The sequence below is a fragment of the Bubalus kerabau genome, chromosome 3, assembly GCF_029407905.1.
Source record: "Bubalus kerabau isolate K-KA32 ecotype Philippines breed swamp buffalo chromosome 3, PCC_UOA_SB_1v2, whole genome shotgun sequence".
NCBI lineage: Eukaryota > Metazoa > Chordata > Mammalia > Artiodactyla > Bovidae > Bubalus > Bubalus kerabau.
Genome location: NC_073626.1, coordinates 63,069,293 through 63,141,381, shown reverse-complemented (window position 1 = coordinate 63,141,381; position 72,089 = coordinate 63,069,293). Strand labels below are relative to the sequence as shown.

General features: G+C 37.6%; 1 protein-coding gene and 1 pseudogene across 1 annotated transcript; one reads left to right on the top strand and one right to left on the bottom strand.

Moving 5' to 3' along the window:
* The first annotated feature begins 5,799 nt into the window (after positions 1-5,799).
* Positions 5,800-6,270, top strand: LOC129647675 (cytochrome c oxidase subunit 7A2, mitochondrial-like). The gene has a single exon (XM_055574720.1). The coding sequence runs from the start codon at positions 5,856-5,858 to the stop codon at positions 6,105-6,107; it is 252 nt and encodes an 83-aa protein (XP_055430695.1). The 5' UTR covers positions 5,800-5,855; the 3' UTR covers positions 6,108-6,270.
* Positions 6,271-21,181: 14,911 nt separating this feature from the next.
* On the bottom strand, positions 21,182-65,397 carry LOC129647269 (60S ribosomal protein L13-like; annotated as a pseudogene).
* Between the last annotated feature and the right edge of the window lie 6,692 nt (positions 65,398-72,089).

Below are 72,089 nucleotides of genomic sequence, written 5' to 3'. Positions count from 1 at the left end.
CACATTTTAAAGCTAATTCAGCAGAGTACTTTTGATTCCTAAGTGACCCCTCAAGTTAACCACATTAAGATAATTAGTGTAAGATAGTAGCAAATCACCATTCACGTTTTAGAGCAGATAGGAGAGGCCGTCCATTGTTTCAAACGACACAAATATTCATTCAAATGCCTATCAACTCTTTCTCAAAATTTACTCAAAATAAAAATTTTACTTAGTTCATTTTGCTTACACAATTTTTCATTCTTAATTTTCCTCTAAATCATCAAAACATTTGGATAAAGTGAAGAATATTCAAATATTTGATTGGCCTAAGTGATTTTTAAATAGCTGGATTTTTTTAAATCATAGAAATAATTGAATTTCTCATATTTTATTCAAACTTGGTATTGTGTATACTTAGTATGTTAGTCGGAGAAGGCAGTGGCACCCCACTCCAGTACTCTTGCCTGGAAAATCCCATGGACAGAGGAGCCTGGTGGGCCGCAGTCCATGGGGTCGCTAAGAGTCGGACCTGACTGAGCGACTTCACTTTCAATTTTCACTTTCATGCATTGGAGAGGGAAATGGCAACCCACTCCAGTGTTCTTGCCTGGAGAATCCCAGGGATGGGGGAGCCTGGTGGGCTGCCATCTCTGAGGTCGCAAAAAGTCAGACACGACTGAGGCGACTTAGCAGCAGCAGTATGTTAGTAACTTCATAAAAAATACTGCCATATGAACCAAATCAAGAGGAATCATGCTGCAGAGAAAGTCATTTATAAGTGTTTTAGGCCTGTTGCCTAGTTTTAGTGACTGTTCTGCTCAATTATGATTGTTCCTACACTGTTTTTATTTAAACATTAGGCCAAAGGTTAGTTCTCAATAGAAATACATCTAGAATTTTATCCAGTATAACTTGGTTGTTAATTTAGAGGCATCATATGAACCAAATGTGAGAAGCTAAACTGTCTCTTTTAACAAGATTAAGTACTGGGGCTTAACTATTGTAAGAAAATATTTAACTGTTTTATATTTTACTTCCTTTACCTTGATATTAACAGTATAATTGAAGAAGAAGAAAGAGGCTGAAAAAAAGATTTTCTATGTCAGAAATCTCTTTGCAAAGAAATTTTGTAAGATCATTTTCTAAAATTTTTTAACACTGAACTATGCTATTATGTATATCTGATTGCATGTTTATATTAATTACCTATCCTCTAAAGGCACACAAGTTTTTGTGTACAAAGAGAGCAGTCAGAGGAGTATATTCTGACTAAGTTTGGCTCCACATGTTGTTGCTGACCTTGGGAAAGAGATTTTGGCCAAAACAACTGCTAAAGATTATTGCAGGAGGTTTGTGACATACCTGAATTTTTTTTTCCTTTAGTCTCTATTGAAATGATTTTTCAGGTGTACACTAGTTTTGGGGTAGGGTCTTTAAAATATTGATTTAATTATAGATCTCCACATGAGATTTCAAAATATGCTAAGGGTCTCAGGGAGCAATAGTAATAGCAGGAGCTGTAATATACTCTGTTAATTACCTTTGTAGGAAAAACCTCTAACTTTTGTTTATTCGAGTATAATTTACACAGAGTAAAAGTAACTGTGTTTAGGCATATAGTTTTATGAAAATTGACAAATTTAAATAGTAATTTATCATGGCAATCAAGATAGAAAAGATTTCCATTGTCTGAAAAACCTCTGTGCTTCTTTGTAATAAATTCCCTTTCCCACTTCTGGAAGCCACTGATCTGATTTCTATCAAACACAGTTTTGCTTTTTTTGGAATGTCATAAATTGAATCACACAGTATGTAGTCTTTGATTCTGGCTTCTTTCACTTAGCATAATGCTTTTGAGATTCATCCATGTTATTGCATGGGTCAGTAGTTTATTCCTTTTATTTCCCCCTGAGACTCACCTTCTTTAAATACTAATGGAATCTCAAATTTACCTGTGCAGACACAAAAGTGGTTTGAGCCAATCATGGCAATCATATTTACCTTACCCAAGTAGTTCCCTTCCCACAATTCTTTACACCCAGGAATGGGCATATGAAATTGTTTAGACAAATGAGAAGAAAGGAAACATCTGTTAGAGAACATTTAGGAAAGATTTTTCCCTCTCTTAAAAAGGAGGGAGGAATACAAATTTATCATACTCCAGTCCCACTGGTTGCTCCCTTCCAGAATCCTGCTTTAGAAAAATGATGTCTGGAACTATGGCAACTATCTTGCAAGCAGGAAGGAAAGGCCAAAAGAACTGCAGAGACAAAACTCCAGACTTCATCATCATTAGTTTGTCAAAAAACCTTAAAATTGCCCATCTTCAAACTTCTTATTATGTGAGATAATAATATGTTTGTTATTTAAGCCATTAGGACTGGAAAAGGTCAGTTTGCATTCCAATCTCAAAGAAGGGTAATGCCAAAGAATGTTCAAAGTACTATACAGTTCCCCTCATTTCACATGCTAGTAAGGTAATGCTCAAAATCCTTCAAACTAGGCTTCAATAGTATGTGAACCAAGAATTTCCAGATGTACAAGCTGGATTTAGAAAACAGAGGAACCAGAAATTAAATTACCAACATCTGTTGGATCATAGGAGAGCAACAGAATTACAGAAAAAATATCTACTTCTGCTTCATTAGCTATGCTAAAGCCTTTGCCCAACTGGATTACAACAAACTTTGGAAAATTCTTAAAGGAATGAGAATACCTGACCACATTACCCACTTCCTGAGAAACCTGTATGTAGATCAAGAAGCAACAATTAGAACTGGATATGGAACAACAAACTAGTTCAAAATTGGGAAAGGAGTACATCAAGGGTGTATATTGTCACCCTACTTATTTAACTTACATACAGAGTATATCATGCAAAATGCTGGGCTGGATGAATGAATCACAAGCTGGAATCAAGACTGCTGGGAAAAATACCAACAACCTCAGATATGCAGATGATACCACTCTAATGGCAGAAAGTTAAGAAAACTAAAGAGCTCTTGAAGGTAAAAGAGGACAGTGAAAAAGCTGGTTTAAAACTCAACATTAAAAAAACTAAGATCATGGCATCTGGTCCCATCACTTCATGGCAAATAGATGGGAAGAAAATGGAAACAGTGGTAGATTTTATTTTCTTGGGGTCCAAAATTACTATAGACAGTGAGTGAAGCTATGAAATTAAAGGACACTTGCTTCTTGGAAAAACTATGACAAACTTAGATAGCATATAAAAAGCAGAGACGTTGCGTTGCTGACAAAGGTGCCTATAGTCAAAGCTATGTTTTTTCCAGCAGTCATATATGGATGTGAGAGTTGGACCAAAAAGAAGGCTGAGCACCAAAGACTTGATATTTTAGGACTGTGGTGTTGGAGAAGACTCTTGAATGTCCCTTGGACTGCAAGGAGATCCAACCAGTCCATCCTCAAGGAAATCAGTCCTGAATATTCATTGGAAGGACTGATGCTGAAGCTGAAGCTCCAATATTTCAGCCACTTAATGGGAACATCCAACTCATTGGAAAAGACCCTGATGCTGAGAAAGACTGAAGACAGGAGGAGAAGGGGACGACAGAGGATGAGATGGTTGGATGAAACTCACTGACTCAATGGCCATGAGTTTGTGCAAACTCTGGGAGATGGTGAAAGACAGAGAAGCCTGGTGTGCTGCAGTCCTTGGGGTTGCAGAGTCAGATATGACTTAGCAACTCAACAATAACAACAACAATTATGTTATTTGCAGTCAATGCTGAGAAAGTATCATCTAGTTTAGAAACTAGCTTAGGGTGAATTTGAGGCTGACAGTTTCAGAATTCTGATTACTATAGTTTGAAAATGTCCACTACTATTTTCTACAGTAACTTCATGCTATACATAAAATGGTCTGGCACCCAAAGATTTTCCTGGAGAATTCCAACCTCTCAGTTCACTTAAACAATTACAATTCTACACCATTATGATTTGCCATGAGATCTTACTAGGCTCACTCCAGTATTTTCTGGAATGGTTGCAGAACTGTGAAAACTATATTGTTCACTGATTCCAATATTGCAACTCTCTTCTAAAGTCAAATTTAAGCATGATTTTTAGATTATTCTCTAGAAAGAGAAGAGAATCAGAAAATATAGTGAGTCTTGATAGGAATGCACTGGCCATGCTATCCATCATTATAGTCTCATAATTGTTAATATAAAGTTGCTTAACTGGTACATTTTGTTATCTTAAATTAGGCTGCTGCTGCTGCTGCTAAGTTGCTTCAGTCGTGTCCGACTCTGTGCGACCCCATAGACGGCAGCCCACCAGGCTCCCCCGTCCCTGGGATTCTCCAGGCAAGAACACTGGAGTGGGTTGCCACTTCCTTCTCCAATGCATGGAAGTGAAAAGTGAAAGTGAAGTTGCTCAGTCGTCTTCGACTCTTAGCGACCCCATGGACTGCAGCCCACCAAGCTCCTCTGTCCATGGGATTTTCCAGGCAAGAGTACTGGAGTGGGGTGCCATCGCCTTCTCCATAAATTAGGCATATATAATCTTAAAAAATGTGTGTGTGCTCAGTCACTGGGTCATGTCTGACTCTTTGCGACCGCATGGCCTGTAGCCAGTCCATGGGATTTCCCAGGCAAGAATACTGTAGTGGGTTGCCATTTCCTTCTCCAGGGAGTCTTTCTGACCCAGGGATATGCATTGGCAGGTGTATTCTTTACCACTGAGTCACCAGGGAAGCCCAACATAAAGAATAGAACATATCATTTGCTTCAGAAAATTGAAGGAATATAAGTTAATGTCTTTAAGGCAAAATAGAAAATGAATAAAAAGTATTTTTGTAGGTAGACCCACATTTTTGTCTGGGGACTGTCATATATATACTATTATTACTTACTATTAAATATTTGGCTCAAAGTTATTCCAAACATAGATCCTTGCAATTTTGCAGACACTGAACTGGAAATCCTGTGCTTAAAGAATTGTTCTCTCTGCTAATGTAGGGTGCTTTCACTGGGAATAGCTTCAGAGAGCTTAGCACTGTAGAAATATTGGACTAAGATAATATAAAACTAAGAAATGTTTTTTGTTAATAAAGCATCCTAATAATTTAGAAGGAACATAATTTTAGATTTGTCTATTTTCTGTCAAACTGTTTTACAAAGAGGGTTAATGTGTTTGACTGAAGGAATTGCACATATTTAATGATGAACCAAAAATATACTTGAAAGATACTAGAAATGAATTATCCTTTTGTATATGAGACATTCCATGAATTATTTCTTGAAATAGTGCTAAGAATAATAAAGTAAGCTGTGTTTGGGATTGAATAGTAAACTCCATATATCTTTCTCAATATTTCATAACATAATTCTGCAAGTGTTAATAGACAAGAATAATTCTTTGAATTTATTAGCCATTCAACAGTCTAAGGGATGACCTCTTTCCTTTTTTCCAGTACATATAAAACACTCATTCTTGAGAACGCTTACCCAAATCTTTGTTAATTTAATATAAAAATGTTACTAGATGACTGGAGAATTGTAGTAAATTTATGCTACCTAGATTGCCTAAAACAACTTTGAATTTGTCTTTAACTATCTTAGAATTAGAACTCAGAATGGAAGAGGTTTTAGTGATTATATAGTTAGGTTAAGTGCCCTGATTTACCAACTGACTTGCATACAATTTTGAGTTGTAGGAAAAGGGCTAAAGTTACAGAGAAAGTGCCAGGAATGACCTGTCGTCCATCTCATGATTGCAAGAGTGCTGTGCCTGTGAGCTGCCATCTGCCATAGCCGCATGGAGATAGTTTGAAAAGCAGTGATGTAGCATGGGGCGTTCTCGTTGCTGGTGGTCAGTTGTCACGGTTGGTGGGTAGTAACTGAGCCAAGATGCTATGGAATCTTCTGGCTCTCCGTCAGATTGCTAAGAGGACCATAAGTACTTCTTCACGCAGGCAGTTTGAAAATAAGGTTCCAGAGAAACAAAAGCTGTTTCAGGAGGATAATGGAATTCCAGTGCATCTGAAGGGTGGGATGGCTGATGCCCTCCTGTATACAGCCACCATGATTCTTACAGTTAGTGGAACGGCATATGCCATGTATGAACTGGCTGTGGCTTCATTTCCCAAGAAGCAGGATTGACTTGAGTTTATCCTCCCAGCAATCAGTTGGTTCAATTCCATTCAGCTCTCTGTGGACCAGTAATCTGATACATAACTGAGTTCTTTGGGAATCAATATTTATTGACTTGTATTAGCTTCCACCAATAAAGCAGTCTTTACCAAAGAAAAAAAGAAAAGAAAAACAGTGATCTATATAAATTACTATATATGGGAATTCCCTTGTGATCCAGTGGTTAAGCCTTGGTGCTTTTACTGCCATGGTTCAGGTTCAGTCCCTGGTCTGGGAATTAGGATTCTGCAAGCAATGTGATGCAGCCAAAAAAAAAAAAAAAAAAAAAAAAAAATCACATTATATAGTTGAGAAACTAAGTGATTAGAGAGGTGAAATTACTTACTCAGTATAAAATATCTATTTTGAGGTATGGAGTAGAGAAAAAAAAACCCTCAAGTTGAAGATTAATTGAATGTATATGCATGGGTTTATTTCTGGGCTCTCGGTTCTTTTCTGTTGATCTATATGTCTGTCTTTATACCAGTACCATGCTATTTTGATTACTGTAGCTTTGTAATATGTTTTGAAGTCTTGAGGTTGGAAGCATCCAGATTTGTTCTTTCTCAAGATTATTTTGGTTATTTGGGGTCCTTTGTGGTTCCATATGAATTTAGGGATTGTTTTCTCTATTTCTGTAAAAATACCATTTGGATTTTGATAGGTATTGGATTGATTCTATAGATAATTTTGGGTAGTATGGAAATTTTAGCAAAGTATGTCATCTGATCCATGAACATGGAATCTTTTTCTATTTATTTGTGTCTAATTTCTTTCAGGAGTGTGTTGTAACTTTTAGTATACAAGTTTTTTTAATCTCCTTAGTTAAGTTTATTCCTAAATATTTTATTCTTTTTTGATACTATTAGAAAAAGCATTGCTTTCTTAATTGCCTTTAAGACTTCTTGCTGTTAGTATATAGAAACACAACTGATTTTTGTGTGTTGATTTTTCTATCCTAAAACTTTGTTGGCTTTGTTTATTAGGGCTAACAATTTTCTTGTGTATGTGAAGATAGAAATTGGGGATAGGGCAAGGAGATTTGAATGTTCAACCATCAATACTCTGCCTAGCAGAATATCCTAAGAGCCTAAATAAACATAGTTGGGAATAAAACAACTGCAACTTCAATACAAGTAAAATTATATAAATGTATTTTATAAACAAGTTTATAAAAATTTGCCTTAGTTCTTAACTTTTAAACACAATGGATTTCAGACTCAATTTCTAATAGTCATAGTGACTTAATTCTTTTGATAAAGAGGATTTGCCATAATGATTGCAAGAGAATAATTTATTGCCTGTTATGCTTTTCTTGTTACTTTTTTCAGTTTATCCTGGTATAATTTCATTGTCTGGAAGGACTGAAGTTTGTAGGAGTAATTTTGTAGTGCCCAAACAAAAAAGATTAGCAGCGACAGTTTTATAAAATATGTTTCCTAACAGAGGCAACCTTCATAGCCCATTTCCTTTAATGATATCTGGGGAGGATCTGATAAGCTTTATTCTACTTTGCACAGGTTAAAGGGCATTGTCTTCCCTTTCACTCCAGCAGCCAACAACAAAGCCAGGCATATGCTATCACCATCACACAGGAAGCGTTGTGCTTGCTTGTGTTAAATGGAGCACAAATACAGGAAAAGTGTCAGGGAGGTTAAAAGCTGGTGAAGCTGTGTAAGAGAATATTATGCCAATAATATTACAGATAGAGCTGGAGATATATGATTAGCCTTCAGCATAAAATGCTTAGAAACCTTTAAACATTAAAAACTCTATAAAAAGTAGCCATTTTATTTTCTCCACTTTGAACTAATAACACATACTTTTTAAAAATAGGAAAATAATAGTTAAATTGAGGAGTTATGTCAGGAAATAACACAATTCTCAAGCATACAATTAAGCATTTCTTAATAATTTAAAAATTGTTCCCATTTGCATTGTATGTTAAAAAATTCCAATTATATGCTCTTGCTTCAGAAGAAAAGGGGATTTCCATTTTGTGGCTAAACTTTTGTCATAAATAAAGAATTTGTGCCTTTTGGAAACTAAAGAACTCATTTCATTCAGGAATTTTATTTTGTATATTTTAATTGGGGGGTATACATCTGTTTTTAAAGTTACTTGAATCATAATGGATATATTCTAAAGATCTCTACCAATGTGGTAAAACCTATTGTATGAGCCATATTGGATTTGTTAAAAAAAAAAATTCTTAGAAGTTTTCCACAATGACTTCCACATCTTTTTTTCTTTTACCAAAAAGGTTAAAAACAATATGAATGATCAGACTTCCCTGATGGTCCAGTGGTAAAGAATCTGCCTGCCAATGCAGGGGATGGGGGTTCCATCCCTGGTCTGGGAAAATTCCACATGTCATGGAGCAACTAAGTCCAGGTACTGTAGCTACTGAGCCTATGCTCTCAAGCCTGTGCTCTGCAACAAGAGAAGCCACCTCAATAAGAAGCCAGCGCACTGCAACAAAGAGTAGCCCCTGCTCACCACAGCTAGAGATAGCCTGCACACAGCAATGAAGACCCAAAGAAGCCCAAAATAAGAATAAGTAAATATTTTAAAAAATGAATAATAAAAACTTCTAGAGAGAACAAAAATAATAGTACATAATCTTCAACCCTGACACAGAAATTGTGAACATTTTGATTCATTTTCTCTCCAGGTATATTTTTCAATAAATTTTCAAGACTGTGGTCAAATGTGTATACAAGCCTGTGGCCAAATGTGTATACACGCATATATACACAATGTATCCCCAGTGGCTCAGCTGTAAAGAATCCACCTGTAATGCAGGAGACGCAGGAGATGTGGGTTCAATCCCTGGGTGGAGAAGATCCTCTGAAGAGGGAGGGCATCCCACTCCAATATTCTTGCCTGCTGCTGCTGCTGCTGCTAAGTCGCTTCAGTCGTGTCTGACCCTGTGCGACCCATAGACGGCAGCCCACCAGGCTCCCCCGTCCCTGGGATTCTCCAGGCAAGAACACTGGAGTGGGTTGCCATTTCCTTCTCCAATGCATGAAAGGGAAAAGTGAACGTGAAGTCGCTCAGTCATGTCCGACCCTCAGCGACCTCATGGACTGCAGCCTACCAGGCTCCTCCATCCATGGGATTTTCCAGGCAAGAGCACTGGAGTGGGGTGCCATTGCCTTCTCCAATATTCTTGCCTAGAGAATCCCATGGACAGAAGAGCCTGGTGGGCTGCAGCCCATGGGGTTGCAAAGAGTTGGATGTGACTGAAGCCACTAAGCACAAGCATATAATTTTGAATATAATTTTTCTTAAAAATTAATACATAGAATATACATTTTCATGGTTTTTGTAAATTTTATAATCTTCATTTTCAGTGGCTGCATAAAGTTTCATTGATTGAACAAGTCACAATTTATTTATTAGTGAACAATTGTATAGAATGCTGAATATCTTTCTTTATTGGACGCCTTCAAATCTCCTGTTACCTTAGAGACACTGTCTTCCTATAGCTTGTATTTTCTTATAGCCATGATCAGAAAGGCCCATGTGGATCAACTAATGGACTTAGTGACTCTATTGTAATGCACATGTTCTTAGCATAAAGTAATTAAATGTTAAAACAGTAAGTTAACTGTTCCCAGGGGAAAGTTAATTGTGCTAAATAGGAAGTGTTGAGGTTCTATACAGTTTGAATTCAAGCAGACAGAGGTTGTAGACTGCTGAAGAGGCTTAAAATATCTATCATCCAGGCATCAGTTAGAAGAGAATTATGCTGGTTCCCTGCCAAAGTTACAGAGAGAACTCACATGTAACATAATAACAGGGTTAATAAGTAAAAATACTACTGGAAAGTCAGTGTCTTAAAGTGCATTTTTGTTTTATAAACCACACTGTGGCCATATGTGACATCTTTAATGTGACAGCTATGTGATGTGGCTTGTGGGATCTTAGTTCCCTGACCAAGAATTGAACTCGGGCCCTCAGCAGTGAAAGCGCTGAGGCCTAACCCCTGGACCACTAGGGAATGCCCACATGTGATATCTAGATACCTATTTGTGTTGGAAAAACTATGTTGGTTGTGAATTTTTTCTCTTAGGACTGTAGGACAATTCTGACAGTCATACACTGTCTTTTCTATTGCTTATGAAGAAATAAATACAAAAGTCCTAAAGCACACCGTACATTATCAAACTGCTTGCCATCATCCCCAGGAGCTTTACCGCAAGCCCTTTGATATATTGTTTTCTTCTGAACTTTGTATTGGGGTATAGCCAATTAACAATGTTGTGATAGTTTCTGGTGAACAGGGAAGGGACATACAAATACATGTATCCGTTCTTCCCCCAACCCTGCTCCCATCCAGGCAGCCACATAACACTGAGCAGAGTTGTAAGCCCTCTGATACTAAAGAAGGGAAATCTTTTTATTGTTTTACACCTTCTTTCTTCATTTTCTTTCTTTTTTGGGGGTTTCTTTTCTCTCCTTCACACCTACTTTCTTTGTTTAGAGGAGAGGACTTGACAACCAGATTTTAAAAAATCAAATATACTGATGCTATTAAGTATCTTCTGTGTGTGTGCTTAGTCGCTCAGTTGTGCCCAACTCTTTGCAACCCCATGGACTGTAGCCCTCCAGGCTCCTCTGACCATGGGGATTCTCCAGGCAAGAATATTGGATTGGGTTGCCATGCCCTTCTCCAGGGGATCTTCCCAACCCAGGGATCAAACCCGGGTCTCCCAAGTATCTTTTGAAATAGAGAATATAACATAGAATAAAGGGTTATTTTTATCTTCACAGGAATAATAATGCTGTTAAGAATTCTATTTCTACCTCTAACTTACTGTTGATCTTATCAGGTTTTACCATTGAAGAATTCCATTTTTTTTAATTTATGGCAATGTTTAACTAGTTTACCACTGAATAGGTATATTTAATGTTTCTTAAAAAACACATTATAATGGGAAGTCTACTACTACAACTTGATTATAAAACAAACTCTGCCCTATTTTTATTTAGGACAATCACACATGGAAATATAAAAAGGCAGACAGAATATTATTTAGTTAGTTTAGTTTTGCACTGTGCTGATGTTGGACACAAGAACAAAGAGAAGGATCTTTCTCTGCTGTAGCCCAGATGTTACAAGGCTGTTGAACTTGGGTCTAACTGACCCAAGAGAATCAGTTGGCTGCTACGGCAGCCTTGCTTCTGGCTTTGTAGAGATCAAGGAAAGCCCTTTCAGCATGTCTGAGAGCCAGATCCAGGCTGTCTCAGGCAAGCTGGGGAGCACTTTGGCAAAAATCTCCTGAATTGTGCAATCTCTGACTGTTTTTTCCCAACGTTTTCCTCTCAAAATCACATGCTTAAATTGGGCCATGCAGCTGTGTGTGGGTGGAGTGCTTATCCTCAGAGCTCTTAGGTCTGTTGGTGCCGAGTCAGTGGTACACTATTTCTTACTCCACCTTCATCCTGAGAAACTTCAAAAATAATCCCTCGAGGTAAATTGGTTCCCCTGATCTGTGCACCCTGCATGTTCCTCCTCGCCTTTTCTGGGTGGTACACGTAAGCAGTGTGTAGTCATCCGACAGTTTCACAACGTTTCCTTTGCTTTTAGAAATCTAGTGACAAATGTTATATATCAGTAGTTTTATATCAGAGAATTATCTCAAACTTAGGTATCAGTTTAAAGAAGTCTACATTGCTATAATATTAATTTTTAAATTTAAAGTTTTACAGATGCTACATTATAATACTGACTGCTTTGGCCACCTCATGCAAAGAGTTGACTCACTGGAAAAGACTCTGATGCTGGGAGGGATTGGGGGCAGGAGGAGAAGGGGATGACAGAGGATGAGATGGCTGGATGGCATCACTGACTCGATGGATATGACTTTGGGTGAACTCCAGGAGTTGGTCACGGACAGGGAGGCCTGGTGTGCTGCAGTTCATGGGCTTGCAAAGAGTCGGACACGACTGAGCGACTGAACTGAACCATCTGATTGTAATAAAAAAAACCCTCATATTTTTATTTAAAACACATTTTGAGACACTCTTAATTATACTTTCCACTGACTTTTTTTTGAATTATGGAGCAGATGTTTCTACATACATAAAGAAGGACTTGGTCCTTAGGACAAAGTTAATCTTTCAAGTTCAAATAATAATTTGTTACAGAGTAGTTATCATGGTCCCTGGGAATGTGTCCTCTTGGATGCAAAGACATTGTATTTTATTATTGCTAAGTCCACTAGCTGCTTCTGCCTCCACCACCACCTCCTCCTCTTTCTCATCCTCCTTGTCCTCTCATCCTCTGGCCCTCTTCCCAGTTAAGAAGAGACTTGATAATTAGATGAAAAATTTTATGTGCAATGATGCTATTGAATTTCCAAGGTCTTTTTCCAGGAAGAATAGAATATAGCTCTAAGAATAATGCAAGAAGTTACACTAATATCAATGATATTTATGAACATACTACAGTGGGTATGATTTAACCTAATAGAATTCTAATTTTACAAATATAAGTCAAACTTTAGGAGAGTGACTTCACCAAGATGATGACATGGGTTATTTCTGACTTTACTCCCTTCACAAGAGGAACAACTAACAATTATTCAAGAGCAAAGCACCACCAAGAGAATCCTAGAACACAGTGGTGAGACTGAAGCAACCCCCAGACCACAGAGATGAAGACAGAGTGCATTAGAAGGTAAGAGAAACACGTACAAGTTGACCACATTCTCCAGGACAGCTCAATACCGGGAGAGGTCTCCTTGAGCCTCTGTTCCTCCAGTGGTGAAAGAGAGCCCGGTGGAACAACTAGCCACCTCCTCCCAGCATCATGGGTTTTTTGTTTTTATGGGAGCATCTACTCTGATCTCACCCCTTAGGATTTGTAGTGGAATCTGCAGGGGCTCAACCAATGGTAATGTGACTGTGATGGAGAAGAGGGGAGCTATTACCAGCACAGGAATCTTGGTAGAAACTGAGTTCATACCTGCAGTGCCCAAGTAGTAATCCCAACCAGTGGCCTGATTTGAGCCTGATTTGCTCAAGCCCAGGCAAGGAGCTGAGCCTCACCTTCTCTGGAGTCTGCTGGCCCCATATAAGAATGCTGTTGAGAACCCCTGGAATCTGTATAGCCCAGCAATCAGAAGCACTCATACTGAAGTAGAACCTCCATGACTGGAAGGAGGAAGAATATTGGGAAAGAAGCAGATAAGAATCTGTATATAGGATTCTATATGCTGAGATAACCTCATGCAGATGACACCACCCTTATGGCAGAAAGTGAAGAGGAACTACCAAGCCTCTTGATGAAAGTGAAAGAGGAGAGTGAAAAAGTTGGCTTTAAGCTCAACATTCAGAAAACTAAGATCATGGAATCTGGTCCCATCACTTCATGGAAAATAGATGGGGAAACACTGGAAACCGTGTCAGACTTTATTTTTTGGGGCTCCAAAATCACTGCAGATGGTGATTGCAGCCATGAAATTAAAAGATGCTTACTCCTTGGAAGGAAAGTTATGACCAAACTAGATAGCTATATTAAAAAGCAGAGACATTACTTTGTCAGCAAAGGTCCATCTAGTCAAGGCTATGGTTTTTTCAGTGGTCATGTATGGATGTGACATGGACTGTGAAGAAAGCTGAGTGCCGAAGAATTGATGCTTTTGAACTGTTGTGTTGGAGGAGACTCTTGAGAGTCCCTTGGACTGCAAGGAGATCCAACCAGTCCATCCTAAAGGAGATCAGTCCTGGGTGTTCATTGGAAGGACTGATGCTAAAGCTGAAACTCCAATACTTTGGCCACCTCATGTGAAGAGTTGACTCATTGGAAAAGACTCTGATGCTGGGAGGGATTGGGGGCAGGAGGAGAAGGGGATGACAGAGGATGAGATGGCTGGATGGCATCATTGACTCGATGGACATGAGTTTGAGTAAGGTCCGGGAGTTGGTGATGGACAGGGAGGCCTGGCGTGCTGCGATTAATGGGGTTGCAAAGAGTCGGAAATAACTGAGTGACTGAACTGAACTGAACTGATGCTGAGAAATCTAGCATATAGGATTTCTCAGCAGAAACCCTATATGCTAGGAGAGTAGAATGGCATACTCAGAGTGTTAAAAGAAAAATTGCCAGTCAAGAATATCAATCTGGCAAAATTTTTTCTCCAAATATCAAGGAAAAATAAGAATTTTCCCAGATCAGAAGAAAAGAAAAACTGAAGGAGTTCATCCCCCCAGATCTGCCTGGCAAGAACTGTTGAAAGGAGTTCTTCAAGCTGAAATGAAAATATTCTAACCAGTGTCATGAAAACATGTGAAAGTATACAACATACTCATAAAGGTAAATATATAGTCAGACTTAGGAAACTCTAATTCTGTAATAGGATGGTGTGTTTAACCATAGTTCAAATATGTATAGTCTATGTCACTACACTGTAAAAAGCACAGATTCTGATTCAGTAGATTTGGGGTGGGGCTGAGAGTTTGCATTTTTAATGAGCTCCCAAATGATGCTGCTGCTGTTTCCATACCATATTTTGAGTGGCAAAGCTCTGAGTCTTAATTTTGTCATATTCACATCATTTGAGTACACAGTAGATTCATATGGCTGGTATCATATTGGATAGTGCAGACAGAATATTTCCATCACTGAAGAAAGTTCTATTGGATGTCAGTAGTCAAGATTCTTGAGTACATTGGTAACCATTAATCTTGCCATACCCATTAATTATCTCCCCACAATGGCCTGTCTTTGTTTCCACCCTCAGGCTGAAGGTCTTCCCTGCATAAAGCATTGCTGAAATCTCATTCTATGTATTACTTACATTTGATTTTATCATGCTTTTCATTCTGACTTGCATTAGATTTGGAATAAATTTAAAAGAATAGAAAGTTCAAACTGGAGGTAGATGTTAGCTCAGTTTAAGGAGGAGCTTCCTAACAATTTATACCTGTCTAAAAATCTCATTTTCTAATAGACTCCTTCACCATCCAGAACATTCATGTTTCAGGGCTCCTGTGGCTGTACTCAGGATTACGCACAGGTTCTAGGAAGTTCCAGTGTGGCTTCAACCACTACGAGGCATGACTTGAGGTAAATAAGAACCTCTCTAGGAATAAATTTTCTCCTCTAAAATGAGAAGGTTGAACAAGTTTGTTATTTCTTCTGATTCTTACATTTCATATTCTTCTGCTTATTTCAGAATAAAGATGGCATGAAGCCGGAAAGAGCTTTAGCATTTTAGCACTGGATAAACAGTGGGTCTGACTATGTGTCCAAAGTTACTAGGGAAGTTTTTGGCCTTTTATGAAGAGTTTGACAATTCCTGGTATAAACTGTACAAGTGAAAGTCATTCAGTCATATCCAACTCTTTGCAACCCCAAAGACTGTAGCCCAACAGGTTCCTCTGTCCATGGAATTTTCCAGGCAGCAAAGGCTGGCACTAACATAAGGCTACTTTGAACAATTACATATGAACAAATTGTAAAACTGAGAAGAAAAGGATGAATTCCCAGATGCATGCAAGATACCAAAGACTGGACAAGGAAGAAATAGAATATCTGAACAGATAAATAATGCGTAAAGTTAGATTAAGTTTAGATTAAAAGAATAATGAAACATCTCCCAACACAGAAAACCTGGGGACCAAATGGCTTCACAGGTGAATTCTACCAAACATTTAAGGAATAATCAATACCAATTCTTCTCAAACTCTTCCAAAAAAACTGAAGAGGACACAATACTTTCAAACTCATTTGACAAGGCCAGTGTCACCCTGATACCAAAGCCAGATAAAGACACAATAAGAAAACTACAGGCCAATATCCCCAAAGAATATCAATATAAAAACTTTCAACAAAATATTAGAAACTGAATTCAAAAGCATATTAAAAGAATTATATATATTAATCATTTGGGATTTATCCCTGGCATGCAAGAATGATTCATTGTGTGTAAATCAATAAATGTGATATACCACATGAATAGAATAGAAGATGAATTTTATATGATCTTCTCAATAGATGAAGAAAAAGATTTTGGCAAAATTCTTTCAAATATTCTTTGAGGAATAAAAACCCTCAACAAATTAAGCATAGAAGGAACATACCTCAACATAATAAAAGCAATATAGGACAAACCCACAGCTAATGTTATACTCAAGGGTGAAAAATTGAAAGCTTTACTTCTAAGTTCAGAAACAAGAAAAGGGTGCTCACTTTCACCACTCTTAATATAATACTGGAAGTCCTTGCTAGAGTGATTAGCTAATATGAAGAAGTATAAAGGATCCAAATCATAAAGAAAGAAATAAAATTGTTATTTGCAGATGATATAATATTAAATATAGAAAATCCTAAAGATTCACTCTAAAGCTGAATTGTTACTTTAGAAGTAAATTTAAAAGTGAATTTACTTAAATTCACTTTAAAGCTGAATCCTAAAGATTCACTTTGAAGCTGATTCACATTTAAAGCTGAAGCTGAAGCAACAATACTTTGGCCACCTGATGTGAAGAGCTGACATTTTGGAAAACACCCTGATGCTGTGAAAGATTGAAGGTAAAAAGAGAAGCACAGGATTAGATGGTCAGATAGCATCACCAACTCAGTGGGCATGAATTTGAGCAAATTCTGGGAGATAGTGGAGGACAGAGGAACCTCTGTCCATGGATCTGTAAAGAGGCAGACATAGCAGAGCGACTGAACAACAACAGCAACAACAACCAAAAATTCAACCCCAAACTATTCATTGTAGTTGCAGTTTCACTGCACTCATACAAAGGAATTCAAGTCACGTTATTGATCCCTTACAGATCCCAGAAAATGGGTGGATGCAATGAACTGGGGGAAGGGCAGTGCTCCATCACAGATCATGAGCAAGCGGAAGACAGAGCAGAGTAGCAAGTACCTGTTACTTATAAGGTGGTTGGGGTAGCCGTCACTAACTTTTCTCAGGCTTAACTTTAAGTGGTTATTTTAAAAGAAATAGAAAAGCAAAATGAGAATTTGTGGTAGGAATCCTAAAGTTGAGTCCTTTTCTAAATGTCCAGACTCTAGGTGTGAGCAGGACTGCCATACTGGAAAGTGCCTAGGCAGGAACTCAAAATAACTGCTTTCTTATTGCAGAATCCTACACCATGATCAATTAGGATTTAGGCTAAGGATGTGAGTATTGTTCAATGTCCACAAATCAATCAATGCTATATACCAATTAACAAAATAAGGGATAAATATCATATTATAATCTCAACAGTTGCAGAAAAACCACTTGAAAAAAATCAACATCCACTTATGATAAAAATTCCCAACAAAGTGGGTATGGAGAGAATATATCTCAACATGATATTGGCAGTATACAAGAAGCCCACAGCTAACATCACACGAAAGGGTGAAAAGCTGAAAGCTTTTCCTCTAAGATTGAGAACAAGACAAGGATGCCCACTCTTGCTCCTTTTATTCAACACAGTATTGGACATCCTAACCAGAGCAAGAAAGCCACAAAGGAAGCATCCAAAATGAAAAGGAAGGAGTAAACTATAAAACTATCACTATTTTCAGATGACATGATGTAATATACAGAGAACTCTAAACACTCAACCCCTAAAAAACTGTTAGAACTACCAAATGTATTCATTAAGGATACAAAAATCAATTTGCTGTAATTCTATATACTAAAAATGAACTATCAGAAAGAGAAATTAAGAAAACAATCTCATTTACAATTGCACCATAAAGAAAAAAAAATACTTAGGAATAAATTTAACCAAAGAAGTGAAAAGCATGTACATTGAAAAATGTAAGACACTTATGAAAGAAAGTGAATAAGACACAAATGGAAAGATATCCTGTGCTCATGGATTGGAAGAATTGATACTGTTAAATATCCAAACTATCCAAAGTAGTCTACAGATTCAGTACAGTCCTTATAAAAATTCCAGTGGCATTTTTCACAGAAATAGAACAAAGAATCCTAAAATTTGTATGGAACTATGAACCCCAAATAGCAAATCAAGCTTCAGACAGAAGAAAAAAGCTAGAGGCATCATGTTTCCTGATCATACGGTATTACCAAGCTATATAATTTTCAGAATACTATGGTATTGGTATAAAAACAGACACATTGATCAGTGGGACAGAATAGAGAGATTGGAATAAATACACATTTATTGTCAAACAATACACACAACAGAGAATATACAATGAGGAAAGGAAAGTCTCTTCAATAAAGACTGGTGCTGGGAAAACTGGACCATCATGTGTAAAGGAATGAAGCAGGACAACTTTTACATCATACATGCAATCAACTCAAATATATTAAATACTTATACATAAGACCTGAAACCATAAAACTCCTAATACAGAGTTTTAGGCCATGGCCTAAAATTTTAGTCTTCATGGCCAAGAGGCACATGAAAAGATGCTCAACATTATGAATAATTAGAAAAGTGAAAATTAAAACTACAATGAGGTATTACTTCACACTGGTTAGAATGGCCATCACCAAAAAATTCTACAGACAATAAATGGGAGATGGTGTGGAGAAAAGGACATCCCCTTAAACTGCTGGTGGTAATGTAAATTGGTATAGCCACTATGGAGAATAGTATGGAGAATTCTTAAAAAACTAATAATAGAGCTACATATGATCCAGCAATCCCACTCCTGGCCATACATCCGTAGGTAAAAAAGCATAATCCAGAAGGATACCTGCACGTCAGTGTTCATTGCAGCACTGTTTAAAACAGCCAAGACATGGAAGCAACCTAGATGTCCATCGACAGAGGAATGCATAAGGAAGATGTAGTACATATATACAATGGAATATTACCCAGTCATTAAAAAGAAGGAAATAATGCCATTTGCAGCAACATGAATAGACCTAGAGAGTGTCATACTGAGTAAAGTAAGTCAGACAGAGAAGGAGAAATATTGTATAATATTGCTTATATGTGGATTCTAAAAAATGGTACAAATGAACCTATATATTTACAAAAAAAAATTGAGTCACCAATGTAGAAAACAAACTTATGGTTTCCAAGGGGGAAAGGATAAACTGGGAGATTGGGACTGACATATACATAATACTGTATATAAGAAAGATAACTAACAAGAACCTACTTTATTGCACAGGGAACTCTATTCAGTACTCTGTAATGACCATTATGGGAACAGAATCTAAAAAGAGTGGATATATGTATAACTGATTCACTTTGCTGTACAGTATAAACTAACACAACATTGCAAATCAACTATACTTCAATAGATACTTAATTTAAAATAAAAATATATAGTAAGCTCCTTTATGGAAGTGCAAAAATGATTTTTTGGATTTGACACCAAAAGCAAAAGCAACAATACAAAAATCAACAAGTGGGACTACATCAAATTGAAAAGCTTTTATGCAGTGAAAGAAACAATTAAAAAAAGGCAGCTGACTGAATGAGAGAAACTAGTTGCAAATCATATAACTATTCATGGTTAATATAAAAATATATAAAGTACTCATATAACTTGATAGCAAAAAACCAAATAATCCAATTAAACAATGGGTAGAGAATGTGAATAGACCTTTTTCCAACAAAGACATACAAATGACCAACAGGTTTATGAAACCTGTTTCATAAACAGGTTTACATCACTAACCACCAGGGAAATGCAAATGAAAGCCACAATGAGAGTGCGGAGTTCTAACCGCTAGACAATCAGGGACGGTGAAAACCACAATGAGCTATCATGACGTGTGTTAAAATGGCTATTATAAAAAAAGACAAAAAATAAGTGTTTGTTAGGATGTGGAGAAAAGGGAAAACTTTTACACTGCTGGTGGACTTAGAAATTGGTGCAGCCATTATGGAAAAAGTACAATGGTTCCTCAAAAAATTAAAACTAGAGCTACTATATGATCAAACAATTCTACTTCTTTGGGTACTTATCCCAAAGAAAACCAGATAACTTATCATTTATCTTTAAATATTTGCACCCCTCATTTTCACTGAAGCATTATTTACAAGAGTCAAGACGTTGAAGATGATTGCCAGAAGTAGGTCATGAGGAATGGGTAAAATAGTTGAGCGTGGTCAAAAGTTACAAACTTCCAGTTAGAAGATTAAGTCCTGGGTATAAGGTACAACCTGGTTGCTATAGTTAACAATGCTGCTACTGCTGCTAAGTCACTTCAGTCATGTCCGACTCTGTGCGACCCCATAGACAGCAGCCCACCAGGCTCCCCCGTCCCTGGGATTCTCCAGGCAAGAACACTGGAGTAGGTTGCCATTTCCTTATCCAGTGCATGAAAGTGAAAAGTGAAAGTGAAGTCGTTCAGTCATCTCCGACCCTCAGTGACCCCATGGACTGCAGCCTTCCAGACTTCTCTGTCCGTGGGATTTTCCAGGCAAGAGTACTGGAGTGGGGTGCCATTGCCTTCTCCAAAACAAAGGTATGGCTAATAACAAAATAAAGATAGCTAACTCCTAAATAATTGAGATTTGCCTACAGTTAAATAAAGCAAATTCACATATCAATTTTTATTCCGCAGTCACTTAAGTTCTCATTTTACCCTTTCTGTTGTTATAGTAAGCCAAGCTAACAACTATAGAAATTGTTGTTTTCTCCTGCAAAGTAGATAGGTGATACTCCCATTAAAATTGTCACAATCTACTTCCCTTTTATTTACCCATACAAATATTAACAGAAGATGTCAGAACTGACAAGGACCTCATATTAATAGGTATCAATTTCCTCCCTCATTATACAAAGAGGAAACTAAAGGCTCAGAGAGATGAAGAGAGGCAGCATGTCAAAAATCACAGCTCAAATTAATAGGAGAGCTAAGACATGAGCCCAATTTCCTAAATATGGACCCACAAAGTATCATTTCCATTATATGACACAGCCCTAACAGTGTCACTCACTGAACCACGCCTAATTGATAACACATCCATTTAGTGGTTATCAGCTTGAATAAGAAGTATCCCCAAACCTTTGGTTATTCGCTGATGGTCGCCAGAGAACCATGATGACAAAGAGGATCATGGAGAATAGCAACCGCCAGATGGCATCATCCATCCACAGCTCCCGCCAATCCCACTGACAAGTCACTATCCTGAACTTCATGGTTGTCCAGATGATAAGCACAATAGATGTTGCCACTGCCAATAGTGTGTTGTATATTTGAAGGTTTCCAGGAGACTAAATCTTAAAAATTCTCATCATAAGAAAAAAATGTAATGATGTATGGTTTATACACACATAAACCCATAACCATAAAACAAATACATACATAAAACAAATATAGCAAGCTTGAAAACTTATTGAGATAATCATTCTGTAATATATCAAATCACGAATCAAGATTGCCGGGAGAAATATCAATAACCTCAGATATGCAGATGACACCACCCTTACGGCAGAAAGTGAAGAGGAACTACCAAGCCTCTTGATGAAAGTGAAAGAGGAGAGTGAAAAAGTTGGCTTAAAGCTCAACTTTCAGAAAACGAAGATCGTGGCATCCGGTCCTATCACTTCATGGGAAAGAGATGGGGTAATACTGGAAACAGTGTCAGACTTTATTTTTCAGGGTTCCAAAATCACTGCAGATGGTGATTGCAGCCATGAAATTAAAAGATGCTTACTCCTTGGAAGGAAAGTTATGACCAACCTAGATAGCATATTCAAAAGCAGAGACATTACTTTGCCAACAAAGGCCCATCTAGTCAAGGCTATGGTTTTTCCAGTGGTCATGTATGGTTGTGAGAGTTGGACTGTGAAGAAAGCTGAGCGCTGAAGATTTGATGCTTTTGAACTGTGGTGTTGGAGAAGACTCTTGAGAGTCCGTTGGACTGCAAGGAGATCCAACCAGTCCATTCTGAAGGAGATCAGCCCTGGGATTTCTTTGGAAGGAATGATGCTAAAGCTGAAACTCCAGTACTTTGGCCACCTCATGTGAAGAGTTGACTCATTGGAAAAGACTCTGATGCTGGGAGGGATTGGGGGCAGGAGGAGAAGGGGCCGACAGAGGATGAGATGGCTGGATGGCATCACTGACTCGATGGACATGAGTCTGAGTGAACTGTGGGAGTTGGTGATGGACAGGGAGGCCTGGCGTGCTGCGATTCATGGGGTCGCAAAGAGTCAGACACGACTGAGTGACTGAACTGAACTGAACTGAACTGAAGCTGTACATCTAAAACTAATAAATGCTTTGTGTCAATTACATCTAATTTCAATAAAACAAAAAAGCATTAAAATACTTAGAGATAAATTTAACCAAGGAAGTAAGAGATTTGTACAATTGAAACTAAAAGGCCTTGATGAAAGAATTAAAGACACAAATTAAAAGATATTCCATATTCCTTGATTGGAAGAATTAATATTATAAAAATATCTATAACACACAAAGCTATCTATAGACTTCATGCAATCTCTATCAAGATTCAAATGGCATTTTTTCACAGAAATAGAGAAAACAATTGTAAATTTTATATGGAACCACAAAATAGTCTGAATAGGGAAATAAATCGTTAGTAAGAATAACAAAGTCAGATGCACCATGCTTTTTGATTTCAAGTTATACTACAAAGCTACAGTAATCAAAATAGCATGATACTGGCATACAAATAGACACATAGGCAAATGGAACAGAAAAGAGAGCCCAGAAATAAACCCTCTATATATGCTCAACTAATATTTGATAAGGGATCCAAGAATACTCAATGGGCAAAGAATAGTCTCTTCAACAAATGGTCCTTGGAAAACTAGATAACTACATACAGAAATATGAAATTTGACCCCTATCTTAGCAATGGCACCCCACTCCAGTATTCTTGCCTGGAGAATCCCAGGGACAGAGGAGCCTGGTGGGCTGCCGTCTATGGGGTCGCACAGAGTTGGACATGACTGAAGCGACTTAGCAGCAGCAGTAGCAGTTACTCTGCTCACAAAAATTAACTTGAAATGGACTGAGGACTTAAATATAAGACCTACATAAAACATAATACTGTAATACTCCTATGAGTAAACATATGAAAGAAGCTCCTTGACACTGGTCTGGGCAATGATTTTTTTCTTTGATCTGACACCAAAAACTCAAGCAGCAATAAAAACAGAAATCAACAAGAGGGACTATGTCAAATAAAAAACATAGCAAAAGAAACAATCAACAAAATAAAAATGCACTGTCTGGAATGGAAGAAAATGCTTGCAAACCTTATATTAGATAAGTGGTTAATATCTAAAATAAATAAAGAACCCATACAACCCATTCAAATAGCCAACAGGTATGTGAAAAGCATTTTTCACAGTAGACAAATATGAAAACAATCTAAGTCCTTGGCAACAGATGAATGAATAAAAAGATGTGACATATATATACAAATGCAATGGAATATTATTTCATCATAAGAAAGAAGGAAACCCTGCCATTTGCAATAACATGGATAGACCTTGAGGGTATTATGCTAAGTAAAATAAATTAGACAGAGAAGGACAAATACTGTATGATATCACTTACATGTGGAATCCTCAAAAGCCAAACATAAAAACAGAGCAGAAGAGCGGTTACCAGGGGTTGTGGAGGTGGTGGTTTGGGGATATGTTATTTAGGGGTACAAACTTGAAACTCAGAGATAAATAAGTCCTGGACAGCTACTGTACGGAATAGTGATTATAGACAACAATATTATGTTATAAACTTCAAAGTTACCAGGAGATTAGAATTTAAGTACTCCCACCATGAAAAAGAGACATTAATTATCTAATGTGATTTACGCTATAGTGGTAATCATATCACAATATATAAATGGATCAAATCAACATTTTGTATACTGTAAATGTACACAATGTTATATATCAATTATATCTCAATAAAAAGAAAATGTCATTTGCAGTAACTTGGATGGATCTAGAGATTATCATATTAAGTGAAGTAAGTCAGACAGAGAAAGACAAATATCACATGATATCACTTATATGTGGAATCTAATTTAAAAAGATACAAATGAGCTTATTTACAAAACAGAGACTGATATCAAAAACAAACTTATGGTTATCAAAGGGGAAATGTAATGTGGCAGAGGGGAGGGATAAATCAGGAGCTTGGGAGGAACATACACACATTACTATATATAAGATAGATAACCAAAAAGAACCTACTATGTAGCCCAGAGAACTCTACTCAATATTCTGTGATAACTTACATGAGAAAATAATCTAAAAAGGAATGAATAAATATATATATATATATGTATAACTGAATCATTTTGCTGTACATCTGAAACTAATACAATACTGTAAATCAACTATACTCCAATAAAATTAAAATATTAAAAAATTATCTCAATGAAAATAAATTTAAAAAATAAAGAAAATGGAACTTAGATAAAATTTAACTGTGAATTAGAAGGTTTACTCAAGTTTAATTACATAGTGACCTTCTGTACTCCTGTCTTAAAAACAAGCTGCTAAAGACATACATTAGTAAGAGAGTATGAATTTCACTATTTACTGTCTACTAAGAGCTGTTGGCAGAACAGTTTTTCATTTCACAATTCTATGATGAAATAATCTGATGCTATGCAACCTTTGGCATGACTCTAAATCCCAGGGGATGGAGATGCTGAATAAAATTAGTTTTTAGAAAATATAAAATGCTAGATATATATTTCTCTGATAGGAAAGTAAATGATCTAAAGACTATTTATCTAAACTCATGTCCTATATTGAACACATATTTAGTGTGTCTAGATTGATACCAAATGAGTGTTCTTAGGAACTCTTAAGTAGTGATAGAAATGAAGGTATGTGAGAAAACAATATAGTTCTCAGATAATTAAAAATGAAGTTCTTATTAGTTTGGATGATTTTGGCAGTAAACCATAGCTATAAAATTATTAAGTGAAATATTTTAAAGCTCTTTTTGGTATAGATGAAAAAGCCAAATATGGTATAGATGAAAAAGCTAAAAAGCTAATATAAATGATTACCAACTGTAACAAACAGCAGGAATCTGGCACTTTATCCTTTCAACTCTCTTTTTTTCTCAAACTTTAAACTTTTTACTTTGTATTAGGGGTATAGCTGATTAACAATGTAGTTTCAGGTAAAGAGTGAAGGGACTCAGTCATTCATATATATATATCCATTCTTCCCTAAGACGCCCTCCCATCCAGGCTGCCACGTAACAGTAAGTAGAGTTTCATGTGCTATACAATAGGTCCTTCTTGGCTATCCATTTGGAATATAGCAGTGTGTACATTGCCTTCCCAAACTCCCTAACTATCCCTTCTCCCTGGCAACTATAAGTTCATTTACTAAGTCTGTGAGTCTCTTTCTGTTTTGTAAGTAAGTCATTTGGATCATTTCTTTTTAGAGTCCACATGTAAGGAATGTCATACGATATTTCTCTTTCACTTTCTTTTAAAGTATGTATGGCCTACGAAAAGTTTTCTCATGATATTTAATAATAACCATCAGTTATTAAGTACCTACTCTGCCAGTAACTATTTTTAGTCATTTGTTTAATCTTCATTAACTCCCTCATAGAAATTGCTATCAGCATTTCACAAATTGGCAGTTGAGGATTATGTAGAACCCATAAAGCTAATAAAGAATGAACTGGTCATGAACTCAGGATTATCTGGCACCAAAACCTATGGCTTTTCCCTTTATACTGGAGCCTCAAGGGAATTTTCAGCTCACCCACTCTGTGCCAGCCCTGCCTTTAATCCTCCATTGTCTACCCAGCAGCTTTGAGCATTCTTAACTTTCACACCCTGCTTGGTCACAATTAAGTGGGAAATCTTCCTGCACTTTTAAAGGCATTAGCCTAAAGCCAGTGCTCTGGGACAACCCAGAGCAATAGTGTGGGAAGGGAAGTGGAAGGAAGGTTCAGGAAATAGGGGACAAATGTATACCAGTGGCCGATTCATGTTGATGTAGGGCAAAAACCATCAAAATATTGTAAAGTAACTGCCCTCCAATTAAAATAAATAATTAAAAAATATAATCATATTATAGAAAAAAAAAAAGCACTGGCCTAGCCTCTGCTCTTTCTTGTTTTACATTTTATAAAGTTATATAGTAATTATACCCTGAGTCAGTTTCCACTTTTCTCAGTTTCCTTTATCCATAGAGCTAACTAGAGAGTGGAGAAGATTCCAGACTATATTCAGGTTTGTTTGTGAGTGGAGAGGATAGAGGCTGAAGATGATGGTAGAGAATACAAAGAGATTGTTGATGGACCTTCTGAGCACAGCACAGCATTGAGGATCCTGTACTTGCTATGATATTAACAAGTATCCTTTGATACATTCTCCTTTTGGTCCCTGTGTTGATTCCCCATTCCCCTGCTTCCCAACAAATGGAGGATGGATGCTGTGCAATGCAGGGTTAATTTCTTCCTGGATATACGCCATTCAACAGTTCAGGAGCTCAGCTTGCCTGATTGTTTGCGACTCCATGGACTGCAGCACACCAGGCTTCCCCATCAATCACCAACTCCTGGAGTTTACTTAAACTCATCTCCATCGAGTTGGTGATGCCATCCAACCATCTCACCCTGTGTCATCCCCTTCTCCTCCTGCCTTCAATCTTTCCCAGCATCAGGGTCTTTTCAAATGAGTCAGCTCTCTGCATCAGGTGGCCAAAGTATTGGAGTTTCAGCTTTAACATCAGTCCTTTCAATGAATATTCACGACCAATTTCTTTTAGGATGGACTGATCAGATCTCCTTGCTGTTCAAGGGACTCTCAAGAATCTACTTTAACACCACAGTTCAAAAGCATCAATTCTTCCACACTCAGCTTTCCTTATGGTCCAACTCTCACATCCATACATGACTACTGGAAAAACCACAGCTTTGACTAGAAGGACCTTTGTTGGCAAAATAATGTGTCTGCTTTTAAATATGCTGTCTAAAGATGATGCTGTGAAAGTGCTGCTCTCAATATGCCAGCAAATTTGGAAAACCCAGCAGTGGCCACAGGACTGGAAAAGGTCAGTTTTCATTCCGATCCCAAAGAAAGGCAATGCCAAAGAATGCTCAAACTACCACACAATTGCACTCATCTCACACGCTAGTAAAGTAATCCTCAATGTTCTCCAAGCCAGGCTTCAGCAGTACAAGAACCGTGAAATTCCAGATGTTCAAGCTGGTTTTAGGAAAGGCAGAGGAACCAGAGATCAAATTGCCAACATACGCTGGATCATCAAAAAAGCAAGAGAGTTCCAGAAAAACATCTATTTCTGCTTTATTGACTATGCCAAAGCCTTTGACTGTGTGGATCACAATAAACTGTGGAAAATTCTGAAAAAGATGGACATACCAGAGCACCTGACCTGCCTCTTGAAAACCTATTTGCAGGTCAGGAAGCAACAGTTAGAACTGGACATGGAACAACAGACTGGTTCCAAATAGGAAAAGGAATACGTCAAGGCTGTATATTGTCACTCTGCTTATTTAACTTATATGCAGAGTACATCATGAGAAACGCTGGGCTGGAAGAAGCACAAGTTGGAATCAAGATTTCCGGGAGAAATATCAATAACCTCAGATATGCAGATGACACCACCCTTATGGCAGAAAGTGAAGAGGAACTCAAAAGCCTCTTGATGAAAGTAAAAGAGGAGAATGAAAAAGTTTGCTTAAAGCTCAACATTCAGAAAACTAAGACTATCGCATCTGGTCCCATCACTTCATGGGAAATAGAAGGGGAAACAGTGGAAAGTGTCAGACTTTATTTTTTTGGGCTCCAAAATCACTGCAGATGGTGATTGCGGCCATGAAAGTAAAAGACACTTACTCCTTGGAAGGAAAGTTATGACCAACCTAGATACAATATTCAAAAGCAGAGATATTACCTTGCCAACAAAGGTCCGTCTAGTCAAGGCTATGGTTTTTCCAGTGGTCATGTATGGATGTGAGAGTTGGACTGTGAAGAAAGCTGAGCACCGAAGAATTGATGCTTTTGGACTGTGGTGTTGGAGAAGACTCTTGAGAGTCTGTTGGACTGCAAGGAGATCCAACCAGTCCATTCTAAAGATCAGTCCTGGGTGTTCATTGGAAGGACTGATGCTGAATCTGAAACTCCAATACTTTGGCCACCTCATGCGAAGAGTTGCTCATTGGAAAAGACCCTGATGCTGGGAGGAATTGGGGGCAGGAGGAGAAGGGGATGACAGAGGATGAGATGTCTGGATGGCATCATCAACTCGATGGACATGAATTTGAGTGAACTCCAGGAGTTGGTGATGGACAGGGAGGCCTGGCGTGCTGTGATTCATGGGGTCGCAGAGTCGGACATGACTGGGTGACTGAACTGAACTGAGTTTGGTCATAATTTTTCTCTGAGGAACAAGCGTCTTTAATTTCATGGCTGCAGTCACCATCACAGTGATTTTGGAGCCCCCCAAAATAAAGTCTCTTACTGTTTCCCCATCTATTTGCCATAATGTGATGGGACTGGATGCCATGATCTTAGTTTTCTGAATGTTGAGTTTTAAGCCAACTTTTTCATTCTCCTCTTTCACTTTCATCAAGAGGCTCTTTAATTCTATTTTGCTTTCTGCCATAATGGTGGAGTCATCTGCTTATCTGAGGTTATTGATATTTCTCCAGGAAATCTTCATTCCAGCTTGTGTGTCATCCAGTCCAGAATTTCTCATAAATAAACAGAGTGATAGTATACAGCTTTGACTTACTCCTTCCCCTATTTGGAACCAGTCTGTTGTTCCATGTCCAGTTCTAACTGTTGCTTCCTGACCTGCATACAGATTTCTCAGGAGGCTGGTCACGTGGTCTGGTATTCCCACCTCTTGAAGAATTTTCCAAAGTTTGTGATCCACACAGGCAAAGGCTTTGGTGTAGTCAATAAAGCAGAAGTAGATGTTTTTCTGGAACTCTCTTGTTTTTTTCAGTGATCCAGTGGATGTTGGCAATTTGATCTCTGGTCCTCTGCCTTTTCTAAAATCAGCTTGAACATCTGGAAGTTCATGGTTCACATACTGCTGAAGCCTGGCCTGGAGAATTTTGAGCATTACTTTGCTAATGTGTGAGAGGAGTGGAATTGTGCAGTAGTTTGAACATTCTTTGTCATTACTTTTCTTTGGGATTGGAATGAAAACTGACCTTTTCCAGTCCTGTGGCCACTGCTGAGTTTTCCAAATTTGCCGGCATATTGAGTGCAGCACTTTCACAGCATCATCTTGGAGGATTTGAAATAGCTCTACTGGAATTCCATCACCTCCACTAGCTTTGTTTGTAGTGATTCTTCTAAGGCCCACTTGACTTCACACTCCAGGATGTCTGGCCCTAGGTGAGTGACCATACCATTGTGATTATCCGGGTCATGGAGATCTTTCTTGTGTAGTTCTTTTGTGTATTGTTGCCACCTCTTCTTGATATCTTCTGCCTCTGTTAGGTCCATACCATTTCTGTCTATATCATGCCCATCTTTACATGAAATGTTCCCTTAGTATCTCTAATTTTCTTGAAGAGATCTATAGTCTTTCCCATTCTATTGTTTTCCTCTATTTATTTGCATTGATCACTGAGGAAGGCTTTTTTACCTTTCTTGTCTTTGGAACTCTTCATTCAAATGGGAATATCTTGCCTTTTCTCCTTTGCCTTTAGCTTCTTTTCTCAGCTATTTGTAAGGCCTCCTCAGATAATCATTTTGCCTTTTTGCATTTCTTTTTCTTGGGGATGGTCTTGATCATTGCCTCCTGTACAGTGTCATGAATCTCTGCCCTTAGTTCTTCAGGTACTCTGTCTATCAGATCAAATCTCTTGAATCTGTTTGTTATTTCCACTGCATAGTTGTCAGGGATTTGATTAAGGTCATACCTGAATGGTCTAGTGGTTTTCCCTGCTTTCTTCAATTTAAGTCTGAATTTGGCAATAAGGAGTTCATGTTCTGAGCCAGAGTCAGCTCCTGTCTTCTTTTTGTTGACTGTATAGAGCTTCTCCATCTTGGCTGCAAAGAATATAATCAGTCTGGTTTCAGTATTGACCATCTGATGATGTCCGTGTGTAGAGTCTTCTCTTGTGTTGTTGGAAGAGGGTGTTTGCCATGACCAGTCCATTCTCTTGGCAAAATTATGTTAGCCTTTGCCCTGCTTCATTTTGTACTCCAATGCCAAATTTGCCTATGACTCCAGGTATCTCTTGACTTCCTACTTTTCCATTCCAGTCCCCTATAATGAAAAGGACATCTTTTTTGGGTGTTCGTTCTAGAAGGTCTTGTAGGTCTTCAAAGAACCATCCAACTTCAGCTTCTTCAGCCTTACTGGTTGGGGCATAGACTTGGATTACTATGATATTGAATGCATTGCCTTGAAATGAACAGAGATCATACTGTCGTTTTGGAGAATACATCCACATACTGAATTCTGGACTCTTGTTGACTATGATGGCTACTCCATTTCTTCCAAGGGATTCTTGCTTGCAGTAGTAGATATAATGGTCATCTGAGTTAAATTCACCCATTCCAGTCCATTTAGTTCACTGATTCCTAGAATGTCGATGATCACTCTTGCCATTTCCTGTTTAACCACTTCCAATTTACCTTGATTCATGGACCTAACATTCCAGGTTCTTATGCAATATTGTTTTTACAGCATTGGGCTTTATTTCCATCACCAGTCACATCCACAACTGGTCGCTGTTTTTCTTTTGGTTCCATCTCTTTATTCTTTCTGGAATTATTTCTCCACCATTCTCCAGTGGCATATTGGGCACCTACATACCTGGGAAGTTCATCTTTCAGTGTCCTATCTTTTCCCCTCTTCATACTGTTCATGGGGTTCTCAAGGCAAGAATACTGAAGTGTTTGCCATTCCCTTCTCCAGTGGACCACGCTTTGTCAGAACTCTCCACTATGACTCGTCCATCTTGGGTGGCCCTATACAGCATGGCTCATAGTTTCATTGAATTAGACAAAGCTGTGGTCTATGTGATAAGTTTGATTAATTTTCTGTGATTGTGGTTTTCATTTTGTCTGCCCTCTGATGGATAAAGATAAGAGGCTCATGGAAGCTTCCTGATAGGAGTGACTGAGCAGAAACTGGGTCTTTTTCTGATGGGCAGAGCTATGTTCAGTAAATCTTTAATCCAATTTTCTGTTGATGGGCGGGGCTGTGTTCCCTTCCTGTTGTTTGACCTGAGGCCAAACACTCGTGGAGGTAATGAAGATAATGGAGACCTCCTTCAAAGGGTTCTGTGAGTGTACTGCCACACTCAGTGCTCCCGACCCTGCAGGCCCACCGCCAACCCACACCTCTGCTGGAGACGCTTGGACACTCACGGGCAATTCTAGGTCAGTCTCTTGTTGGGTCACTGTTCCTTTCTCCTGAGTCCTGGTGTACACAAGTTTTTGTTTGTGCCCTCCAAGAGTCTGTTTCCCCAGTCCTGTGTAAGTTCTGGTGGCTCTATTGTGGGGTTAATGGCAAGCTCCTCTAAGAGGGCTTATGCCATACCCAGGTCTGCTGCATCCAGAGCCCCTGGTTCAGTGGCAGGCCACTGCTGATCTGTACCTCCGCAGGAGACACTCAAACACTCAAAGGCAGGTCTGGCTCAGTCTCTGTGGGGCCTCATGGTGTACACAAGGTTATGTTTGACCCTTGGAGCATATCTGGTGGGTATGGGGTTTGATTCTGAAAGTGATTTCATCCCTCCTACCGTCTTGCTGGGGCTTCTTTGCCTTTGGACGTGGGGCTTCTTTTTTTGGTGGGATCCAACATTCTTCTGTTGATGGTTATTCAGCAGTGAGTTGTAATTTTGGAGTTCTCACCAGAGAAGATAAGTGCACATCCTTCTACTCCACCATCTTGTAGACAAGATATATGCTGTGATGCCATTAAATACCTTAAAAATTGCTTTAAATATATTATATCATCTCTACTTTTCTTCATCATGATTGAAATGGTTTTAATTTTAGAAAACACAGTATTCATTTACTGTAAAAGCATTGCTACAATATAAATTAATATGTAGTTACAGTAATTTTTTTTCTGTGTTATTGAATCATGGAAAGAGAAAGTCTTGATGTAAATATTCAATTATATTGTTCATCCATTGATCACAATGAGACACTTTGACTGATAGAATAAGAGCCTGTTATTTGTATTGTATTTAATCTCATATAAACAAAGAAGTCTATTGTAGAGATTTGGAAGTATTGAGGTTGGGAAAGCCAGTTGGTCAAATTTCAAGAGGCCAAACTGTTACACAAAGTAGACAACATTGGTGATTTCATCCTGGTTCAGAATAACAGATTCAGAGACTCAATCTTGTCAATACCCTACAATTAGTCAGATGTGTTGGATGACTCACACTGACTAAACTCACAAGAGACCAAAGTATATAAATCAGAAAGCCAGCATATTATTTGACAATTAGAAATATAACAGATAACATAACCCAACACTCCTGTCTTTAGCCAGAGTGTTCTGTTTTACAAATAACCAGAAATGTGCTTGGTGCACATGGGAACATTATGAGTGACAAATTTGATCTGAGGGTTTAACAGAATTTCTACAATAGAAATAAATTTTACTCGACATTGCTTAGGTGGGCCAGTGCCAGTATTTGTCTTTCAGGTCCTATTGGTGCTATACTCACAGTTTATGAATTTGTTTTTCTTTCTATTTTTTAAAAATAAATTTACTCCTATTACTATCTGGTTTATTTTGGAACTTATTCAAATGATATTCTAAATTATGGTACATATAAAGACAAAAGTTGTATTTGACCACTGCAGGGGAAGGTTTGCATTTACATAGTTCAACAACAACTATATTTACTTAGTGAAAACCTACTTGGGAAATCAGATTCTCCAAATATTGTCAAAGATGTGTTCCTAGCTAGTCAAGTCCATAGGCTATCAATGGCTATATAAATGTGTCAGAATTGACAAAACTATCAAAAAATTATAAATAAAAGGAAAAGAAGTTCATATTATGTTGGAAAACAAATGTAACATGTAGTTTAGAAAACAGATATGACATATCTACTATAATTCCAAAGCATACATGACATTAAAATTTAAAGAGAAAACTCCAAAATTGTCAACCACATAAATATTTTGGTGTAAAATAAATCAGTCTTAAGCTACAACCAAAGGAATTTATTTACTTAAATGCCCAATAAAGGAGCTCATTATGATTGTCTTACTGAATGGAATCATCCTACAAAGAGCCACATTATGTGTGTGCCTATGTGTGTGTGGGGGGTGTGTGTGTGTCTGTGTTAGTCGCTCAGTCATGTACAACTCTGCAACTCCATGGACTGTTGCCCACCAGGCTCTTCTGTCCATGGGATTCTCCAGGCAAGGATACTGGAGTGAGTAGCCATTCCCTTCTCCAGAAGATTTTCTGACACAGGGATCAAACCCATCCTACACTGCAGTCAGATACTTTACTGTCTGAGCCACCAGGAAAACGCAAAGAGCCACATAGTTATACTGTAACTATAGGCTTCTCTGGTAGCTCAATTGGTAAAGAATCTGCACGTAGTGTGGGAAACCCTGGTTCAATCCCCAGGTAAGGACAATTCGTTGGAGAAGGAAATGGCAAACTCCTCCAGTATTCTTGCCTGTAGCATTCCATGGATAGAGGAGCCTGGAAGTATCTACAGTCCATAGGATCTCAACGAGTCAGACATGGCTGAGTGACTAATACACAATCTAACTATGAGCAGTTGCTATTGTAAAATAATATCTTGTGTTAAATAATTTTTCTTGATTCGACAAACTGGTGGAAACTAGAAGAATGTATTTTGGAACCAGGTAAAATTGTTGGAAATTTTCTGCCTTCCCTTCTTCTAACCCTGACAGGTGGCTTGAGTAGGTAAACTTTAGAGAAGAGGAATCAATTCAGTTCAGTTCAGTCCCTCAGTCATGTCTGACTCTTTGCAACCCCATGGACTGCAGCACACCAGACCTCCTTGTCCATCACCAACTCCCGGAGTTTATTTAAACTCATGTCCATTGAGTTGGTGATGCCATTCAACCATCACATCCTCTATCGTCCCCTTCTCCTCCCACCTTCAATCTTTCCCATCATCAGGGTCTTTTCAAATCAGCTTTTCAAGTCAGCTCTTCCCATCAGGTGGCCAAAGTATTGGAGTTTCAGCTTTAGCATCAGTCCTTCAAATGAATATTCAGGACCAATTTCCTGAATGAACCAGGATGGACTGGTTGGCTCTCCTTGCAGTCCAAGGGACTCTCAAGAGTCTTTCCAACATCACAGTTCAAAAGCATCAATTCTTCGGTGCTCAGCTTTCTTTATAGTCCAACTCTCACATCCATACATGACCAATGGAAAAACCATAGCCTTGACTAGACAGACCTTTGTTGGCAGAGTAATATAACTACATTTTAATATGCTGTCTAAGGTGGTCATAACTTTTCTTCCAGGGAGTAAGCATCTTTTAATTTCATGGCTGCAATCACCATCTGCAGTGATTTTGGAGCCCAAAAAAACAAAGTCTGACACTGTTTCCACTGTTTCCCCATCTATTTCCCATGAAGCGATGGGACCAGATGCCATGATCTTAGTTTTCTGAATGTTGAGCTTTAAGCAAACTTTTTCACTCTCCACTTTCACTTTCATCAAGAGGCTTTTGAGTTCCTCTTCACTTTCTGCCATAAAGGTGGTGTCATCTGCATATCTGAGGTTATTGATATTTCTCCCAGCAATCTTGATTCCAGCCTGTGCTTCTTCCAGCCCAGCATTTCTCATGATGTACTCTGCATATAAGTTAAATAAGCAGGGTGACAATATACAGCCTTGACATACTCCTTTTCCTATTTGGAACCAATCTGTTATTCCATATCCAGTTCTAACTGTTGCTTCCTGACCTGCATACAGGTTTCTCAAGAGGCAGGTCAGGTGCTCTGGTATTTCCATCTTTTTCAGAATTTTCCACAGTTTATTGTGATCCACACAGTCAAAGGCTTTGGCATAGTCAATAAAGCAGAAATAGATGTTTTTCTCGAACTCTCTTGCTTTTTCAATGATCCAGCAGGTGTTGGCAATTTGATCTCTGGTTCCTCTGCCTTTTCTAAAACCAGCTTGAACATCTGGAATTTCATGGTTCTTGTATAGCTAAAGCCTGGCTTGGAGAATTTTGAGCATTACTGTACTAGCGTGTGAGATGAGTGCAATTGTGTGGTAGTTTGAGCGTTCTTTGGCATTGCCTTTCTTTGGGATTGGAATGAAAACTGACCTTTTCCAGTCCTGTGGCCACTGCTGAGTTTTCCAAATGTGCTGGCATGTTGAGTGCAGCCCTTTCACAGCATCATCTTTCAGGATTTGAAATAGCTAAACTGGAATTCCATCACCTCCACTAGCTTTTTCCTAGTGATGCTTTCTAAGGTCCACTTGACCTCACATTCTGAATATATGCGCTGAAAAAAGGGTAGAATTCATTTATTCATGTTAAAATTCACACCCATAAAAGGATATTTGCCTGTACTGAAGTCTGCTTTTTTCTACATACTATGTTTTACAGGTCAGTGAAAAATAACCTATTTTTCCCCTGTGGAAAGGTCAATGAAGCCATCTGAATTTGTTTTATTAATGCCACTGGTTTACTCTTATAGATGATATTATTTTACATTTTATACATGAAAATGTGAAATATATCTTTTAAAAGTACATATAAGATAATTTTTAGGTTTATTTCAAGAGTTATGTTGTATAATTTGTAAGCTGAATCATCAGTGCCTGGCTAATTCTTGTCTTTTAAATCTAAGATTATCTTAAATTAAGCATTTGACTCACAATTTTCTCTGCTCCAAGTGTTGCCATCTCCTTGGCTGACATTCGAGTCCATGTGGATGACCCATCTGGCTCTTGCTCAGGTCCTTGATTTCCACATCTTCAGTGACCTTTACTTCCACAGCACTGCAGCCAACCATTCCCTCAGCCACTTCCAGGACCTTTTCAATCACTCAATTACTTCCCCTTTAAAATGCTAAAATCAAACAACCAGGTCTCAACCTCATGTATTTATAGCTCACTCGTTCTCAGCCCAGACTATATATTAGAGAAACCTGAAAGATCCTGATGCCCAGGTGAGGCCACATCCCAGATTAATTCAATCAGAATTTCTGGACTTTCTGGAGGTGTAATAGAAAAAGCTGCTGCTGCTGCTGCTGCTGCTGCTAAGTCGCGTCAGTCGTGTCCGACTCTGTGCGACCCCATAGACAGCAGCCCACCAGGCTCCTCTGTCCCTGGGATTCTCCAGGCAAGAACACTGGAGCGGGCTGCCATTTCCTTCTCCAAATAGAAAAAGCAGTAGATCTTAAAGCTCCTCAGGTTACTAATATACCTCCGAGATTGAGAACCACAGTTTTAACACTTCCATTTTGTTGCTCACTATACCTGTTTGTGAAACATTGGTCCCGCAGCTGTTGCCAATCCACATTTCTCTTGTTTTTGCTCCTCTGCCTTTGTTTCATTCCCCAGCAGGCTGTCAATCCTGGACCAACCCGATGGTCTCCTGCATGGACATGTAGGTGGACGGCTGAGCACTGGTGGAGAAGAATCAAGTCATGTCACAGACAGGGTCTTTCTTTTCAGTTGCCCCTAGGATCTCAGTCTGAGAAGGCAATGGCACCCCACTCCAGTACTCTTGCCTGGAAAATCCCATGGATGGAGGAGCCTGGTGGGCTGCAGTCCATGAGGTCACTAGGAGTTGGACATGACTGAGCAACTTCACTTTCACTTTTCACTTTCATGCATTGGAGAAGGAAATGGCAACCCACTCCAGTGTTCTTGCCTGGAGAATCCCAGGGACGGGGGAGCCTGGTGGGCTGCCATCTATGGGGTTGCACAGAGTCAGACACGACTGAAGTGACTTAGCAGAAGCAGCAGCAGCAGCAGCAGCAGCAGCAGCAGGATCTCAGTGATGCCAGACGAGACTCATTTTACCAGTTATTTTATGCTCCCTTTCTCCACAATATGTAAATATGTCTCACTTTTCTTAAACTACAAACTATATGGAATTATGAGTTCAAACTAACTTCATTTCTCCTGAAATATCAAACATTCTCATTTTTTCCCCTTCATCTAAACTTTCTTGTTTATTGTTTTGTATCTCACAAATGGTATTTTCATTTAATTGGCAGAAATACAAACATCTCTGGGGAATCCTTCTTGTTTCTCTCCCTCCTTATATCAAAATCCCCCAATCATGTGGCTTACATATTTTAAAATTTGTTCTGTTTCTCAGTATTGCTACTGTTATAACCTTAGACTGGGTAAGCAGGTATGCTTTTCTTGGATGCTGAAACAGACTCAAATCTGGTCTCTTTCCAAGCAATTGTCTAGTGTGAGATGCCTAAATGCCTACCAGTTCATCAGTCTTACCGTTAGAATATATTCCACATTTCAAAATTTAAAGGCCCTCCCAAATCTGTCCTTCATCTTTCTCTGCTGCCTCATATCATACATTTTACAAAATCCCATTGCTTATAAAACTTAAACATTTATCCAGTTTTCAGTGCTGTTCCCTCTGCTTGGAACATTTTTTCTTCTTCTCTTTCACTGGCTCAGCTTGATATTATTTACCCTGGGAAGTTTTCTCTCCCTCTATCTGGGACTAGTGGCCTCTCTACTTTGTTTTATTCTTCCTTATTCTTTTACCTCTATCATAGCTCTTATGCATTGCTTTGAAACTATTTTTTCCCTTTATGTTCATTTCCCAAGAAACTATAAGGACAGGGACCATAATAGATTTTAATATAATGTAACATAAAATAATATAGGTTTTCATCGTCATCATAAATAATTGGTCAAATTCAAGGGAATATTCAAATACTTTTAATGATATTAAAAAAGCCTGGCTAGAACTCCACAGAATTTCATAATATAATAAAACACTCAATAGAGGACTATAAATAATAATAATTAAAATCCTGGGACTCAAGTGAAAATTACTTTGGTGGTGGTTTAGCCACTAAGTCCTATCCGACTCCTGCAACCCCCTGGACTGTAGCCTGCCAGGCTCCTCTGTCCATGGGAAGAATACTAGAGTGGGTTGCCATTTCCTTCTCCAGGGCATCTTTCCAACCCAGGAATTGAACTCGCGTCTCCTGTACTACAGGCAGATTCTTTACCAACTGAGCTGCAAGGGAAGCCTGAAAATTAGTTTAGTGATCTCACATTCATGTTTAGTTTTGAGATCTTTTTCCATATTTGATCTACAGAGCATGATCTGCAACTCACCCAGATGATCACTAGACAGAGAGAGAGAAGACAGCAAAGTTTATTTGAGATCTGTAAATCACCTGAAAAAATCCTCTGGGTCAAACCACATCCTTATTTGCTAAATGTAAGCAACAACGAGTTTGGAGCTAGATAAACCTGTATGTGAAACTTGGATCCACTATCAACCAATTGGATGAATTACTTAAATCTTAGTTTTTTCATCTATAAGATAATTAAGATAATTAAGCTTGCATTACAGGGATGTCATGAAGGTTAAATTAAAAAATATATATATAAATGCCCAATATAGTACCTGCTAAAGCAGATACTTGCTCCATGCTTTTATTTTTACGACGGTGCCTCAAATACTATATTATTTTGGATTAAAGGATTATATCTCCAGGAATTCCCAGTTAAATGTAAATATAGGATATGAGGTAAACATTTTAGCTTCAATTAATGTATGTGTGTGCGTGTACTTACATATTCACCTCTGAGGTGGTAGGATACTGAGAATTAAACACTAAAGAAATGGATAGAGTACTTTATGGGCTTCTGACATGTATGAGGGATGATGTGATAAGTATGAAATGTAGGACACTGATTCAGGGAAGGTTTAAACGTATTTTAGTACTGCTGCTGCCAAGTCACTTCAGTCATGTCCGACTCTGTGCGACCCCATGGACTGCAGCCCACCAGGCTTCTCCATCCATGGGATTCTTCAGGCAAGAACACTGGAGTGGGTTGCCATTTCCTTCTCCAATTTTAGTCCTGGCCCCATAGAAAACTTTGGTTTCTTAGAAAGAAGCAGAATAAAGACTCAGTGTGAGGCTTAGGAGCAGTGTTGTTGGACAGGGAAGGGTGTATCTAGATAATCTTCAACCTCCTTACATTAATTTTATTAATTTTTATTGAGGTATAGTTGATCCAAAATGTGTTACTTCAAGTGTATAGCAAAGTGAATCTGTTACATACCTATATCTATCTATCTACGTATCTACCCAATCTTTTTTAGAGTCTTTTCCCATATAGGCTATTACACAGAACTGTATTGTATTGAGTAAAATTCTCTGTGCTATACAGTAGGTCTGTACTGGTTATCGATTCTATATCCATTGTGTTGTTCGGTTGCTACGTCGTGTCTGACTCTCTGCAACCTCATGGGCTGTGGCACACCAGGCTCCTCTGGCCTACGTTATTTCCTGGAGTTTGCTCAAATTCATGTCCATTGAGTCGGTGATGCTATCTAACCATCTCAGGCACTGCTGCCCTTTCTCCTTTTGTCTTCGATCTTTCCCAGCATCAGAGTTTTTGCAATGAGTCAGCTTTTCACATCAGGGGGCCAAAGTATTGGAGCTTCAGCATCAGTTCTTCCAATGAATATTCATGATTGATTTCCATTAGGATTGACTGGTTTGATCTTCTTGTAGTCAAAGAGACCCTCAAGAGTTTTCTCCAACACCATGATTTGAAAGCATCAATTCTTCAGCGCTCAGCCTTCTTTAGGGTCCAACTCGCATATCCATACCTGACTACTGGAAAAACCATAGCTTTGACTATATGACCTTTGTCGGCAAAGTGATGTGTCTGTTTTTTAGCATGCTGTCTTGGTTTGGCATAGCTTCACTTCCAAGGAGCAAGCATCTTGCAATTTTGTGACTGCTATCACTGTCACAAGCAGTGATCTGGAGCCCAAGAAAATAAAATCTGTCACTGCTTCCACGTTTTTCCCTTCTGTTTGCCATGAAGTGATGGGACCAGATGCTATGACTTTTGTTTTTCTGATGTTGAGTTTTAAGCCAGCCTTTTCACTCTCTTCTTTCACTCTTATCAAGAGTTTAGTTCCTCTTTACTTTCTGCCTTTAGAGTGGTATCCCCCAGCAGTTTTGATTCCAGTTTATGATTCATCCAGCCTGGCATTTCACATGATGTGCGTACATGTGTGTGTGTGCGCACACGTGTGTGTGTGTTAGTAGCTTCGGTTGTGTCCAACTCTGCAACCCTATGGACTGTAGCCCAGCAGACTCCTCTGTCCATGGGATTCTCGAGGCAAGAATACTGGAGTGGGTTCCCATGTCCTCCTCCAGGGTATCTTCCTGACCCAGGGATCGAATCTGCATCTCTTATGTCTCCTGCATTGGCAGATGGGTTCTTTCCACTAGTGCCACCTGGAAAGCCCATGATGTACTCTGCATAAAAGGTAAATATGCAGGGTGACAATATACAGCCTTGTCGTATTCCTTTCCCAATTATGAACCAGGCCATTGTTCCATGTCGGGTTCCGACTGTTGCTTCTTGATCCACATACAGGTTTTCAGGAGACAGGTAAGGAGGTCTGGTACTCCCATCTCTTTAAGAATTTTCCAGTTTGTTGTGATCCACACAGTCAAAGGCTTTAGCATACTCAATGAAGCAGATGTTTTTCTGGAACTCCCTTGCTTTCTCCATAGTAGTGTGTATATGTTAACTTCCTTAAATTTTAACTTAGATGGTTTTAGCTGGTTTGTCTCAGTTGGCCTTTGAGAACCTGAAAGGAAACAGGTTGAAGCTGCAGGTCTCTGTATCGTGGAACACTTCTGTGAGTCTGGGCCCTTTGATAGTTTTGTGACAATGATCTTTTTTCCTGCCCCCTTTCTTTGGTGATATCAAAGTACATATATCTGTGGAAACGACTCACTAAAAATGTGGGCTTTGGCTACAAGTCATTTCTAGTTAAATCCATCTGAAGAATTGTGCTGCCTCCTTTTTATCTTGCACCCTTATATCAAGAAATTTAGATATTTAAAAATATGCATCTTGAAAGGAAAAAGAGAAAACACAAAAGTAAATTTTTGATATTTTTATTGTTACAATGAATTTCTCTTTCAATGAATTGTTTTTAGATGTATAGGTATTGATATTACATGAGTTCTAAGAAATAGTTATAATCTAGCTAGGTTTAGGAAATTTCATTAAAATCCTTGTTGACAATAAGGACCTACTATATAGCACAGAGAACTACATTTGATATCTAAATAACCTATAATGGAAAAGAATTTGAAAAGAGAGTATGTATATATATACATATGTACACACACACACACACACACATGTATAGGGCTTCCTTGGTGGCTCAACTGGTAACGAATCTACCTGCCAATGCAGGAGACACAAGACAAGCAGGTTTGATCCCTTGGTTGGGAAGATCCCTTGGAGGAGGGTATGGCAACCCACTCCAGTATTCTTGCCTAGGAAATCTCATGGATAGAGGAGCCTGGCAGGCTACAGTCCATGGGATCACAGAGTTGGACACGACTGAACTCACATGCATGCATACATATACATGTATAACTGAATCACTTTGCTTTATATCTGAAATTAACACAACACTGTAAATCAACTATACTTTAAGTTTTTTTTTTTTAAATTCCTGTTGAAACTCTTATGTAGCATTTACATTTCATTTATCTGTCACCAGAGGGAGTAAGAACTCTGCTAAATGTTACATATTTTCAAATTTTTCCAACAACAGTTGTATGAAAAGTATCCCCTTGAGTTATGATAAGATGATTTCTCTTTTCCCAAATCCATCTAGGAACTCCTTTATTAGGTGTGATTTTGAACTGATATATCTGAATTATATAAGCTAATTCATAAAAATATTAGAATCTGTAAAAGATAATTTTGTAAACAGTCTGAAAAGGTCTGAGTGCAATTTTTATACTATTTGACTAATATGCCTAAGTCAGTCATCTTGTTTGCAACATTTAAGAAATTGTAAACAAAGCTGTGTCTTATTAATAGTGGTGCTGTATAATAATGAAATATATTGCAAAAGTGAAAAATAATATTGAGGAAAATCTGGACTTTCTTTCCTAGAATGTCTGTAACCTATGACAATTTTCTGTTTTCTTCTGCTTTTAAAAAAATGCTGTGTACTAAGACTCTTGAGAGTCCCTTGGACTGCAAGGAGATCCAACCAGTCCATTCTGAAGGAGATCAGCCCTGGGATTTCTTTGGAAGGAATGATGCTGAAGCTGAAACTCCAGTACTTTGGCCACCTCACCTCATGCGAAGAGTTGACTCATTGGAAAAGACTCTGATGCTGGGAGGGATTGGGGGCAGGAGGAGAAGGGGATGACAGAGGATGAGATGGCTGGATGGCATCACTGACTCGATGGACGTGAGTCTCAGTGAACTCCGGGAGTTTGTGATGGACAGGGAGGCCTGGCGTGCTGTGATTCATGGGGTTGCGAAGAGTCGGACACGACTGAGAGACTGAACTGAACTGAACTGAATGTACTCAGTCATTTCATGTACCTTGATACTCCACAGATTATTAGATAGTTTTTGGAGTAAAAGCTTAAAACGTCTCCCATGAATAGGGCAACATTGCTGAACTTGAAAAAGTTTTTAACAAAATAAAAGTTTGCACAGTCTCCTTTTCAGAGTTTAGGTTTTAAAAAAAATCACATGGATGTTTGTCTTATGTTCTTTGATAGAATGAATATAATTTCCCTTGAAATTATTGCTTCTTCTTGCTTAGGTATAAAGTAAAAATACCTAAGTATCTAGTAGCTATTTAAGGAAAGATCTCCCAAACTTAATATTGAATGAGTCATATATATGCTCTGTTTTATGAATATAGGATAGAAATTATGAAAAAGTGATGCTACCTTTTTTTCAGGTTTATTATAAACTATAGATTTCCCCCCACTCAATTAGAAATTCTCAAGAGGCTAACACATGGAGAGTAAAATAGAGTGTGTTAGTCTGTCATCTCTGACTCTGTGATCCCAAGGGGTAGAGCCCACCAGGCTCCTCTGTCCACGGGGTTTTCCAGGCAAGAATACAGGAAAGTGCTGCCACTGCTTTCTCTAGGGGATCTTCTCCAACCAGGGACCTAACATGGGTCTCCTGGACCATCTGAGTCAACGGGGCATCTAGGATAACACACAGAGAGCAAGATATTAACTAATATGAAACAAATTATGTGGCTTAATATATTAATCCTTTCTTATTTTTTTGATTAAATATACAGACATTAAATGGCCTAGAAATTTTGTTTGTTGGAATATGTGTAAAAATGATTCAGTAAAAATGCAAGCCTTGGCTACATTATTTCTTGTAAATCCATCTGAAAATTTTGCTGCTTATGTTTTATCTTTAAACTTTAGTTTTGCAGCAGGAACTATGATCTTCAAAAGAAGCACTTGTTATTGTTTGTAATGCCTTAGCTATGACACATGTCAGTGAACTCAGTGCAAACTTCTGGGAATCCTGAGAAACATGGTGCTTCCCACTCCACCCACTGCTCCTGGTTTCCCACAGTTTTTTTTTTTTTTTCTTTCTTTCCCCTCATGTGGCTTAAATTGATGAGAGTGTGAATACTAAGGATCATTTGTAATAAAAACTCAAAAGGAATGACTTTAAACATATAATCTCAGAGCAGTTAGATCACACTTATTTTACATGGAAAAATACAAGTATACTTTTATCTTAATAGCACAATTCTAAAGCCTCATGTTACTTAGTGAGTTACTGATGTACTAAAATTATCTTCTGGAGAGGATTTCATTACTTATGCTATGTTATAAATGTAGGATAGAATACCTATATATAGAGAGTAGCTATAGCACTTAGACTTTGTTATGTCTATAATTTTTGTTATTAAACTTGTAAATAACAAAGTTTGAGGTTAAAGAATATATGAGAATTTACCTCATGCAAGGCAAGAAAATTTTACAAAGAAAAGTATAAATGTAAATTCAATTTAATTTGAATTCAACAATTTATCCCATTTTTCAATTGTCAAAGAGGCATATTTGAACACCTGCCTTTGCTTAATCATTTTAACCCAGTTTATTTAAGAGAAATTCAAGCTGATTTACATAAATATAAATAATAGAAGAGAAAATCATTTGAAGTTAGTAGAAGAGAAGAAGCAAGGAGAAGTAAGGAAGCAAAAATAAGATGGAAAAATGAATTGAATATTTTATAGAAAATAAATGTCCTGGCATTTTATACAGCTGTTATTGGAGATTATAAATTGCTTTTTCATTTTCTAATAGCCAATGAGAAAGAAAGAAACAAAACAGAAAATTTTATTCCTTTAAGATAGAAATAACCCAATTTCTCTAGAAAAGCACAACTATTTATGATATTGAGAGCAAACAGTATTTCTCCTTTGGGTTCTCACCTTGTAAATTAATTAAAAAAAAACCCCAACAACATGTTTACAGTGAATTTCTACTCTCTTGCAGTCTCACACTAAGCACTAGGGATTCAAAGACGATTTGACTCAGTTCATGCTCTCAAGGGACTTGTGATCTAGCTAAGGGGATAGACACATAAATATATAATTAAAATACAACACGGTAAGTTTTATGATACAGGTAAAAGTATTGCCAGAGAAAATATCTTCAATGAAGAATGAAATTTTTTTGTTCTTATTCAATAATATACAATGATAAAAAGCTTTTTCTTCCCATGTGTAATATTTAATTCTACAGCTACATGCCCTCATTGCTTTATTCTTGAACTAGTATCATAGTCTGCTGACCTTGCCACCTTCAAACTATTTCCTATATTGCTTCTAGATATTCACTGGACTAAAGCTCATAAATGATTTGTGATATAAAATTTGTTGCCAAATAAATTTTAAACTTTTACCTTGTTAATGCTTTATATGATCAGACCACAAATAATACCCCCATAAATTATTAACTTTGTTGAGAGTATTCAGTTCAGTTCAGTTCAGTCGCTCAGTCGTATCCGACTCTGCGACCCCATGAATCGCAGCACACCAGGCCTCCCTGTCCATCACAAACTCCCGGAGTTCACTCAGACTCACGTCCACTGAGTCAGTGATGCCATCCAGCCATCTCATCCTCTGTCGTCCCCTTCTCCTCCTGCCCCCAATCCCTCCCAGCATCAGGGTCTTTTCCAATGAGTCAACTCTTCGCATGAGGTGGCCAAAGTACTGGAGTTTCAGCTTCAGCATCAGTCCTTCCAAAGAACACCCAGGACTGATCTCCTTTAGGATGGACTGGTTGGATCTCCCTAGAATCCAAGGGACTCTCAAGAGTCTTCTCCAACACCACGGTTCAAAAGCATCAATTGTTCGATGTTCAGCCTTCTTCACAGTCCAACTCTCACATCCATACATGACCACTGGAAAAACCATAGCTTTGACTAGATGGACCTTTTTTGGCAAAGTAATGTTTCTGCTTTTGAATATGCTATTTAGGTTGGTCATAACTTTCCTTCCAATGAGTAAGCATCTTTTAATTTCATAGCTGCAATCACCATCTGCAGCGCTTGAGAGTATGAATAACTTCAAAAGATAGGTTTTGTATTTTTTCTGTTTCTTGTTGACTCCCACTGCATGGTATGTGATATGTGCTCAAATATATTTGTGAAAAGCAATGGATAAATGAATTCAGCTGGTTGAACAATGCAATGACTTTTTTAGTCTTTCTGTTATTAAGCATGTTAAAAATATCAAAATTCACTTATGTTTTTAAATTTCCTATTACAAAAATGTCTATTAAGTTTATAGTGAAATTCCCTTACTAATATTATATTTTGTGACTACTTATGAAATAAATTCATATTTAGATTTAATAGAAAAATTATATATTCTTTCACATATAAAAATACCCTATAAGGTCTGTCATTTCTATGCCTATAACTATAGTGTGTTTGTAAGTATGTATGTATACAGACACTTTAAATATTATCAGCTTACTGTAAAATTAAGAGACTTCAGAATGATTTCAAACTCAGATCAATATTATTCTATGTATATCTTAATTTGTGTCTAAGTTAAACAATGGTTAGCAACTTGAAGATTTTTAGCACAGCAGCCAAGTAAAGATCACATCCATATATTTGATACATAAGACATTAAATATTGAATAACAGAATTGTCTTTATTTTATAGCCCTTTTAAAACAATCATCTCCTTTTAAATGATATTAACCTCATAGATAGATTATTCAAGGAATACTGACCAAAACAGAAATAGTAAACCTTTACTTCACAGTTGGCTGTGATTAATTAAAGACTAGAGACCTATTTTTTGAAGCCGTTAAATCAGAATTCATGGATTTAACTGTGCTTTGTATTAGCAAGCTGTGATTTTGTGAAGAAACAAATTTTGTGAATTTTAGCTGATTTCTAACATTGAATAAGTGTTATATATGTGACATTTGGATTAGAATTACTCATTCATTACCTGACAACTATTGTGCACCTTCTGTGAGCTTGGCATGAGAAAAGTGCTGGGAATAGGTACACGATTTATAATTTCATATCATCTTCAGGTCAAGTATAAGGATTTCTCACAGGGTGTTTTGGGAGCCCAGATGAAGGGAGGAGGACTGGGGAACGATTCTAGGAAAAGCCAGTGTTCCAGCTGCTTAGGAAGAATAGGAGGTCACCAAAGAAGAGAGGGAAAGAACCATGGGGTAGAACAGCTTGGATTGGGTAGGGGAATTAGATGCCCTTTGACCTTGCTAGAGAAAAAACTGCTAAACGAGTGTCAGTAATGAGACAATGGTCATTCATTTATGTATTTATTTACTCAAAGTATTTAACTGAAATTTATTATTTAGTTTGTTATTGAGTGATGTCGATTATTCATCAGAAACTGCTGGGGATACCATGGAGAGCAAGATATAAACAGTTTCTGCCATCATGGAGAGTCCCATCATGACTCTGGGATTAGATCATGGACGACTCTAGTGGGAAATTAGAGAGGCTGTAATTGATCTTGTCAGCAATGGGAAGCTGTTCACATAAGTTTAGTCAGGAGTGTGAGTGGGTCAGACTTGTGTTTTAGATGAATTACTGTGGTACTGTGTAAAGTGGGCCTATTCAGAGGAAAAAACATTTACTTGTGGGGCCGTTGCTGTATTACAGTTAAGATGTGATAAAGACATTAACCTGGGCTTCCCTCATATTGCAGTCGGTAAAGAATCTGTCTGCAGCACAGGAGACCCGGCTTCAATTCCTGGGTTGGGAAGATCCCCTGGGGAAGGAAATGGCAACTCACTCCAGTATTCTTGCCTGGAGAATCCCATGGACAGAGCAGCCTGGCAGGCTACAACCCATGGGGTCGCAAGAGTCGGACACGACTTAGCAACTAAACCACCACCAAAGACACTAACCAAGACAGTGGAAATCATGAGCGTTAGAGAGTAACCTATTTGGGAATTAGGATATAAAACGATAAACTTATGACTGCTTGGAGGGAGGTATGACGGAGAGGGAGGAGTTGATGACTCCTTTGTGTTTCTACCTTTTTTGATTAAATGGATTGATGATATCATCACCAACTAAAAATAGGAGAATTCAGTTTAGAAAATAAACAAAAATTTTTTTTCCTGATAGTAAACCTCTGAAATTCAAAAGAATAGTCTGAAATCTATATAATATTTGTGATTTTCAAACTGAGTATTTTTGACATTTTTACTTTTCTTCTCTAAGCAATGTGGAATAAAATGGTGCACATTGTATAAGAATAAACATAAGAGATTATTGGAGTGCTTAGACCTTCTATCACCACCCATAAACATCCATGAAATTATTTAACTGGGCCTTCAAAACAAATATCTGCTATCACATTGTAATTTGTTTATTGTATGTGAATTTTGCATTAAAATCATAAGACAATAATATTTAGTTCCTTTTAAATGGCAAAAAAATGGAGAGAAAAAAAATGTATTTTTAGCTTAAGAAAGTGACACAGTTGGAATAAGAATCCAAGTGGTTTCTGCTTCACTGCTTTTTCCAAACAAAATTTCCTGCCTTACTACCTCATAAACTGCATATCGCCATTTCATATAATTTTTAATTAAGCTTTATAGCCAAGTTGGCACTTGTAATCCTTATATTCTTATAAGTGACATGGAATTGTCTAAAGTCCAATCCTGTTTTTTAATGACGTTAGTCTAAAACTTGAAACCTTATGCAGCTCTTCTAGTAGTTATTCTTTTAATCTATAATTAACCTGTTTCCACAGGAGAATTTATTTATATACTGTTCATACAATAACTTATTACTCTGGGTATCTTCTATTACATAAAATATTTTGAAATGTTTTTAATCCCTGAAAGAGTCCTAAAAGTCTGGTTGCAGTTACTTAATAGAGTCAGGAGTTTAAATTTGAGATTGTAGTTACACATCCATCTTCCATATCTTGCTTCCTATCACAGAAATTTTTTTGAACAGGTTCCTGGTGCTATTTCTGCCATTTGCTTACATATATTCTGTTCCAAGAGGGCACACCCTGTGAGTGTGGGAATAAAACTTGTCTGGGCAGAGACTCCAGCGCTGCAATTATCTTACATGAAGCTATTGGCTTGCTTGATTTCTCCAGAGAGTTTGGTAATGTAGCTGAAGAATGCTCCTTCTTCTGCTCTGCTCTCAGCCATGGTTGTTTTTTCAATGCACCATCTTCCATCTTAGTGAAATTAGCTCACCTCTAACCTTGAATAACATGAGCCTTCTAATTCCGACCCATGGCTGAAGTCAACTTCGGAAAGACTTTATAATAAGAATTTTAGAAGGGAAGTTGTGCTTTTCAAAACTGTCTTGTCAATTGGAGCACTTCTGAAGCTTCAAAATTCAAATTGTTACTACCAGAGAATACTTTTTTTACCTTGTTACATTATAGAAAAGGGAAAACATTTGCTAACACAGAACTAATCTACATTTGTATTTATGTTTTTCATTTAAATTATTAAGGTTTAATTGAATGGAACTAGTTGGACATGATTTTAATGCTGTGCGTGCATGACTACTAAACTTTTAGGGCTAAGTGAGTGTATCATAAGTGATTCCCAAATTGTCCATTTTTGGCATTCAATAAAATGCAAAATTATCAGTGCCTAGTATTGGAGCTTGGAGAAGGAAATGGCAACCCACTCCAGTGTTCTTGCCTGGAGAATCCCAGGGACGGGGGAGCCTGATGGGCTGCTGTCCATGGGGTCGCACAGAGTCAGACACGACTGAAGCGACTTAGCAGCAGTATTGGAGCTAAAAAGCAAGACTGAATTATTACTATGACAGTAAGCACAGCTGCTGGCTGCAGGTTCACTATGTCTAAGTACCTGTACTATTTCCTTTAATCCTCAAATGTGGCAATATTATGGTAGAGAGGCGGTATAAATACATATTTAATTGATGAGTTCTGGAGGCAGGTTGTTTGAATTCTGACTCTGCAATTTTTAAGCCATGTGACCTTGGTCAAGTTACCTAACCTTTCTGTGCTTTAGTTTCCTCACTTGTAAAGAAAGGTGATGACACCTCACATATTTTGGGGAGGATTAAATGAGTTATTTATTGTATGAACAAGACCTGGAACATAGTAAATGTTCAATAACTGCCAGCTATTATTATTGTCCTATTAGGTACCTTACTTGAGATTTTGTAACTTATAAATACTGGCATTATAATAGGAAATCTGAGCTCTTGAACATCACAGCCAGTGTGCTTGAACACTAGCCTTTGTTATCTCAGTAATAAAGAATACTGGCATAATTTTGAGAGCACCTTCAGGCAGAAAACAATGCAGCAAAGTAAGAGAACAGATACACAAGACTGACCTTTTCCCATTAAAGGCTGCCTGGCCTTTTCTGATCTCAGGGGCAATGGATATTTTTGTGAGCCAATGATGGGCAAACATTCATTTAGGTCATGGGAACACAAAAGCAAATTCCCTGTCCTCCAGGAGCTTATGGTGTAGTGGGAGAGACAGAGAGGCAAAAAAAAAAAAAAATATATATATATATATTGTAATTCAGTAAAATAATGATACAATTGCTGTTGTATCACTGACTCAATGGACATGAGTTTGAGCAAATTCCAGGAGATGGTGAAGGACAGGGAAGACTGGCGTGCTGCAGTCCATGGTGTTGCAAAGAGTTGGATACGACTGGGCAGCTGAACAACAATGACACGATAGGAACTGCACAGTATCCAGAAGGAGCAGCCTCTGCTGCTTAGTGAGCCATGGGACAAGTCACAGCATTGGAGCGGAATCTGAAGGATGAGCAGTGGCTTGTCAGGTGGAGCAGATAACGAAGGAATCTAGCAGATGCAGAACATGTGAAGCTGAGGAATGCGGAGAGAGCCTGGCATTGGGAACAATCCTTAGAACTGTTTAGAACTGTTGTAGAGTAGAATGTTTTCTGGTGTGGAATGCGGGGCATGGCAGGAGTCAGATAGGCAGGCTGGTAGAAAGCTTTTATATGTCTCTAGCTATGTTGGGTTTTTACTGATAAAGGAGTTATCAAGTTCCAGGACCAAATCCTGCTGAAAGTAACTGCAGATACAAACCAAAGCTGGCAAATTCCCAGGTAAATTTTTTTGTTTGTTCAATTAATAGATTTTATTTTATGGCATGTCACCTAAAAAGTTATTCACAACCTAAAAACTGAGAGTTGTTTTATTTGGCAGGAACTTGTAGGACTTTAAGTTAGAGAGGCAGCACCTCAAGTAACCCTGAGGGAACTACTCGAAGGAGGTGAGGGGGGAGCTAGGATTTATAGGAGATTTGCAACAAAGGGCAATAGCCAGAACATCAAAAGATTACTGTTAATGAAAGAAAACCAGATATGTCAAGTTAAGGAATTTAGCGCTTTTCTATGTATGGGAAGATGTGAGAGTCTGGACTCACTGAAATTATTCCTATAATGTGCTCCTCAGCTATCTGGGGCCAGCATGCTACGTTTTCATAGCCTGAGTTTCCTCAGGTCTCACCATATTGCAGAATTTCCACTGTATTAGATATCATATTTTCTTTAGCCATTAATTCGTGGATGGACATTTACATTGTTTCCACATCTTGGTTAGTGTGAATAGGGCTGCAATGAACATGGGAGTGTTAAAAGGCAATGTATGGAGTGGAATAAAACATTTGCAAACAATATATCTGATAAGGGATTCATCTCCAAAATAGAGATGAGTCAACAGCAAAAAGACCCAAAAGTCAAAAGATAAAAAACCTTAACAAGGTGATTAAAAAATGGGTTAAGGATTGCATAGTCATTTCTAAAGATTTTTTGATGTGGACCATTTTTCACTTTCATTTTTCACTTTCATGCATTGGAGAAGGAAATGGCAACCCACTCCAGTGTTCTTGCCTGGAGAATCCCAGGGACGTGGGAGCCTGGTGCGCTGCCATCTATGGGGTCGCACAGAGTCGGACACGACTGAAGCAACTTAGCAGCAGCAGCAGCATTTTTCTAAAAGTCTTTATTAAATTAGTTACGGTATTGTTTCTGTTTTATGTTTTGGTTTCTTGGCAAGAGGCATGTGGGATCTTAGCTCCCCGACCAGGATGAAACCTGCACCCCTTGCATTGGAAGGTGAAGTCTTGACCACTGGACCATCAAAGAAGACAACAAATGGCATATGAACAGGTATATGAAAAGATGTTCAAAGTCATCAGTAAAATGCAAACTCAAACCATAACAAGATATCACCTCACACTGTTCACAATGGCTATTGTGAAAGAAAACAAAAAACAAGGAACATTAACTTATTCTAAGTGTCTCTTAGAATATAAGATTGTAAGCTCATTATGTGTGTTAATTTTCTTTTAGTAATTCTATCTCCCTCTACCCTCTTATTTTTCCCCTCTCCCCTTTCCCCACCCCTTACTAACTGGTATGATTATTTCCACTCATCTCTCAGGCTTTCAGTTCAGATTGGGATTATATCAAGGCATTCTGGGCTCTTGCTCTTGAGTGATGTTGAAGACATGATTGATCTACATGCAGAACAACTGGCTGACTTCAGTTCCATTTCTGTTGGCATTAAGTCTTTTCCCTCATCAGCCCCAAGCAGCAGAACAATAATTTACCCTTCCTCACTGCCCCCCCCCCCACTCTTTCATTAATGGGCAGGGAAGCCACACTCAAGCCCCTACCTTCAGTGAGTTTGTTGATATTTTTCAGAGGACACATTTTGTACTTCCCTTCCTAGGAGACCTTAGCTCTGAGCTGCCACTTCCTGATTTTGATCAGTAGAATTATTGGGTTGGCCAAAAGTTTGTTTGGGTTTTCCATAACATCTTCTTGAAAAACCCGAACAAATGTTTTGGCCAGTCCAGTATCTGTATTGCTTTAGTCCTAGAGATGTCTTCTTATTTCCTTTTTTGCACTTTATTTTATTTTACATATTTCTGATTACTTTTTAACAGAATTTATAATCAGTAATTATCTATTTATTTGTCTTGAAGATAAGCATAAAATTTTCATCATGATATCTTATTTACTATAGAAATATTAATGCTTGAAAACCGTGTCGCCCTTTAACAAGTTTTCTTGAGACATAATTTGATAGATTATATAATGATATATTAGTTTTAGGTATATAACATAATGGTTCCATATTTGTGCATATTGTAAAATGATCACCACAATAAGTAAGTCACCACACATATTCACAAATTATTTCCTTTGATGAGAATTTTTAAGATTTACTCTCTGAGCAGATTTCAATATTATTTCAATAATGTGCAATACAATATTATTAACTATAGTCATCATGCTGTACACTGTACTAGTTATTTATTTTATAACTGGAACTTTGTACCTTTTGATACCCTTCAGCCATTTCACTCACCATCCACACCTAAGCTCTGGCAACCACCATATTTGTTCTCTGTATCATGAGCTCACTTTTTTTAAAAAAAATAATCCACTTATAAGTGAGATAATAAGGCACTGGTATTTGTCTTACTAATTAATTTCATTTAGCATAATGCCCTCAAGTTACATCCATGTTGTCACAGATGGCAAGATTTTCTTTCTTTAGTGGAAGAATAATAATCCATTATATGTGTATATTTATATGTATATGTATGAATTCAGTTCAGTTCAGTTGCTCAGTTGTGTCTGACTCTTTGCAACACCATGGACAGCAGCATGCCAGGCCTCCCTGTCTATCATCAACTTCTGGAGTCTACCCAAACTCATGTCCACTGAGTCAGTGATGCCATCCAACCATCTGATCCTCTGTTGTCCCCTTCTCCTCCTGCCCTCAATCTTTCCCAGCATCAAGGTCTTTTCCAATGAGTGAGCCCTTCTCATCAGGTGGCCAAAGTTTTGGAGTTTCAGCTTCATCATCAGTCCTTACAATGGATATTCAGGACTGATTTCCTTTAGGATGGCTGCTTGGATCTCCTTGCAGTCCAAGGGACTCTCAAGAGTCTTCTCCAACACCGGAGTTCAAAAGCATCAATTCTTCAGTGCTCAGCTTTCTTTATAGTCCAACTTTCATATCCGTACATGACTAATGGAAAAACCATAGGCTTTACTAGATGGACCTTTGTTGGCAAAGTAATGTCTCTGCTTTTTAATATGCTGTCTAGGTTGGTCATAACTTTTCTTCCAAGGAGTGAGTGAAGTCGATCAGTCATGTCCGACTCTTGGCAACCCCATGGACTGTAGCCTACCAGGCTCCTCAGTCCATGGAATTTTCCAGGCAAGAGTATTGGAGTGGGTTGCCATTTCCTTCTCCAAGTAAGTGTCTTTTAATTTCATGGCTGCAGTCACCATCTGCAGTGGTTTTGGAACCATACCCCCCCAAAAAATTCTGTCACTGTTTTCACTGTTTCCCTATCTATTTGCCATGAAGTGATGGGACCAGATGCCATGATCTTAGCTTTCTGAATGTTGAGTGTTAAGCCAAATTTTTCACTTTCATCAAGAGGCTCTTTAGTTCTTCTTCAGTTTCTGCCATAAGGGTGGTGCCATCTGCATATTTGAGGTTATTGGTATTTCTCCTGGCAATCTTGATTCCAGCTTGTGCTTCTTCCAGCCCAGCATTTCTCATGATGTACTCTGCATATAAGTTAAATAAGCAGGGTGACAATATACAGTCTTGACATAATGCCTTTTCCTGTTTGGATCCAGTCTGTTGTTCCATGTCCAATTCTAATTGTTGCTTTCTGATCTGCATGCAGATTTCTCAAGAGGCAGGTCAGGTGGTCTGGTATTCCCATCTCGTGAAGAATTTCCCCCAATTTGTGGTGATCCACACAGTCAAAGACTTTGGCATAGTCAATAAAGCAGAAATAGATGTTTTTCTGGAACTCTCTTGCTTTTTCGATAATCCAGCAGATGTTGGCAATTTGATCTCTTTTTCCTCTGCTTTTTCTAAATCCAGCTTGAACATCTGGAAGTTCATGGTATGTATTTGATTAATATACATACATATATATATTAAAGATTTATATATATATTGAAGATTTTAATGAATTTGCTAATGAGCATGAAAAGATTAATATATATATATATATATACACACACACACACATACACACACTACATTTTCTTTATCCATTTATCCATCAATGGATGGTTAGGTTGTTTTCACATCTTGGCTACTGAAAATAATGCTTCAATAAACATGGGGTGCATATGTCCTTTCAAGTTGGTGTTTGTGTTTTCTTCGGACCAATACCCAGAAGTGGAATTGCGGAATCATTTGTAGTAGTTATATTTTTAATTTGTTGAGGAATCTCCATACTGTTTTCCATAGTGACTCCACCACTTTACTGAATGTAAGCTTCTTGATACAAGAACTTATTCATTTATATCTCACTGCTTTCTAGAATAGTTCCTTGGATATAATTGGATTCTGCAAACAAAATCCAATCCAATGCCAGTTTCTTTATAAACTGAGTAAATAAATAAAAGTTTAATACACCAAAGGAATTTCTATATTTCAAAAGTTTTTAGGAGCTAATTTGAATAGTTTCCTCTTACTTCCTGTTAGTCATTCTTATATCGTCAACCTCACCCTTCCTTCTGAATTGCCTCCTCATACTAGGAACATGATCAAGTAATTCCCATGTTAAAAAGAAAATCTCTGAGGATGCTTTAAAATGAATGGATTTTAAGTTGATGATAAAGCAAACTATAATACCACATATGTACATGTAGAGGTTTTAAGATAATTGAATTGATAATAAAAGTGCTAAAATTACTTGATATGTAAACTTAATAACAATCCATTTTTCTTGCCTGTTGATTCATTTTTTGAGCCTATTAGTTTATGAATAGATCCATAAATTGGTAAAAAAAAATCACATTGCATATTTAACCCATATGGAAAATATCCATTTACTTTTATACTAAAGGATAAAAATTTATACCCATGAGTTAAACCTCTTATAGAAGTTGGGTACTGATATTTTTGTGAGTGGTTACTTTTTTCATGCTCATTCACAAATTAATTAAAATCTTTAATTCACATTTTAAGTGAAGATATGTTTGTTTTCAGAATGACAGTTTGACTTTTGATTTATATATGTTTTGACTGAGAAATTTATTTGTGTTCATAAAATCTTTTCAGAATCACTGTAACTTAGGAATTATATGAGGAAAACTAATTTAATTTAATAAAGCATCTCAGAAATAAGTATATATAAATTACTTTGTTGCTTTATAACCTTTAGAAACTTGTTTCTTTCACTTGAAAACAATTTTCTCCCAGAGAGTGTTATATCTTGGCAAGGATTAAATAAATCTGAGATTAGATTTTGTTGAAAGGTCAAGATGATTTTAGCTTTTAAAAGTTATGAAGTTTCAGTCCTGATTCTATTATGAATTTATTAAAATTCTATTAGAAATTTATTAAGGTAAATCATGTTTGTCCTTTACCTGATGATAGAAGAGGTTACTTTTACATTAAATAATATTTGTGTACAAGTAGGATGTATTTTTAAAACACGCACACCAGACACACACCCCATTTTACAACTTTAAAGATTTGCTGTTTGGGTGAGCGTTAATCATTTCTAGGAAGAAATTGGCAGCTAAATAGACAATAGCAGCTACTTAGACAATATTGTCTAAGTAGACAATAGATTTCCATTTTTCCATCCAGAAACATTTTTCCTGCATAAATGTGTTTTGTTTTACTTTTTATGAATACAATTTTTTGATTAAAACATTATTTGAATGGGTTTTCCATTTCATATCCATATTCTTATCTGATTTGATTTTAATAATGACAGAATCTGAAAGACATTTTTGTAGTTCATTATAATATTTTTTAAATGCTAAAAATACTTTTTATTCAGTTTTCAAAGTTAATATACTTTACTTATCATAGTGAAGTAATAAGGTGATTTTAAAGGAATATGTTAAATTTGGGGACAAAGTATTGCCTTATTTTAATAGAAAATAGAATTGAGAATTCACAAGGTTTATTGCTATGCTACTACCTTCTTTTCAAGGACACGTATACAGAAGTCACTCATTTATGTTGTATCCTTTAACATCCCTTGGTAAGTCCTAGTTGTCCTTAAATCTCTCTCCATAGAACATTACTATTTTCCTACTGTTATCACATCCCATATGCTTATCTAAAAAGTAGAGAGTTTCTGGAAGTAGTAAAACCAATAATAATTTTTTGTCTAATAATCCAGTGCTGTTAGATAACAGCTTACCAATGATTAGAATAATTTTGTATAGAGGGCCATAGGGAGGATAATTGAAGGCAGGAAAAGAAGTTAAAGTTTGAATAAGGTTTAACTTTTTCTGGGTCTAAAATGAAAATAGAAGTGAACCAAAACAAAATTTCCTGCCTTAACTTGCCTGTGCAACATGTGACTATATTTACTTCGTCTTTCATTTGAGATTTTGTGGTCTTACTCTGCAGTTCTCAGTATGTTCTTAGAATTAGAGATATTATGATAACTGGTTATCAGAGTGATGAACTAATCATTCTTAGGCTTTTGTGTATTTGCCTGACATTTGCTAGCTGATGGTTTCATGTTTAATTGGATAAAAATGTGTTTTCCTGATAGACAGCTTTAGTTTGTATAAGCAGATTTCAAGATTTTTTTCTGGGTATTCATTCAGACATCATTTCTTTCATCTTGGAGTCATATTCTTGAAAAGGTGAATGGAGCTGGAAAAGTTTTAGCCAGAAGAACAGATCTGAATGAAAAGGCAATTAAAGAACCCAGTGTTGCTCTGCCCTGAGTGGGAGGGGAAGCTTCTATCCTAAATAATGAAGAACTGCTCCTGATCACTATTTTTTCTTAAACAGAGAAGAGGATAGAGGCTGATAATATATTTCTGCCTGTAATATATTTCTGTAATGTATTTCTTCTACACTTTTTAATATATGACTCAGAGTTAACAATACATGTTGTTGGTGTCAGAGCTGACATAGTAGAGGTGCAATGGTTTTTGTTCAATAATGCATTACAATCTGTATGTATATAGACAAAATGACCACATCATAATATGATGAGCATGGAGGAATCTCTTCTTTCTACAGAGCATAAAATTGCATATTCATTCCAGATATTCTTTCATATAGCTTGTTTGATGAAGAGCAAAGTACACTGAAGCATGATGCTGAACCAAACACAGCAGTGGCTTTATGGGGTCGGACTGTGAAGAAAAGAATGGCTATCCTTGCTGTTCTGAACACATTTATCTTCTAAAAAAGCTACAGGAATAGTACTGTTCTTCTAAAAGCACTTCTTTTGTTTTTCACTTTTAAGGATTTAAAAAAAATTTTTTTCTTCATTGTTTTTCAATGAAGTTTTCATCTTAAATGAACACCAAATATTCCCTCATTGCTTGTTTATGAATGACTTGCCAGTGTCTCTGTCCAGTCAAGTTGCTTTCTCCCAAAACAATGAAACATTTCTGCATTAGACTGTCAACTAGACTGTGTCTTCCTTAATAAAGAATCCAGACTTAATATTGAAAAGATTCAGCATTAAAATGCATGCCAAATATACTGCAAGGCATGTGGCTTTATTATTATTCGCATTCTAAGTGCTATTTTATTGACCTTTAGGAGGCTTTTCTCTCCTTAGATTGCAAAAGAGGTTTTCTACATTTTGATCTAATTTCATTGGTTTTCTGACAATGTAGTGCCAGATTTTATAAGGTAATGCAGTTTTTCATGATGTAGTGATAAAGGAGTAATATACTCCCAGAACCACCTGAGAGGAAGCTACATTTTAGAAGGATTTTACTGTAGTGTGGGGATGCCAGCAGACAAGATAAAAGGACAAATACTATCAATTTTAATCTTTATCATCCTGATAGATAAAGAATGTTTTTGCTGTTCATTCACTCAGTTGTGTCTGAGTCTTTATGAGCCCATGGACCGCAGCCCACCAGGCTTCCCTGTCCTTCACTATTTTCTGGAATTTGCTCAAACTCATATCCATTGAGTCAATGGGTTACATCTAACCATCTCATCCTCCATCATCCCCTTCTCTTCCTGCCCTCAATCTTTCCCAGCATCAGGGTCTTTTCCAGTGAGTCAGTTCTTTGTATCAGGTGGCCAAAGTATTGGAGCTTCAGCTTCAGCATCAGCATCAGTCCTGCCAATTCAGGGTTGATATTCTTTAGGATTGACTGGTTAGATCTCCTTATAGTCCAAGGGACTCTCAAGAGTCTTCTCCAAGGTCAATGGTAGTAGCTAATTAGCATATCTCTTATCATGAACTGAGATGGATAACTTTTCCTACTTTTTATATTTAATTTTATGGGTGAACTGTATGTTCACAGCCTTTGCTTGTTTTTACATTGAAAAAATATATCAGTTTTTTTCTTATTGAATATTAGGAGATATTTTTATTTTAATGACATGCAAATTGCAAATTCTTTCCCCAGTCCCTTGTTTTTTGACTATCTCCATGGTACTTTTTGATATATATAATTTTTTAAAGTCAGATCTTCTTGATTTTGACAGAGAATCAAAATGTGTCATAGTTTTGTGTCATAGTTTAAAAGGGATTTCTGAGTTTAAAATAATCAATCATCAAGTGGATTCTTCTTGCAATTTTATAGTTTCACTTCCCTATTTAAATTATGTATTCATTTTGAATTTATCAGTTTGAATATATACAATAGAATATTTCTCAACTCATCAGTGGCCACATGATTGGAAAAGGTCAGTTTTCATTCCAATCCCAAAGAAAGGCAATGCCAAAGAATGTTCAAACTATAGAACAATTGTGCTCATTTCACACGTTAGCAAGATTATACTCAAAATTCTTCAAGCTAGGCTTCAGCAGTATGTGAACCGAGAACTTCCAGATGTACATACTTGGTTTCAAAGAAGCAGAGGAATCAGAGATCAAATTGACAACATCTGTGGGTCATGGAGAAAGCAAGGAAGTTCCAGAAAAGCATCTGCTTCTACTTCATTGACTACACTAAAGCCTTTGACTGTGTGGATCACAACAAACTCTGCAAAATTCTTAAAGAGATGGGAGTACTAGATTACCTTACCTGTCTCCTGAGAAACCTGTATGTGGTTCAAGAAGCAACACTTAGAATCGGACATGAAACAACTGACTAGTTCAAAATTGGGGAAAGAATATGACAAGGCTGTATATTGTCACCCTGCTTATTTAACTTTTATGCAGAGTACATCCTGTGAAATGTTGGGCTGGATGAATTACAAGTTGGAATCAAGATTGCTGGGAGAAATATCAACAACCGCAGATATGCAGATGACACCGCCCTTATGGCAGAAAACAAAGAGGAGCTAAAGAGCCTTTTGATGAAAGTGAAAAATGAGAGTAAAAGAGATGGCTTGAAATTCAACATTCAAAAAAACTAAAATCATGGCATCCAGTCCCATCACTTCATGGAAAATAGATGGGGAAAAAGTGGGAGCCGTGACAGATTTTATTGGGCTCCAAAATCACTGTGGATGGTGACTGCAGCCATGAAATTAAAAGATGCTTACTCCTTGGAAGGAAAGCTTTGACAAACCTAAACAGTATATTAAAAAGCAGAGACAATCACTTTGCCAACAAAGGTCCATATAGTCAAAGCTGTAGTTTTTCCAATAGTCATGTAAAAGTTGGACTCTAAAGAAGGCTGAGTGCCAGAAAATTGATGCTTTTGAATTGTGGTGTTGGAGAAGACTCTTGAGAGTCCCTTGGACAGCAAGACCAAACCAGTCAGTCCTAAAGGAAATCAACCCTGAATATTCATTGGAAGTACTGATGCTGAAGCTGAAGCTCCAAATACTTTGGCCTCCTGATGCAAAGTGCTGACTCATTGCAAAAGACCTTGATGCTGGTAAAGATTGAAGGCAAAAGGAGAAGGGGGCGGCAGCAGATGATGGTTAGATAACATCACTGACTCAATGGACATGAGTTTGAACAAACTCCTGGAGAAAGTGGATAAAAAGGAGCCTGGCGTGCTGCAGTCTGTGGGGTCACAAAGAGTCGGACGTGACTTAGTAACTGAACAGCAACAACAACATAAAAAGAATGAATTATTGTCCTTTGCAGCAATATGGACAGATCTAGAGATGATCCTACTAAGTGAGGTAAAGCAGAGAAAGAAATATAATATGATATCACTTATAAGTGGAATCTTAAAAGTTGATATAAATAATCTTATCTACAAAATACAAATAAACTCACAGACATGTGGTTACAAAGGAGAAAAGGGTAGGTGGAGAGATAAATTAGGAGTCTGGGATTAACATATACACAGTACTATATATAAAATGGACTTCCCTTGTGGCTCAGATGGTAAAGCATCTGCCTACAGTGTGGGAGACCTGGGTTCAATCCCTGGGTTGGGAAGATCTCCTGGAGAAGGAAATGGCAACCCACTCCAGTATTCTTTCCTGGAAAATCTCATGGATGGAGGAGCCTGGTAGGCTACAATCCATGGAGTTGCAAAGAGTTGGACAAGACTGAATGACTTCACTCACTCATATATAAAATAGACAAACAACAAGGTCCTACTGTTTAGCACAGGAAACTGTATTCAATATCTTATAATAATCTAAAAGAGCTTCCCAGGTGGTTCAGTGGTAAAGCATCTGCCACTGCAGGAGATTAGAGTTCAATCCCTGGGTCAGGATGTTCCCCTGGGGGAGGAAATGGCAACCCACTCCAGCACTCTTGCCTGGAAAATCCCATGGACAGAGGAGCCTGATGGACTACAGTCCATGGGGTCACAAGAGCTGGACATGTCTTAGCAACTAAACAACAACAGAAATAACCTAAAATGTGCAAAATGTGAAAAAGAATACACACATAAATATATAGAATGGAATATCTTTTCTGTACACCTGAAAGTGTCACAACATTGTGAATCAACTATAGTTAAAAAGTAAAAATTTAAAAATAAATTAAAAAAATTAAAAAATCATATCTATTTTGAATTTATCAAGGTATAGGATATGAGGCATGAATCCAGCTTAATTAATTTTTTTCTAGATAGCTACTTAGTTGTCCTAAACCTGCTGTTGTATAAATCATATATGTTCCCCAACTTGTTTGAGATATCCCTTTTATACACTAAATTTCCACATGCATCTAGGTATATTTCTTGACTTTCCATTCTATTATTTTTATTAACCTGTCTCCTACACTTAAAAAATGTGATGCTCTAAGATTTGCTTTAGTATAGGATAGTCAGTTGCCCACTGGAGTTTTCCTGAATAGAGATCAAACTGAGTAGTGGATTTGCTGAGTTGTAGATTCTGCTCACCTTCTGATACACTAGATAATTTCCAAAGAATCTGTACCAAATCAGCTAAACAGTAGTCTATGAGATTTTGTAGCTTCACATATGGAGATTTATGACTTTAACGACAATCTAATAGGAGTAAAATGACTTCTTACTGTGATTTTAACTTATATTTTAAAAATTACTAATGAGATTATCTTTTATAGTTTTCTTTTTAAGTGTTTCAGTTTCCTTTTTAATGAAATCTCTCTTTTGTTTCTTGCTCATTTTTCACTTGAGTTTATTTTCTCTTCCTTATTGATTTTGAGGAGTTTTTTTGTATGATGTCATTTTAAGTAATGTTTTTTCCTAGGAAATGGTCAGTTTCATTTCAGTTTTATTTTCCAATATTGTCAAAAGCTTTTAATAGTATTCTTTTATTAGTCTTAAAAATTCTGCCACACTGTAGATTTTTGCCTTTTATCTTAATCAGTTATGTTGGTATATTGTCAATTTCATTAGACTTTTCAAAGAATAAGGGTTTGTCTTTGTTTACTATTGCATTGAACTTTATTTTCTGTATTATTAATTTCTGCTCTTTCCTTATATTGAATCATCTTCATAGTTTTTTATATTTTTTCTTTTTCTACTTTTAAAGTTCTAAATTAGTTTTCAGTCTTTCTTCTGTTCTAATATCAGAATTTAAGACTATATGTTTACCCCATCCAAGTACTAACCATTCCTGACTTTGCTTAGATTCCGAGATCAGACAAGATCACACACATTCAGGATGGTATGGTCGTAAAGTTGCTTTCTTTCTCTCTTTTTTTTAAAATAAAATTTTTTTATTTTAATTATAAGCTAATTAGTTTACAATATTGTATTGGTTTTGCCATACATCAACATGAATCTGCCACGGGTGTACACGTGTTCCCAATCCTGAATCCCCCTCCCACCTCCCTCCCCATACCATCCCTCTGGGTCATCCCAGTGCACCAGCCCAAGCTTCCTGTATCCTGCATCGAACCTGGACTGGCGATTCGTTTCACATATGATATTATACATGTTTCAATGCCATTCTCCCAAATCATCCCCACCCCCACCCCCCACAGAGTCCAAAAGACTGTTCTATACATCTGTGTCTCTTTTGCTGTCTCCCACACAGGGTTGTCATTACCATCTTTCTAAATTCCATATATATGTGTTAGTATACTGTATTGGTGTTTTTCTTTCTGGCTTACTTCACTCTGTATAATAGGCTCCAGTTTCATCGACCTCATTAGAACTGATTCAAATGTATTCTTTTTAATGGCTGAGTAATATTCCATTGTGTATATGTACCACTGCTTTCTTATCCATTCATCTGCTGATGGACATCTAGGTTGTTTCCATGTCCTGGCTATTATAAACAGCGCTGTGTTGAACATTGGGGTACACGTGTCTCTTTCAATTCTGGTTTCCTCGGTGTGTATGCCCAGCAGTGGGGATTGCTGGGTCGTATGGCAGTTCTATTTCCAGTTTTTTAAGGAATCTCCACACTGTTCTCCATGGTGGCTGTACTAGTTTGCATTCCCACCAGCAGTGTAAGAGGGTTCCCTTTTCTCCACATCCTCTCCAACATTTATTGCTTGTAGACTTTTGGATCACAGCCATTCTGACTGGCGTGAAATGGTACCTCATTGTGGTTTTGATTTGCATTTCTCTGATAATGAGTGATGTTGAGCATCTTTTCATGTGTTTGTTAGCCATCTGTATGTCTTCTTTGGAGAAAAGTCTGTTTAGTTCTTTGGCCCATTTTTTGATTGGGTCGCTTATTTTTCTGGAATTGAGCTGTAGGAGTTGCTTGTGTATTTTTGAGATTAGTTGTTTATCAGTTGCTTCATTTGCTATTATTTTCTCCCATTCTGAAGGCTGTCTTTTCACCTTGCTTATAGTTTCCTTTGTTGTGCAGAAGCTTTTCATTTTAATTAGGTCCCATTTGTTTATTTTTGCTTTTATTTCCAATATTCTGGGAGGTGGGTCATAGAGGATCCTGCTGTGATTTATGTTGGAGAGTGTTTTGCCTATGTTCTCCTCTAGGAGTTTTGTAGTTTCTGGTCTTACATTTAGATCTTTAATCCATTTTGAGTTTATTTTTGTGTATGGTGTTAGAAAGTGTTCTAGTTTCATTCTTTTACAAGTGGTGGACCAGTTTTCCCAGCACCACTTGTTAAAGAGATTGTCTTTTCTCCATTGTATATTCTTGCCTTCTTTGTCAAAGATAAGGTGTCCATAGGTGCATGGGCTTTCTATTTTGTTCCATTGATCTGTATTTCTGTCTTTGTGCCAGTACCATACTGTCTTGAAGACTGTGACTTTGTAGTAGAGCCTGAAGTCAGGCAGGTTGATTCCTCCAGTTCCATTCTTCTTTCTCAAGATTGCTTTGGCTATTCGAGGTTTTTTGTATTTCCATACAAATTGTGAAATTATTTGTTCTAGCTCTGTGAAAAATACTGTTGGCAGCTTGGTAGGGATTGCATTGAATCTATAGATTGCTTTGGGTAGTATACTCATTTTCACTATGTTGATTCTTCCAATCCATGAACATGGTATATTTCTCCATCTGTTAGTATCCTCTTTGATTTCTTTCACCAGTGTTTTATAGTTTTCTATATATAGGTCTTTAGTTTCTTTAGGTAGATATGTTCCCAAGTATTTTATTCTTTTTGTTGCAATGGTGAGTGGAATTGTTTCCTTAATTTCTCTATTTTCTCATTATTAGTGTATAGGAATGCAAGGGATTTCTTTGTGTTGATTTTGTATCCTGAAACTTTACTATATTCATTGATTAGCTGTATTAGTTTTCTGGTGGAGTCTTTGGGGTTTTCTATGTAGAGGATTATGTCATCTGCAAACAGTGAGAGTTTTACTTCTTCTTTTCCAATTTGGATTCCTTTTATTTCTTTTTCTGCTCTGATTGCTGTGGCCAAAACTTCCAAACTATGTTTTTTCTTTTCAACATCCTGTTTTGCGGCTTCCTTGGCCCTTTTTTCCCAGATGCCAAAGAGCCAGGCATTGGCGTGGGCCATGCAGAGACTGGCAAATGCCTTAAAGTTCTCCTCCTCTGTGATGACTTTGGCTTTCTCCTTCTTATAGATGTTCAGTATGGGCATAACAGATCCGGTCAGCTGAGCGGCCAATTTGAGCTCTTCAGCAGAGCTGTCTCCCTTCCTGGGGGCCGAGGGCTTCTTGGGGAACAGGATAAGCTTGGAGCGGTACTCCTTGAGCCACTGCAGGTTGGCCTGCAGGGACTCCATGCACTTGTTCCGCCGCCTTGGGTCCACCAAGATCCGAAAGGTCTGGGCCACCTTCTTGTGGATGCCGGCCACCCTAAGCTCCTCCAGGCTGAAGCCTCTGCTGGCATGAACCTTCGTGTGGTACCTGACCATCAGGCATCTCACCACCGGCCGGAGAGGACCGGATGTGGGGCAATGCAGCGCGCCTTGGCCTGCTGGGCCTTGCCTCTACAGATCTTGCGAGCCGGCTGGTTGAACCACGTGGCCACGCGCTGCTGTCAGTCCTTGTAGAAGTGCGGCCTCAGGATCGTGCCATTCCGGCTGGGCTCCATGGCTGTGGCCGAAAGGCCTCCTCCGAGGGCTCACGGCGGGGAAAGCTGCTTTCTTACATAATTATTTTTCAATACTTACGTTATTCAGGTGATACCTTTTTTTTTTTTTTAATGGAAGCAATTTCATTTCTTTTCTGAGGGTATAAATCACATCTTCACAGTAGTATTTTGCATATCTTTGCTACAGTGGCCATGTTTTGGGGGAATACTTCTCTTTTCTTGGCTTTGATCTCAGTTGGTTAGTAGATTCTGATTTGTAGGTGCATATGTTTACTTTTAAAAAATAATTTATTTGTTTATTTATGGCTGTGCTGGGTCTTCATTGCTGTGCAATCTTCTCTCTAGTTGTAGCAAGTGGGGGATACTCTCTAGCTGTGGTGCACAGGCTTCTCATTGTGGCAGCATCTCTTGTTGCAGAGCAGGGGCTGTAGGGCAGGTGGGCTTCAGTAGTTGCAGCACGTTGCTCAGTAGTTGTGGCTCCTGGGCTTCAGAGCACAGGCTCAATTGTGGTGGTGCATGGGCTTAGTTGCTCCACGGCATGTGGGATCTTCCTGGATCAGGGATTAAATCCATGTCTCCTGCACTGGCAGGCAGATTCTTCACCATGGAACCGCCAGGGAAGCCCTCATGTGTTTACTTCTAATTTTGCTTAGGCTGACTGCTTTGTCTGATTCTATTTACTGTTTCCACTTACTGGAATGAAGTGGGCAGAACAACCCACCCTGAGGGATCTATTAGGAGATTCCCCTCTTTTCTTGTATGTTTCAGTCATGAAGCCACCGTCCTACCTCTCTGTCCTAAAATGCAGGGAATCCGTTGCTTCTCTTTGGGTAAGATGTAGGCATCGTGGAAGGGCTGATCATTATCCATGCTCCTTTGTTTGCCTCCTGGTCACTTCCGCATCTGAAATATTGGGTCTTTTTGTGTGCAAGTGTTTGAAGCTTCTCCCACTTTAAAACAAAAAAACACAAACTTTCTTCTGCAATTTTTTTTGAAACAGAAGTGCTCAGTCATTTCAGTCAGTCCGACTCTGCAACTCATTGGACTGTAGTCCGCCAGGCTCCTCTGTCCATGGAATTCTCCAGGTAAGAATACTGAAGTGGGTTGCCACACCCTCCTCCAGGGTAACTTCCCAACCTAGGGACTGAATCCACGTACCCTGTTACCTCCTGCATCACCGGCAGATTCTTTACTGCTGAACCTTTGGGGAAGCCCATTTTGGAATCTAGTTTAATATATCTTAGTATTGTTTGCGTTTTACAATGTTGTCCCTACAGACTATTTTATTCCCTTTACCCTAACAGGCAATATTCCTAAGGCCTCTTTACAGACTCCTTGATTGCACTGATTTTTAAGGAGACAATATAATAATTGAGAATATAATGTTGCTACTTAGTATGTGATTATGGAAACTTGTTAATGTCAATTTCCTATTTGTCAATATTGGTATAATTACAAAACATAACTCATGAGTGTTAAATGGAATGTATCAGAGCCTGATACACAGGAGGCACTCAGTACGTTTGTTATTAACAGTATCTTACACTTCTTCCTCAGGCTAGAAGTAGTTTGAATTGAAGTTGATGAAATTTGGTTAGAAAATAACTTGCTGCTGCTGCTGCTAAGTCACTTCAGTCGTGTCCGACCCTGTGCGACCCCATAGATGGCAGCCCACCAGGCTCCCCCGTCCCTGGGATTCTCCAGGCAAGAACACTGGAGTAGGTTGCCATTTCCTTCTCTAATGCATGAAAGTGAAAAGTGAAAGTGAAGTCGCTCAGTCGTGTCCAACTCTTAGCGACCCCATGGACTGCAGCCTACCAGGCTCCTCTGTCCATGGGATTTTCCAGGCAAGAGTGCTGAAGAGGGTTGCCATTGCCTTCTCCGAAATAACTTGATAGATTTAAGTAATTCTGATATGCAAGATTTTGAACAATGATTTGATTTACAGATTTTCTGGATTGTCTTTTCAGTACACTATCTTTTCATTTTATTGGCCATAAAATCGTGGGTGATATATATATATATATATATACACACATATACATAGTATATATGTCTATATATGTATATATGTCATATACATAGTATATGTGTATATATATATTTATTAATACATAATCACTATTTGAGTTTTTTTGGTTCTAGGCAGTGGAAACAGTCCTTGAAAAAAGACTTTTTTAAAGGATAAAACATCACTCACAGAACCAAAGGAAGAGATCAGTATTTTGCAACCTGTTCTATAAAAGTCAAATTTGGCTGCTGCCAATAGTCTATTTAATACTATAAAAGGAAAGAAAGGAAAATGAAATGAGTGTGCACTTACACACATGCACGTATGTACATTTGATAATACATATTCAGAAAGTGGGAGAATAAGAGCTCCAGTGGCGCAATCGGTTAGCGCGCGGTACTTATACAGAAAGTGGGAGAATAAACATATAGGCCAGAGTTCTCATTTTCGCAGATAGATAAGGTAAATTTCATTTTGCTTCTCCTCTACCTATTCCATGTTTCTCTTCCATTTGGACAGATTCCTGGTTTTCTTGGTAGTTTTTCCTTAGTGATATGATTCAATCCTTCATTTTTTATAGGACTCAGTGGCCCTTTCTATATATGCTTAAAACACACTCAATGACTATCATTACTGTACAACAATCCCCTCGAGTTCTATCCTAATTCTTCCCAGTCCCGACTATAGAGCAGAAATGCTGTTTATTCTTGATAGTCAATATCAAACAATAGCATAGCTGCAATTTTAAACTCTTTGCCTAGAGACAGGATAAAACCAAAATAATCAGGATACAGCCTCTGTTTCTCACTCAGAGAAACCATTATTGTGTTCATTAGTATACACATATCTTCCTTGGGTACTAAAACTTATAGAAAAGCAAATTTCTGGGCTTAAAAGCAAACAATTGTCATGAAGAATACTAGATACAATTACAGGAGCTTTGTCTGCCCTGTTTCCCCTTCAAACTAAGACTTGCAGATTTTTGAGAAACAGAACCATGTGTATCAGTCATTGATTTAGAGCAAATAACACATCCTGTAAGTCAGCATACCAAACTTACAAAAGTCTTGTCTGCAAATTGATAATGCAGCTAAGTTTCCAACAAGGCACTTGGCTATTCTACAGGATCATTGCCTGTGGACATCAGCTTGCTAATTTAAAAATGTGAAGCTGGTACTTTAGTTGAAGGCAGTATTTTATGGGTTGCTTCCTTGGCAATGAAAAAGTCACAATTTAATTGAACAATTACCAGATAGCTGCTAGTTTCCTTAAGACATCATGTTTGGCCACTACTGCTGGTAAATTGGACATTAATAACAATGACTCACATTCACACTCAGCTTATACATCGGGGTTATTAAGGCTCCGTTTATGGGGACTGATGTTAGAATGAGGTACAAATATTTTCATAATCTGGGCATTTTCCAAGTATTCTACTCACACGCTTCTCTCCAAGCCTCCTTCCCTTCAATTTTTCAATCATCTCACCAATTCTTTACCATCTAGCCAGATATTGGCCTCTGTCTAACTGCCCAAGAATCTGAGTAAATTCTTGCCTTTATGGTAGAGTACCAGAAAGTATTCTGCTGAATGCTTTGTCCAGTGAGGGTATTTAAAGTATGATTTGTAATAATTCAAAGGTTTCAGTAATCTCTCTCTTAATATTGAGACTATGTGAACATGTGGATATGTCTCTGTATATGTCTGTGTATAAGCATGCACCATTAGGATCTAAACAGAACATTATATAATTTAAGAATAAAATCATAAAAAGGAATAGATTTGGGGCTATGGAATCAGAGAATCTAGTAGATTGTGTTTCTATTAGTAGAACCAGATGATTTACATATATAAGTAGATGATAGGAAGGCCACTGTTATATTAAAAAGTGAAGAGTAACCTTCCTTCACAGATAGCAAAGAGGCACATTTTGTATTAGCTCACCAGTCTGCCGCTCAGTGCATTTTTGACAACTTAGGGTTAACACACCCGAAGGCAGTTTAAGTCCTAAGAACTACTGAATAAATTCTTTGAATTAATTTTATCCTCTATTCTGGTTCTTATTTTTGAGTTCACAATTTCTTTTAATTTTATTATATTTTTTCTTAAGCTTTAGACCCATTGGCAACTCTTACATGACATAAATGCTTCAAAAGGTTTTAACTTAGGGAATTTTTTTTTTCTTTTCATGTGACCATATTCTACCATTTTAAGATATTTTGTTTAGAGTAGATGCATTTCAGCTGCACATGTTCAGAAAACCTCTTGTGCCTATCGAAGGAAGAATTCCAGGGCAGAAGGATAATACCTATGGTCTCGCTGAGGCTTAGAGTTTTCCTTCCCCTTGAGCTGCGCTTTGTTAAGAAATACTCTCCATATTACAGAATAACAGGGAAAGTGAGATCCCTCGTGAACAGTTTTTTTCTGGTAGCAACTTTATTGAGATAAATGATTTATATTCTATATAATTCATCCTTTCAAGTGTACAATTTAATGATTCTTCATATATTCCATACCAAATGTATTTCTATTATGATAATTTTATTTGGCAAAACTAATACAATTATGTAAAATTAAAAAAAAAAAATGAACCCAAGAAGATGGTGGAGTAGGAAGATGTTGAGCTCACCTCCTCTCCAGAGACACCAAAATTATAACTATTTACAGAGCAACTCTCATCTATGAGAATGAATTGAAAACTAGCAGAAAAGATTTTACACAACTGAAGAGATAAAGAAGGAATCACAATGAGATTGGTTGGTGGGGTGGAGGTGTGGTATAGTCAAGACCCCAAATCCATATGTGATCCACAAAAGGAAGAATAATCACTATTGCAGAGTTTCTTTGCAAGGAGCAAGGAGTCCAAACCCAATATTAAGTTCCCAACCTGAAGGTCCTGCACTGGGAAGATAAGCCCCAGGACATTTGACTCTGAAGGTTAGCCAGGGGGCTATAGGAAACAGATTCAACTCCTAAAGGGCATGCACCCAGAGGCAGTAGTTTGAAAGGACCCTAGTCAGAACCACTTGCTGAACTTGAAGAGGTAGGAGGCAGCTGGGGATGTAAATGCATTTTGGGGAGATACCATGAGGGCGCTGCACTAGGAAGAACCATTTTGGAGTTCTCCCTATAGCCTTTTAGTGCTGGGGGATTACCCACATACCAGTGGGCCATCCTCAGCCCTGGGTTCCCCTGGGCCCTGTATCCAGCTACACGGGGATCCAACTCTACTCATTAGCAGGTCAGGAAACTGTGAGTAAAAATATTTAAACATTTGTTGGTGTCAAATGTCTGTAGACAGAAAAGTCTATCATTTCTATATTTCTATTATGTATGTAGTTTTTGAAAACAAAGCAAAAATACATTGTAGCACTCTGTCTACTCTAATTTTCACTTGATTCTACTGTTAAACTTTTAAGGACTTCCATGGTGGCCCAGTGGTTGAGACTCCATGCTCCCAATGCAGGGGGCCCTGGTTCAATCCATGGTCAGGGAACAACTAGATCCCACAGGCAGCAACTAAGAGTTCTCATGAGGCAACTAAAACCTAACACAGCCAAATAAATAAGTAAATATTTTAAAACTTTTAAACTAAATACTTTTGATTAGAGTGGTTAATATTAAAAGGTATTTTCATGTTAATGAATTAATAACTTAATTTCTAAGTCAATGTTTTAAGATTTCTAAAATGGAACATGATTTTATACCATTTTTATTTAGAGAAACTGCTTTAATATTTAAGTTAAGCCAGAAAAATTAATTCAAATTCTAGAAAGTCAAGTACCTTAAGCTTTGTAAGGCAATTTTATCTTAAGGTTAATATAATTTAAAAGTTATTTTTTTGTCCCTTAATTTTTTTTTATTGTATTTTTTAACTTTACAATATTGTATTGGTTTTGCCATATATCAACATCAATCTGCCACAGGTATACACGTGTTCCCCATCCTGAACCCTCCTCCCTCCTCCCTCCCCATACCATCCCTCCGGGTCGTCCCAGTGCACCAGCCCCAAGCATCCAATATTGTATTTTAAATTATATTTTTAAGGTTATAATTTAACAATTTAGATCTATCTACCAATATTTACTGACATATTTTACATTTATTTTGCTCATTAAGGCAGTAAAGGTACATAAATCTGGTGTTCATAAAAATGTTGATATTTATAAAGCTCAAAGAAGTAATCAAAATGTGAAAGCAATGCAAGCAAATAAATTACAATGAAAAGAAAAAAATTTGTACAATTTGTTTATATAATAAAGTAAAGTAGAAAATTCCACAGGTTATCTAGTTTAACTAATTTTTACAAGTGTGAATTATTTATGGTCTATGTAAGTAGACAAGCATACAGGGAACAGTAAAATCCTGACTTTATTTTGGACTGTTGCCTTAAGTAATAAATATGAAAGAAAACTGCTGTAGCTTTAAACAATTTACAGAGGCTCTCTGAGTAACTGTATCTCACTGCCTTTTTCCTCACTTGCTTATTATCAATGTAGAGGGAAGTGTGGTCAGAATTCAGAGCTACATCAAGGTTGACAGGGAATGCCTCAGAGATCCAGCACTATGAGACAGACATTTTTTTAAAAAAATTCCTCTTTATAAAACAATCACAGTGGGTAGATAGTAGTCATCCAATAAATATTTCTAGTGGTTAATGAATGGGTTGGGAGTGAACTCC

Excerpts from the sequence above, each read along its gene's own strand:
- LOC129647675 (XM_055574720.1), top strand. The coding sequence starts at position 5,856 with ATGCTATGGAATCTTCTGGCTCTCCGTCAGATTGCTAAGAGGACCATA.